This window comes from Sminthopsis crassicaudata, chromosome 2 (genome assembly GCF_048593235.1).
Source record: "Sminthopsis crassicaudata isolate SCR6 chromosome 2, ASM4859323v1, whole genome shotgun sequence".
Classification (NCBI taxonomy): Eukaryota; Metazoa; Chordata; class Mammalia; order Dasyuromorphia; family Dasyuridae; genus Sminthopsis; species Sminthopsis crassicaudata.
Genome location: NC_133618.1, coordinates 78595159 through 78667247, shown reverse-complemented (window position 1 = coordinate 78667247; position 72089 = coordinate 78595159). Strand labels below are relative to the sequence as shown.

At 35.5% G+C, this 72089-nt stretch overlaps 1 long non-coding RNA gene across 1 annotated transcript; it reads right to left on the bottom strand.

The window, feature by feature from the left end:
- Positions 1-22894: 22894 nt before the first annotated feature.
- LOC141553223 (uncharacterized) lies at positions 22895-39223 on the bottom strand. Its single transcript, XR_012485326.1, has 3 exons — positions 39165-39223; positions 24072-24190; positions 22895-23062 (listed from the first exon to the last, which is right to left on the bottom strand). It is a non-coding gene; the product is annotated as an uncharacterized LOC141553223 (long non-coding RNA).
- Between the last annotated feature and the right edge of the window lie 32866 nt (positions 39224-72089).

Below are 72089 nucleotides of genomic sequence, written 5' to 3'. Positions count from 1 at the left end.
TTTTGCTTGGCTATAGTGTTGTTTTCCCATTGGTAAGTCTCTCTGGGCTTTATTGGGAAGCAAAAGATCAGGAATTTCACTTACACTAATACTTCAATGCATTTCAGAGAAGAGCCAGATACCAGTTAGGACACAAATAAGATTATAATATCTTTAAACAGAATCCCATGATATCTGGTCCTGAGACAAGTTTTCTAGATGCCATTACTACTCCTTACTCTTCATCCTGGAAAATATAGTTCAATTCAACAAATATTTATTAAGACCCTATATGGTCCAAGCACTGTATGAGAAATTGGGGATTGTGTTGTTGTTATTGTCTTTTTTTTTTTTTTAATGGACCTGAGATTTTATTGATATAGGGAATACTCAGGGAGCACTAGAATGGAATGACACCAGAAGTGACTTATGAAGAATCATATCATCAGTATATAAAAGGACATGAACTTAGATTTTGACTGTGAGGTCAGATCTCTATTCACTTAAAGTTATTGATTACTTTTTATCTTAGATAATGAGTTCTCTCTAGGTTTTTGTGACATTGCTCTCTCTAGATTCCCTTCTTATCTGTTTAACCATTTCTTTTTAGTTTCCTTAGCTGGATCTCTCCCTGAGGTCCCAAACATTAACCCTAAGCATTTTCCTATATTGTTTCACTTAGTGATCTCATCAGCTCCCATGAGTTCAGTTATCATCTCTATATGGATGATTCTCACATCTATTCATCCAGCCCTAATCTCTCTCCTGAGGTCCAGTCTTATATTTCCCAATGTCTATCTGACATCTCACACTGAATATGCCATAGACACTAAATTAAATCTGTCCAAAACTGAATTCTACATATTTTCCTAAAATGTCCCTTCTTCCTAATTTTCATATTATATTGAAGGCATCAGTATTATCATCTTCCTAGTCACCCAGACTTGTAACCAAGGTATCATCCTCAACTCCTCACTCTCACTTCAAACCACATACAATCTGTTGCTAGATATTATATTATCTCCCATATATTGTCTTTCTCCTCTGACACTGTCACCATTCTCATGTCACTACATCAGATTTAGACTGTTAAAAAAATAGTCTTCTGGTTAGCCTCTCTGCTAAATTTAATCTCTCCCTACTCAAGTCTATTCCCCTCTTAGCTATTAAAGTGAGCTTTATAAAGTGCAAGTATGACCATATCATCCCATTACTCAATATAATTTAGTGACTAACTCAATACATTTTACTGTTACTCTTGGGATCAAGTATAAAATCTTCTGTTTGGCATTTAAAATAATTCTTTTTCTTTTTCTTCCTTCTCCTCTCTTCCCCCTTCTCCTCTTTTCCTATTTTTTCCTTCTTTTTTCTCACATTTCTCTGTATATATTTAAAAAGTCTAATCCTTTTAAAGCAATATGGCAACAGACTTACTACATCTGTAAAAAGAATATTGCTTTAAAAAGTTTAAATTGGCATACAAGATACTGTAATTATAGATACATGAAATTTTAGCATTCTAAAGCATTTTAACATAATAATGTATAACTTTGTATAAAATATACATAAATCTCAATGTAAAACATAAAAGAGTTCATTTCAAACCATGATAGACATAATAAATACAGAATGTACTTTGTTAAAAGTCTACATTGTATATCCAAGTACAGGCAAAACTTCCAATGTCAATTATACTTGAGACAAAATTAAACATTTACAATAACCAGTATCTTAAAACTGCTACTTTTTATGTTTATAAAAGAATATGCCCATTCTAGTACTTAGGTTTCCATCTTAAACGTCTATACATTCCTTTATTTACAGACTCAGAAGTGTGGCCAGAATTTTCATATCTTTTTAATTAGATAATATTTCAGTTCTTTGGGAATAGTGAGAATTGGAAGGTCAAAACAGACAATTCAGATAACCTTTTCTAAAATTATTAAATATGATTGAGTTTATTACACTTTGTATTTTAGACATGAACTTTTATGAATATACTAAATTAATGAAGAAAATTTACTTAACACACTTGAGAAGTCATATATGTGCTTTATAATCTTCTTGAATGGAATTCCCCTCAAATTATCCTGTAATTCAATGATAGTGACCTTCTTGCTTCTTCTTGAAAAGGAGATTCCATTGCCTGACTCCATTACCTGACTCCTATGCCCTATTTCAGACTATTGTCTTCCAGCCCCAGAATGCTCTCCTTCCTCTCCTCCATCTCTTAATTTCCTTGATTTCTTTTAAGACTGAACTTAAATTCCATCTCCTGCAAGAAGCCTTTCTCATCCTCTTTACCATTGTGCCCCTTCTGAGATTATTCCCCTCATTTATACAATAAGTATCTTCTACATGCATAGTTGATTTCATGTTGTTTCCCTCATGAGAATGTGTACTCATTGAGTACATGCTTTTGTCTCTCTTTTATCCCTACCCTTAAATAAAATGACTGACATAAGTTAACACTGATACTTGTTGACTGATGGTTGAACAACTTCTTCCCTTCTAGATCCTGAAGGCACAAAAATAAATTTAGACCAGTCCCTGCTTTTAGAGAGGTTACAATCTACCAGGCAAAACAAAATGATCATATGTAAGTAGGTACAACATAAAATAAATGCAAGCTAATTATGGGTGTGCAGTAGCTTTTTGAGGTGGGAATCAGAAAAGCTTTCACTTAAGAATTGTCACTTAAGCCGAGTTTGAAGGAAACTATGAATTGTAAGAAGCAGAGGTTAAAAGGGAATGTGTTTCAGATATGTAGAACCTATGCAAAGGAAGAGAGAAAGGGCATGGAATTTCATACTTGAGAAACAATAAGTAGGCTGATTAGGCTGTACTTTACAGCATTTAAGACCTAAAAAGATAGAATGGAGCTGCCTTGCTAAGGCTTTAAATATTAAACAAGAGAGATTTATCCCAGGTGTGATGGGAAGGTGCTGGAGCTTTAGTAAAAATTACTTTGATAGCTGGGTGAAGGATGGATTGGGAGGAAGGCAACATTTGAGACTGAATATGAATTTATGGTTGCTTTGGTTAATATACATGCTAAATGAAACAGATATTTAGGTCTCAACTCACATCTTTTAAATTAGAATTTTAGATCCCCTTAGAGATAACAGAGGAGAAAATTCAGGTAAGAAGTGGTCTTCCAAGAGCCTTCTGAATCACAGAATGTAGATGACCTCCTATTCTGCCTCCTTGTAAGGCAAAATCTGCTTTTATATGGCTGATGACCTCAGCTATTACTGAAAAAGAAGAAATTAATGAGTAAGCAACTATGAAAAACTAAATGAAGAATGAAAAAGTAGTTCTTAGATGCCATTAAAGTGAACAAATCAGCAAAATATAGTCAGGAAAAGTGAGAATAGCTTCTAATCTACACAGGGCAATATGAGTTTGCTCTAACTTCATATTATCCCTATTATAATTTACTAGACAAACCGAGGGAGAACATATACAAGTGAAGTAGTCCAATAGGTACAACACATATGTGTTATTTTGGCACTAAGGGAGCTGCCTTATGCTTCTAGGTTAATTCAAATCTAAATTGGGAGATAATCTCCATAAAACAAACCTGATGAGACCGTTGATGAAATAGCAAAGAACCTGCTTTTGCACCCCCATTTCTGCTATTCTACTTTCATTCATTTCTTAACTCCTTTGGCTCCAAACCTCATAAACTAACTGAAACCTGCACTCAATCTATCAGTAGATATTTAGATGTCTACTATGTGCCAGGCACTATGCTAAAATCTGGAGACACAAAGAGAGGTAAAAGATAATCCCTGCCCTCAAAGAATTTGCCATCTAATGTGGTAGACAATATGGAAATGCTCTTTCTCTCTCTTTCTGATTTTCTCTCTATCTCTCTCTTTTTTTCTCTCTCTGCATATATTATTTACATATGCATATATGTAAATGAAGTAAACTATATATAGTAAAAATAGGAAATAATTAACACTAGGATTAAAAGGGGTTGGGTTGAGTTCCAGTAAACATGATGTTTTTGTTGTTGTTCATTCATTTTTAGTCATGCCTACCTTTTGGTGACCCCATTTGACATTTTATTCTCAAAGCACAAGCACCATCTGGTGATAAAAAATAATAGCTACAAGCTTGTACTTAACCAAGGTTTTTTGGTGGGTGAAATGATTTTTTCTTGACATTGCAAACATTTACTGATTAATTAATATAATATAAATAATTTTATAACTGTAATGAGTAGGTTTAGTTTTTGGAAAATTTTGGAGGATTAGAATGGAATATAAAAGAGTTTCCAGTTCTTCTACTTTCCTTTCTACCAACAGAATTTCATACCCCAGGAGAAAGTGACCCACTGGATGCCCAGTTGGGTATGACAGTCTCTGAAAGATGAATTGACCCATTACTCTACTCTTCCCCTCACCTTAGAGGATGGTTTTACTGAGATGCTTGTGCTCTAAGTCACTTGAATGTTGTTTACCAATTACTCCATTAGCTTCAAAGTGTTTGAACCTAAGTTAAGTAGTTCATCTTTGTTATTTAGGATCTTGTGAGAGTTATTGATAACTAGCTAGATGGCACATTAGCTATAATGCTAGACCTAAAGTTAGAAAGACCCCTGTTAAAAGTTGGCTTCAGATACTTATTAACTTTTTGTTCCTGGACAATTCACTTAATATCTTCTTGTCTCAGTTTCTTCATCTGTAAAATGATGATAATAATAACATCTGTTTCCAGGGTAGCTGTGAGAATCAAGTGAGAAAATATTTGCAAAGCACTTTGCAAATTTTTAAGTGCTACATAATTGCTAGCTGTTATTATTAAAATTAAAACCTCAAGATTCTCATTTCAATAAGCTAAGTGCCCAGGTAGAGAAAGACAGAAATTTAAACCTCTGACCTAATTAGTTATGTATATACCAAAGTAGTCACTGATGTTCTTCATGTACTTCTTCTCTTCCATGAAAAACTACAAACTTGTTATAATTTACTTATAACCAGTCATTGTTTTTAAGCATAGAAAATAAGGAAATAGTCTTTAAAAATAGATAAAATTATACAGACTATTCATCAAAGAAAGGAGGAACATATTTAGTTTCCCATATGACAATATAATCAAAGTTAATTTACAGTTTTAATGCAATACCAATCAAATTACCAAAGGGATAACTAAAAAACCCTGAAGAACAGAGCTCAATAAACTAATTAATTGCAAAAATATCATTTAGAAAATAAGAGATCTAGAATATTAAGGGAACGATGAAAATAACTGGGGATGAAAAGGGGAATAGCATTTCCAAACTTCAAACTATATTATAAAGCAGCAATCATCAAGTCCATCTGGTACTTGTTAAAAATAGAGAGGTAGTCAAGAGAGAATCAGAAACAATGAAAGCAAATAATCCAAAGTTCTAGACATCAGAAAATATAAATTACTTTGGAAAGAATGTCATTTTTAATAAAAAAGTGCTGGGAAAAAAGGAAAAATCTGGCAGAAATTAGATTTAGAGTAACCCCTTATAGTCCACTTCATAATACATTCACAATGGATATCAATATTGAAAATTATAATAGAAAACAATTAGAAGAGAATTATATCATATGCTTTTCAAGGATAAAGGTAGGAAATATATTCTTAAGGAAATAGGATGGGGGCAGCTAGATGGTGTAATGAATAGAGTACCAGCCCTGAAGTCAGGAGGCCTGAGTTCAAATTTGGCCTCAGACATTTCACACTTCCTGGATGTGTGACCCTGGAGAAGTCACTTAACCCCAAATGCCTCAGGGAAAAAAAAAAGGAAATAAGGGATAGAAACAGTCATAAAATATAAAATAGATAACATTCATCATATGAAATTGAAAAGTTCTGCACAGACAAAATCAATGTATCTAGTCTAAAAAGAGAAAGGGCCAAATGGGAAAAAATTCTTTGTATTAAACTTATCTGACAAGCATTTACGATATGTATTTGGTTTGTTTATATATATATATATATATATATATATATATATATATATATATATATATATATATATATATATCTGTGTGTGTGTATACACACAAATATATATATATAAAAGCAATTAACAAATATATAAATATAAATTTACATATATGTGTACATAAGTGTATATATTTTAAAAATTCTCTAATATGTAAGTGGTTAAAGAATATAAATAAATGGTTTTTTGAAAAAAATTGCTAACTTTCTAAATCATCAATAATAAAAATAATAATTTAATAAGAGAAATATAAATCAAAACAATTCTGAGATTTGACTAAAATGGGTCAAAAATACCCTTTTGACCCAGAGATTCCAGAACCAGGAGATCATTATATATTTCAACAACAATACTATATGATGATCAATTCTAATGAACGTGGCCCTCTTCAACAATGAGATGAATCAAATCAGTTCCATTTGTTCAATAATGAAGAGAATCAGCTACAGCCAGAGAAAGAACTATGGGAAATGAGTGTGAATCACAACATAGCATTTCTACTCCCTCTGTTTTTATCTGCTTGCATTTTTGATTTCCTTCTCAGGTTATTTTTACCTTATTTCTAAATGTGATTTTTCTTGTGCAGCAAAATAACTGTATGGATATGTATACATACATACTTACATACATACATACATATATATATATATATATATTGTGTTTAACATATACTTAAACATATTTAACATATATTGGTCTACCTGCTATCCAGGGAAGGGGGTGGGGAGGAAGAAGGGGAAAAGTTGGAACAGAAGGTTTTGCAAGGATCAATGCTGAAAAATTACCCATGTATACATCTTGTAAATAAAAAGCCTGTTCATTAATAAGAAGAAAGTTCCCATATATATAAAAATTTATGGCAGAACTATTTGTGATAGAAAAGAATTGGAAACAAAATAGATGTCTATCAATTGAAGAATAAATAAATTATGGTTCTTGAGTATAATGGAATATTTCTGTGTTATAAGAAATAATGTATGTAATGAACATAGAAAAGCATGGAAAAATTTACATAAACTAATGCACAGCAAAGTAAACAGAGCCAAGAAAACAACATACCCAAAGGCTTCAAATATAAATAAATGTAAATAATGTAAACAAAAAGAACAATTATAAAAATATAAAACGAGTATAACAAAATTATAGAGAAGCAAGCTTTAAAAGAAAAAAAAAAAAGCATGAGAAATTACTTTTAACTTATCCCTTTGAAGATTTGGGAAGCCCACAACTATTGTACATTGAACGTATTTTCAGATCTTTTTAATATTTTGAATCAATTATATTGATTTCTCTTTCTCCTCCTCCTCTTTTTTTTTTTTTTTTTTTTTGGTTTTTAAAATAGTTTGCTTAAAAAACACTTTTGCATCCTTTTTTTTGACTCTAAGAAGCAACCATCCCTAGCAATTCCAGTTCATTCCAGCTATCTCCATTAAAGTTCTTTATCCTAGAAAGCAGAAGTCTAATTATGCTCTGAGACCTTGCATCACAAAATGTCCACAGCTCTTTCCAACTGCCATGAAATGGACACTGCAATGTTTGCTGCTCCTGCAAAACTGACTTCCTGTCTTAAAACAATGTCTTAGCCACCTCTGCAAGAGGAAACCAAGGCTCAAGCCTAGCCACCTTGGCACATTGTCCTTCTCTTAAAGTTTTGGACTCAATATCATCATCACAGTTCTGTCCCAAAGAACTTCCATTCTCATCATGTATTTTTCATGTATCAAAACTGATAAATAAAAGTTTGTTGAATTGAATAGTTAAATAGCCATTGTGTACATGGCGATGTACTAGGTGATGAAAAGGATACAGAATTTAAATAAATTGGATCCTGCCCTCCTTTAAATTTAGTAATGGAATTTACAGGCTAAAAAAATGTTCTGTAAAAAAATCATTAATATCTATAACCTTTGATCAGATTTTAAGGATTTTAAAGGAAGCTGGTGAATAGTGCTGGATCTGGTGTTATGTAAGACTTGCATTTGAATTCTGCCTCAGACACTAAATAGTCATATGATTTTGGCCTAATCATTCAACTCCTCTGTCCTTCTCTATGCTTCTGCTGTAAATCACCAATGCTGCTTGTAGGGGTTGGTGGGTGAATGTCTGCAGTCTTTTGGAAGAAGATAAGGGGAAAGGGTAAATAAGCTCTCAAGAGCTGAGAGTCCAACTTGAAAATCACCTTTGTGAGTTAGAGTACTTATATTTCAGGGTCACACTGCTTGGGGAATTCAAAATTCCCTCCTAGGAAGTTCATTCTTAGGAACCTTTCCCTCAAGCTTCTTCTCAGGCTATGTGTTGTTCCCTTCCCCACCCCCTCCCACCATGTGCTTCTGCTGCAAATCACCAGTGCTCCTGGGGATGGGTGAAGGAAATCCCTTCCCTTCATGCTGCACTTTGGAAGAAGGAAACAGCAAAGGGAATTGGTAAGTAAGCTTTCAAGGATTGAGTCCAATTTGCAAATAGTTCAATAGATTATATCTGTGAAATGCTAACCAAACTGGATTAATAATGAAAACGAAGAAATGGTGCTTTGTCTACAAAGGCCCCCTGAAAGACTATTTGTTTATCAAATGGTAATCTTTATTGTTTGAAAGATTTGAGTGGTCTTTTTGTTTAATTTACTATTGTCATTTTTTAAATGAATTGATTGAATCTCTAGGTTATTTTGATTTTACAGCATGCCATCCTATACATTCAAAAAATATTTGTTGAGCCCTTACCTTATGCAAAGCACTGAATCAGACACAGTGTGTGTTCTTATACAGTTTACTAACCAATAAAAGAGTACCGTCATAGCCACAGATAATTGTCACACAGGAGGTACAAAGCACAATAGGAGTTGAGAAGAGAGAGATTGCTTTCAGCTGGAGGAAACAAGGATAGTTTATGAACATTGGACTATTAATGAGACCATTCAGATTGCCCAAGAACAACAGCTTTGGGAAAGGGAGAGCTCCATAACCTCAAAAATATTCTGTTGTGCAATCAAGAATTGAAACCATTCTCATTTCAGCCTAAACACTCCAGGAGCATTCATCTCACTGACCCCCACATGGAATACCACCCCACCAATTTGTATAGCAACTTAATAGACCCTAAAAGAACACAGTATAATTCCAGAAAGCATTGTGTTTAAGCCAATAGCTCAGAGGTTTATCTGCACGGAATGTTTATCTTTAATAATTTAGTTTCACTGTTGAAACTGGATAAGTGGATGCTGTTTTGCCAAAAATTTCATGAAGAAGAAACTGTTCTTGTCCACAAAAGGTTATTCTGAGAGATCTCATTTCTGTAGGACAATATATAACTTGTACGTTCTTCCCCCTGAAATATAAGACCTCTTAAAGAGATGTAGAACTAGGCATTTAAAATGGTTTTAAGCCCTACACGACTACTTGGAAGTTCAAAATCAATGCCTTACCTGGAAAGGCTTCAAGATTCTTGTCCCACTCACAACAGGATATCAGCTGTGTCCCCACATTATAGATTTTCTAGCTTTCCTAATAAAGTGAGAGCAAAGCTAGCTGTAAGCTTTAGTGCAAGCTCCAACTTTTAGATTTTGTTGTATTGTCAAGTAATCACATGTAACTGTTTGTTATCACACTTGGGGCTTTCTTAAGGCTTTAAAGAAATGAAAAATAACTCTTCCTCATAAAAAAGGAACTTGAGCACCTCTGCTCTGAATCCTCTGAGTTGACATTAAATTTCCTCTATTCTGATTGGACCCTTTCTCTAGCTTGTCCATCAATCAGCAGTCAGTTTGCAAATATTTTATGAAGGAACTGCTGATTCTGTGTGTTAGGCACTATGCTGAGATTGGTCTTCCTGTCTCAAGCACTTTTTTACATCAGTCTATCCTCCATTTGACAGACAAATTGAAAAGCACTGCCCTTACCATGTTACTTCCCCTAATCAACAAACTCTAGTGGCTCCTATGACTTCCAGTGTCAAATATAAAATTCTTTTTGATCTTCAAAATCCTTCAGCCCTTCCTTATTTTTTCATCCTTTTTACGTCTTGCTCTCCTTCATATGCTCTATAATCCTAGGAATATTGACTTTCTTGATGTTTCTTGCACAGAACATTAATTTCTTGACTGTGGGAATTTTCCTGATTATTCCCCCATCCCTAGAATGCTCTCCCTGCTCACCTGAAACTTCTGCTTTCCCTCGCATTCTACAAGAAATATTTCTCAATCCCTCTTTTGTCATAAAGCTTTACCTCCCAATTGATACCCAATTAATCCTTTGTGTAGTTTGTTTGTGTATCATTCACAAGTTATTTCCCTAAGATTATGAGCTCCTTGAAAGCAGGGAGTTATTTTGAACCTCCAGAGTTTGGCACAGTTTCTGACAAATAGTTGATATTTATATTTAATAGAATATATTAAATAATAGATATTTACATTTCATAAATGCTTATTAAATGACTGCTGAACACTAAGGACACAATGAAATGTGAAAACATGATCCTTTCACAGAGCTCATATTTTACTGAGAGCCACTATTTAAATAGCTATGCACATACAAGTTATAAAGAGATAGATAGATGGATAGAGAGATAGAGGTGTGTGTGTGTGTGTGTGTGTGTGTGTGTGTGTGTGTGTTATGAAAATATTTACAGAGGGAAATATCCAGGGTATTGGGGAAGAGATTAAAGGAAGAGGGGAAGGAGGTGTATGCTCACAAAAGGCAAGGTTTGAGAGTTTTGAAGGAAACTAGGAAAGCTGGAGATGTCAGCAATGTCAAATTTGTTCTTTAGGAAAATAATTTTGGCAGCTAGGTGGAAGATGGATTGAAATAGGGAAAGACTTGGGGCAGGAAAAATAATCCCAGAAAGTTACTGAAATAGATCAGGCAAGAGGTGATGAGGGCCTGCACCAGAAGGGGAGCTGTGTGAATGGAGAGAAGAGAAAGAATACAGGAGATACTCTGAGATGTCATAGAAACCTCAGGAGTTGACAAGGACATATGGGTAAATGAAGAGTCACAGATGAATTGTAGTTGTGGGTAGTTATAACCTCAGCACTGATAAGAAAATTAGGGAAAAATTCCGGGGGAAATAATGATCATAATTAGCATGAGATGTCAGAGCTTTTCTCTTATGATGTTTCTTGCTTTAAAAAAAGGTGGGAAAGGGATAGGGGATTAGAATTATCTCCTCAGTGACTTCCTACAAGACATTGTCCTGCCTTTGGGGCCCAAGTCAGCCACACTCAAATGCTTTTCTTTTTACTTGCTAGCCCAATTTAGCTCTCTATTGATCTTAGCACCATATAGTTATGGAAGCATAAATCTAAATGTTGTAAGGCTGTAGTGTTTATTATGGTGCTCAGCTATTATTCTCTCTCTGTCATAATTCTCTCATCTATAAAATTGGAATGATAATAATAGCAACTACCTCCTACAGTGATTCTGAGGATAAGATGAACTAATGTTTGTATAGCTCTTATAAATTTTAAAATATTATATAAATGCAATCTAATCTATCATTCAATAAATATTTATCAAGAGCTTAGTGTAGCTTAGGCACTGTAATCAATGAACAAAAAGAGGCCAAAGAAAACCTTTAAATTAGAGCAGGTAATACTCAAACAAAATTATCACTCTTTGCAGATGATATGAGAATTCTAGGGATTCAACTAAAAATTACTAGAAATAATAACTATAGCAAAGTTGTAGGAAACAAAATAAATCCACATAAAGCATCAGCATTTCTATATGTTACCAACAAAGCCTAGCAGCAAGAAATACAAAGAGAAATTCCATTTAAAATTACTGTAGATAATATAAAATATTTGGGAGTTTACCTGCCAAAGCAAAGTTAGGAACTATATGAACACAATTATAAAATACTTTCCACAAAAATAAAGTCAGATATAATCAATTAGAAAAAGATCAAATAACTGTGAATAGGCTGACAATTGTCCCTAAATTAATCTACTTAATCAGTGACATACTAATCAAACTCCCAAGAAATTATTTTACAGAGCTAGAAAAAATAATAACAAAGTTCCTCTGGAAGAACAAAAGGTCAAGAATTTCAAGGGAATGAATTTTTTAGAAATGAAAATGAATATGACCTAGCTGTACTAGATCTAAAACTATATTACAAAGCAGTGGTCATCAAAACCATTTAATACTGGCTAAGAAATAAAGTAGTCAATCAATGGAATAGGTTAGGTTCATAAGACAAAACAGTTGATGATTATAGTAATGTAGGGTTTGATAAACCAAAAGACCCTAGTTTCTGGGATAATAATTCACTATTTGACAAAAATTGCTGAGACAATTAGAAGTATGACAGAAACTAGGTATTGACCTACAACTAACATCCTATAACAAGATAAGACCAAAATGGGTTCTTGATTTAGACATAAAGAGGGATACTATAAGAAAATTAGAAGAAAAAGGATAGCTTACCTCTCAAATCTGTGGAGAAGGAAGAAATTTGTGACCAAAAAAGAACTAGAGTACATTATGGAATGCAAAATAGGTAGTTTTGATAATATTAAGTTAAAAAGTTTTTGTACAAACAAAACCAATGCAGAAGGGAAGCAATAAACTGGGGGGGGGGGGATTTATATTCAAGGATTTTAATAAAGGCCTCATTTCTAGAATATGTAGAGAATTGATTCAAATTTATAAGAATACAAGCCAGTCTCCAAATGGTCAAAGGATATGAACAGATAATTTTCAGATGAAGAAATTCAAACCATTTCTAGTCATATGAAAAAGGCTCTAAATCAGTATTGATCAGAGAAATGCAAATTAAGACAACTATGAGGTACCACTACATATCTCTCAGATTAGCTAAGATAACAAGAAAAGATAATGATGAATGTTGGAGGGGATGTGGGAAAACTGGGACACTGATACATTGTTGGTAGAGTTGTTAACTGATCCAACCATTCTGAAGAGCAATTCGGAACCATGTCCAAAGAACTATCAAACTGTGCATAACTTTTGATCCAACAGTGTCTCTATTGGGCCTGTATACCAAAAGGATCATTAAAAAAAAGGAAAAATGACTCACACATGCAAAAATGTTTGTAACAGCCTTTTTTTGTCGAACTAGAAATTGAGTGGATCTCCATTGGGGGAGAATGGCTAAATAAGTTATGGTATATGAATGTCATGGAATATTATTTTTCTTAAGAAATGACCAGCAGGATGATTTCATGGAGGCCTGAAGAGATTTACATGAACTGATGCTAAATAAAATGAGTAGAACTAGGAAAACATTGTACATAGCAACATGAAGATTATCCAATGATTAATTCTTATAGACATAGTTTTTTTCAAAGGTGATTCAGGCCAGTTCCAATGGACTTTTTTTTTTCTTTTTTTCTGAGGCTGGGGTTAAGTGACTTGCTCAGGGTCATACAGCTAAGAAGTGTTAAGTGTCTGAGATCAGATTTGAACTCTGGTCCTCCTGACTTCAGGGCTGGTGCTCTATCCACTGTGCCACCTTGCTGCCCCCTCCAATGGACTTGTAATGAAGAGAATCATTTGCATGAAGAGAGAGAACTGTGGGGACTGAGTGTGGATAATAACATAGTATATTCACCTTTTTTGTTGTTTGCTTGCATTTTCTTTCTTTCTTATTTTTTTCCCTTTTTGATCTGATTTTTCTTATGACCATGATAATTGCACATGTTTAATATATATTAGATTATCTGCCATCTAGGGGAGGCCATAGGGAGAAGGGGGGGGGAAATTTGGAATACAAGGTTTTCCAAAGGTGAATGTTAAAAATTATCCATGCATGTGTTTTAAAAATAAAAAGCTTTAATTAAAAACAAATAAACAAACAAAAACCATGGAACACCAGTTCAAAAAAAATCCACATAAATCATCAACATTTTTATATATTACCAACAAAGTCCAATAGCAAGAAATACAAAGAGAGATTCAATTTAAAATAACTATAGATAATATAAAAAATTGGGAATCTACTTGCCTAGACAAAGTCAGAAACTATATGAATACAATTACTAAACACTACCCACACAAATAAAATTAAATCTAAACAACTGGAAGAATATCAAGTGCTCATGATCAGCCTGAGCTAATATAATGAAAAATATCAATCCTATCTAAATTAATATACTTATTTGGTGACATGCCAATCAAACTGCCAAGAAATTACTTTACAATGCTAGGAAAAAATAATAACAAAGTTCATCTGGATGAACAAAAGGTCAAGAATTTCAAGGGAATTAATGAAAAAAATACAAATGAATAGGGCTTATCTATGCCAGATCTAAAACTCTATTATAAAGCAGTGGTCATCAAAACCATTTGCTACTAGAAAGTGAAGTTATTATTATTATTGTTGTTGTTGTTATTAATTTCATTTGAGCCTTATAACAACCCTATGAAATAGGTATTACTTTCTTCAGTTTTTAGATGAGCAAATTAAAACTGAAATAAAATAAGAGATTTGTTTAGGTTCTTTCTGAGGCAGGATTCAAAACCAGGTTTCCTTATCTCCAAAATTGTCTGTCAACTACCATACAGCTCTAACCATCTAATTGGCCCAAAATAGCCTATGCTCATCTAGAAAATCTTTACACCATCAGAAATTTTCCTAGATACAAGCAAGAAAAAAATCTGAGCTTTTTAGGGATCATAGGTAGGAATTTACAATCATTTGTTTTCTGGAGATAACAGCTATTTCTTTATGACTATCAAAATCTGTGGGAAATTATTCAATTCAGAAAACATTTATTTAGTCTCTAGAAATGCTAAGCACTGTGGCTACTGGGTGCTAGAGAAAATTCAAAGAGAGTTCCTGCCCTTATGAAATTTACATTCTTGATGGGGATGTCATATATACAAATAACTCTAACATGTTTCAACCAGTGGAATCAAGCTGATTTAATTGAAAAACCTGATCCCTGATAGATAATAATGAAAGCAAGGGAATGGGTCAATGGCACTAATTTAAGGCAGCACTGAACATTCTCCTTAAAAAATTGTGAGAAAACTTCAACTGAAACCATGATTGTACTTACAGGATTGTTTGATTTCAGTCACTCATTCAGCTGGAAAGTTCATTATTTTAAGGCTCCTTTGTTGCATGTGGGTATTTTTTCCTGCCAAATGTGGTTCTTATATTATACAGCCTCTTCTTCTAGCTCTCTTCTCTTCTGTAATTTCACAGGCTGAGGCTTAATCCACGGCACAATAAGCTCAACAGTTAGGACCTAATCTTTATTAATTCCCTACGGCATGTGTTAGGCATAGGCGCTAAGGATTTCAAGAGTGCTCATCTGCTCCAACCTTCCTTTTTTCTTACCTGCCTCATTTTCATAGAGATTACATGTATTGCCCAAGGTTATAGAAAGAGGGAGTATGAAGCCAGGATTCAAACCTGGAACTCTGCCCTGAGACCCACAAGCCTTTCCACTATGCTACATTGCCTCCCTCATGGTCAATTCTGCTTTATTCAAAAAAGAGCTGTTTTTAACCTATAAATGGATCAATCATTCAAAAAAAAAAAAAAGCCTCTACTTCCTTGAGTCTTTGTTCTTTCTCATCTTGCATATTTAACCTTTGACATTTCAACCTCAATTACATCTCTTACATCATCAGATCATTTTTCTCTCTCACGCACATACCATTCAAGTTCAGAATCCTGCAATAACCTCCTCATGGTCTTTGCCTTAAGTTTCTCATCACTCATCCATCCTTGAGGAAGCTAAGTGATGCAACAGATAAAATGCTAGACTTGGTTGGAGTCAGGAGTTTGATTCTGGATAAGTCAATTAACCTCTATCTACTTCATTCTCCTCAAATGCAAAGTGGGAATAAGGTAGGTATTCCAAGGCTGTTGTGAGGATCAAATGAAATAATACTTGAAAAACCCTAAATGGAGGTTATAAAGATTCAGACATCTCTCTCTCTCTCTCTCTCTCTCTCTCTCTCTCTCTCTCTCTCTCTCTATTTATCTTCTATCTTTCTATTTATCAACATGATCCAGTCCCCAAAAGAATGTAAATTTCTTGAAGCCAAAAATCATTTCACCTTTATATTTGTATCACCATTCCAGCATAGTGCCTCATATATACCATGTATTTATTAAATGTTGGATGGATTTTGTTATAACCCTATGCAAGACCTGCTTTAGGTACTGTAAAGTGTAGATTTTCTTAAACTGCATTTCACCACCACATATGGGATCTTATAACAATGTAGGGGCTTCAAAATTATAATTTATTTTCAGTAAGTATTTCATTAGCATACCTTTTTATATACCTATATACCTAGGGTCATATAAAAATTTCTAGGATGAAAAAAGGTCATGAAGTTTAAGAAGTCTTATTTTAAAGGATATAAAATGTTCAGCTACATATCCAGTCTCTGTTGTCAATGAGTGTATAGTCTGGTAGGTGAGATAAAGCAAAGATACATAAAAAGAAAATTAATAATATGAATGATTTCCATGAGATTCTATGAATGAGTTGTATCTAAAAGTTTATTTATAATTGATTGTTAGGTTTTGAGGTTTTTATGCTATTAATACATGATCAATTTTTGTGTAGGTTCCATGTATTGCCAAGAAAAAAGTATATTCCTTTCTGCCTCCATTCATTTCTCTCCAAAGGTCTATTATACTTAACTTTTCTAAAATTCTCTTTACTACTTCACTTCGTTCTTATTTATTTCGTGGTTTGATTTATCTAATTCTGAGAGAGCAAAGTATAGTTTTGCTGTCTAATTCTTGCAGCTTTCTTAATTTCTCTTCTAGGAATTTAGATGCTATACTACTTAATGCATATATATATATATATTTAGTATTGATATTACTTCATTATCTAGCAAAATGTATTTTCCTTCCTTATCTTTTTGTTTGTTTTTTATTTTGCTGAGACAATTGGGATTAAGTGACTTGCTCAGAATTTCACAGCTAGTAAGTGTTATGTCTGAGGACAGATTTGAACCCACATCCTCCTGACTTCAGGGGTGGTCTATCTACTGCATCACCTAGTTATCCCCTTCCTTATCTTTTAAAATTATTTTTGCTTTTGCTCAATCTGAGATAAGGATCACTACCCCTGCTTTTCTCACTTTAGCTGAAACATAATAGATTCTGCTCCAGCTTTTTACCTTTACTCTATATGTATCACTGCTTTAAATGTTTTTCTTATAAATAGCATATTATAGGATTCTGGCCTTTAATCCCATTTGTTATCTGCTTCCATTTTGTGAGAGAATCCATCCCATTCACATTTAAGTTAAAATGACTATTTCCTGCCATCTTATTTTCCCCCAGTTATATTTTTCTCTTTTCTTCCCCTTTACTCTCCTCTCCAGTTTTTTGCTTCTGACTACCACCTCCCTCACATGGCCTTCTCCTTTTACAGCCCCTCCCTATTTCTTATTCCTTTCCTTTTTTTACTTCTGCTCTCCCTTCTATTAGCTTTCCCCTTTCCAATTCCCTTTTCTCTCCTATTTCCCTATAGGATGAGTCACATTTCTCTGTGAAGCTAAACACATCTGATATTCCCTTTCTGAGCCAAAGTTGATGAGAGTAAGGTTCACACAATTCTCATTCTCCTCCCCTCTTTACCTCAATTGTAATAAGTCTCTTTTGCCTCTTCATGAGATATAATTTTATCCCATTTTATTCTCCATTTTCCTCTTCTTCCAGTATAATCCTCTTTCCACTTCTAGTTTCTTTTTATATCATCAAAATACAATCAAATTATATCTACATCCTCTAGCTATATCCATAACAGATACAGTTCTCAAGAGGTAAGCATATTGTTTTTCCATGTAAGTATGTAAACTTTTTAACTTTTGAAAGAAAGTTATTTTTTCCTTCCTTTTTACCCTTTTATACTTCTCTTAAGTTCTGTATTTGCAGATAAAATTTTCTGTTGAACTCTGGTATTTTTGTCAGAAGTAAATGAAATTCACCTGTTTCATTGAATGTCCATCTTTTTCTCTGAAATATAATGTTTAATTTTGCTTCATAGTTGATTCTTGGCTGCAACCCAAGTTCCTTTGCCTTTTGGAATATTAGATTCCAGGCCCTTCAATCCTTTAAAGCAATTTCTGCTAGGTTCTGGGGAAACCTGATTGTGGCTCCTTGATAATTGAATTTTCTGCCTGCTTGCAATATTTTTTCCCCTTGATCTCATAATTCTGAAATGTAGCTATAATAGTCCTTGGAATTTTCATTTTGGGGTCTCTTTTAAGAGGTGACTTGTGAAATCTTTCAATGGCTATTTTACCCTCTGTTTCTAGAACATCAAGGCGATTTTCTTTAGTTATTTCCTGAAACACGTTGTCTAGGCTCCTTTTTTTTTCTTTTTTTCTTTTTTTTCATTATGGTTTTCAGATAGTCCAATAATTCTTAGATTATCTTTCCTGGATCTATTTTCTAAGTCAGTTGTTTTTCTGATGAGGTATTTTACATTTTCTTCTATTTTTTCCTTTTTTGGGGGGAGGTTGTTTGACTGATTCTTGATCTTTCATTGAATTATTTACTTCTATTTCTTTAATTCTAATTTTTAGTGAAATATTTTCTTCAGTTAGCTTTTTTTATCTGCTTTTGCATTTGGCCAATTAAACTTGTAAATGAGTTGTTTTGTTCACTGGATTTTTTCCCCCATTTCACAAATTCTGTTTTTCAACGAGTTGATTTCTTTTTCCATTTCATCACATCTATTTTGTAAGAAGTTGCATACTTTTTTTCATTTTGTCAAATCTGTTTTGTAAGGAGCTTTCTTCAGATGTTTCTTTTTCTAAACTCTCTTGCAAAGTTCTCATTTCCTTTTCCCATTTTCCTTCTGACTCTCTTTTAAGATCTTTTTTGATTTTTTCCAAGACTATCTTGTGAGATGGAGACCAACTCATATCACTATTTGAAGCTTCATTTGGAGATGACATGCCTTTAGTGTCCTCAGGGTTTGAGGTCTGTTCTTCTCTGCTTCCAGAAAAGTCTTTCTGACTCTCACAATCTCTACTAGCCTTTCTCATTGTTTCTCTCTCTGACTCAGAGCTCAGCCTTGTGGTCTTACAGTCTATGTGCTGAGGCTTGAGGTTTTAGCCAGATGCATAGTCATTACTTAGATATGGACCTTGACTCTATGGTAACCTCTTGACACCTATTTATAATAGGATCTTATGACTGAAACTCTCAGATTCTGGAGTACCCATGCAGATCAAGTTCAAGGATAAAGTTCAAAGGTCACAGGGCCAGCTGGGTGATCTGGAGTTCTTTGTATGTGACATTCAGTCTTAGGAATTAAGACCAATGCCCAACTAATTCTTCTATCAAATAGCCATATTCCACTGTAATGTGGATGTTTTATCTTTCTTTATATCCCTTACACTGAGCACATCTCCAAGTAGTAAAAACTTAATAAATTTTTATTGATTGAATAAGACATTACAATGGGAGTTTAAAAGAAGAGTTGGCAAAGGCTTTGTTTAAGAGGTACAGCTTAAACTGGGCCAGAAAGGAATGCTCAAATATAGATCTGTTGTTGTTCAGTTGTTTCAATCTTATCCAGCTTTTCATGACCCCATTTGAGGTTTTTTTTTTTTTTCCTTAAAGATAATGGAGCATTTTTACATTTCCTTCTCTAGCTCATATTTACAAATGAGGAAACTGAGACAAACAAAGTAAATGACTTGTTCATACAGTATTTGAGGTCAGATTTTAACTCAGGGCTAACTGCTTTCAGGTCTTGATTGAAGAAATTAATTGTAAAAATTTCCCCTTAGTAATGATGACCAACTATGTATTTTCCTCCATCCTATTTTCTCCTGTTTATTCTACTCTTTATCTCTGTTTCTGTCTCTCTGTCTCTCTCTTTCTTTCTCTCTCTCTCTCTTAATCCTTTCCATTCTCAAAATTTTTTGGCTTCTGACTTTTACCTCCTCCAGACTGCCCTCTCCTTTATAGCTGCCCTCCCCTTTCTTTTATGCTCTTCCTTTCCTACTTTTCTGTATAATAAGATAATTTTTGCACCCAACTGTATGTGTTATATTATTCCAATGAGCATAAGGTTCATGTCCTCCCCTTCCCACTTTCCCCATTTTCTCTGCCACTGTAAAAACTCCATCAGGTTTTTTTTATGTCAGATAATTTATCTCATTCTATCTCTCCTCTTCTTCTCCCAGTGCATTCTTCTTTCTGATCCAATAATTATATATTTTTATATTATTGCACTATCACACCCAACTCATACCTCTGCTGTCTTTGTATAGTCCTTCTATCTTAATAATGAGAAAGTTTTTAAGAGTTATAAATATCATCTTCCCATGTAAAAATATGAACAGCTTACCTTTATTGAATCTCTTTTATTTCTCTTTCCTGTTTACCTTTTTTCCTTCCTTTGCACCTTGTATTTGAAAATCAAATTTCCTATTCAGTTCTAGTCTTTTCATCAGGAATGTTGGAAGTCCTCTATTTCATTAAATATCCATTTCCCCCAAAGAATTATATACAGTTTTGCTAGGTAGATGATTCTTGATTGTAATCTTAGCTCTTTTGTCCTCCAGAATATAATATTTGAAACCCTCCAATCCTATAATGTAGAAGCTGCTAAATCTTGTGTTATTCTGACTGTGGCTCCATGATATTTGAATTGTTTCTTTTTGGCTGCTTGCATTGTTTTCTCTTTAAGTTGATAATTTTGGAATTTAGCTATAATATTCTTGGAATTGGCATCTTCAATCTCTTTTAAGAGGTTTTTGATGGATTCTTTTAATTTCTATTTTATCCTCTGTTTCTAGAATATGAGTTTTCCTTGATAATTCTTGAAAAATGAGGTCTAGGTTCTTGTTTTGATCATGACTTTGGGGTACTCCAATAATTCTTAAGTTATATCCCCTGAATTTATTTGTCTAATGTTTCTAATGAAACATTTCACATTTTCTTCTATTTTTTTCATTCTTTTTATTTTGTTTGATAATTTCTTGATGGCTCAAAAAGTCATTCATTAGCTTTTATTTCCCCAATCCTAAGGAATTATTTTCTTCAGTGAGCTTTTGTACCTACTTTTCAATTTGGTCAATTTTACTTTTCAAGTAATTCTCTTTATTAGATTTTTTTGACTCTTTCAGATTTGACCTAAGCTGTTTTTAAAGCTCTTATTTTCTTCAGTGTTTTTTTGTGCCCCCTTTACCAATTTGTTGACTCTTTTTCATGATTTTCTTGCATCACTCTCATTTTACTTCACAATTTTTCCTCTACTTCTACTTGATTTTTAAAATTCTTTTTGAGTACTTCCCTAGTCTGAGATTATTCATATTTTTCTTTAAGACTTTAGATGAGGAATTTTGATTTTTTGTGTGTTTTGATATGATTTACTAGGTAAATGAGAAATTGGTTTATCCCCTTCCTACAACATATTTCTATTGTTAGTGGTTGACTGGTTAGTACCTACACTAGGAATGTACTTTTCTTAAATAGGAAGCTGGGAATCAACTTCCCCTCAAATGACAGTAAATTTCTATGACCAGAGTTTTTTCCTGTTTTTTACTCATTTTCCAGACTATTTCTTGACTTTTAATTTTATACTAAAGTGGGGCTTGTCTTCTTGGGGGATGGGGCAATATCTTAAGTTTTTTGTGCATCTGTTTTCAGAGGTAATTCTAGGGATCTGTAAGTTTTTGGTTTTTCTCAGGGGAGAGGTGTGTTCACTACTTGGAACTGTCACCAGGTCTCTACTTCCCAGTGGCTACAAACTCTCCTGTGTTAGTGCTTCTGTGAGACCTGGGACTAAGACACGGGATTGTGATCCAGATCCAAGTATAAGTAATACAACAGAGTTCTGTCCTGGAGCCAGCAAAGGAACCCCTGAAAATTGCTTTCTGATCCATCATCTGATCCTCTCACTGTTTGTAGATTGAAAGGTATGGAAACAACCACTGCCATCATTGATTCAGTCACTACAAAGGTCTGCTCCTGATTTGCTGGGACTTGCTCTGCACTTGCTCAGCCTGCACATAACTTATCTTTCCTGCCAACATTCTAAGTTGTCTTGGACTAGAAAATTGTTTCACCCTGTCTTTTTGTGAATTCTTTCACTCTGGAATTTGTTTAGAGTCATTATTAAAAGGTATTTAAAGGGGTTTGGGGAAGAGCATAGGATTGTTCCTAACTTTACCCCTCCATCTTGGCTTTACCTCTTAGCTTAAACTTTACATCCTCCAACTATTAAAGCTTAAAATTTCACAAAGACTTTTGGACACTAAAATTAAATTACATGTAATATAAAAGCTTACTAAAATGGTGTATTGCAAAGTGTTCATTCATTATAAGGACAAGCTACCAGTGACTGCAATGATTCAGATCCTATTGGAATATTTTCCTAATTGGTTTTCTTTCTTCCGGTTTATCCCTTCTCCAATTCATCCTCTACAAAACAGTCCTAATGTATCACTATAACTCAGCATCACTTATCATTATATCTCTATATCACTATAACTCAGTGTCAGTTTCCTACTCAAAACCTTCTCAATGCCTATAAAACAGATGAGAAACTTTAGACTTTAGGTTTTAAGACCCTCTGTGATCTGCTTCTAACTTACCTCCTCAGCCTTATACTATTTATCTCCCTTTTCTATTTCTGCTGACTTGGATTATTCATCATCCCTTGTTATTGTCCTATCCCCTGTCCTCTCATATTTATGTCTTTGATCATGTTCTCAATGCATGGAATGGACTTCCCTTTCTGTCTTTTCCATTTGTTGACGTTTCTACTTTCATTCAAGGCATAATTCAGATTCTACCTCCCTCATGAAAGCTTCTTTGATATCTTCCCTCTGGAAAATCATTAAAATTGTTGGAGCTTTACTTTCCTCATCTGTAAAATGGCAACAAACTATCCACTTTAGCTACCTCACAGGATGGTTGTGAAGACCAAATGGGATTAAAAAAACATGAAATGCTATGTTGTAAGTGAGATGTTATTGTTTTTATTATTGTTGTTATTTTGTTCTCTTCAATGGAATTCATTTTAAAACTATTTCTATTGTTATTTTCATTCCCCTTCTCTTATTTTTTCCATATATTTCTTCTTTTCTTGTTCATCCTTGTTCTTCAGAGATGCCTAATACTGGTTTTCTAAAGTTGTCAAACAGGAAAAAAAAAACAATAAGAAGTCTTATTTTGAGTCTGTCATTTGAGGGGAAGTTGATTTCCAGCTTCCCATTTAAGAAAAGTACATTCCTAGTGTAGGAACTAACCAGTCAACCCCTAACAATAGAAATATATTGTAGGAGGGGGATAAACCAATTTCTCATCTGAGAACAATTCACTGTGTAGGTGGAAAGCAAAGTTTCCCATAAATGAAAGATTGGGACATTGTGTCATATATCTCTTCATCCAGTCTTTAGCATAGCACAATGCCTTTTATAAAGTATGCATTTAATTTGATCTTTGTAAAATCAAGTAGATAATTGAGAAAAGTCTTAACTATTAAAAATTTTCCTATTTATTAGGATAGGAGGTTAGTAACATACTATGTGTTTGGTTAGAAATTTCTTTTGGATAAATCTAGTCTATTGAATGCACAGTAAAGAATGATCTTTTTAAAGTAGATATAAGATGGTGGAAAATCCTCTATATTAGAGCTTCACCTGTAAGAACTTGGGTTGTGTCTGTAAAGTGCTAAAAGGACTAGTATTAAAAGTTTAAAAATTCACTCCTGATCTATGTATAATACCTCATTTCTATGAAAGAATGAGCTTGAAAAGAAAGTTTGTGAGCTGATGGAAGAAAAAAATGTGAATGGCATTTGAAAAACTTTGGAATTGTAAAGGGTAGGTACTAAATTTTGGGAATAAAAATATGGGAAGACTCAAAGAGATATTGAAAAAAGAGAATGGAAAGGACTCAAACTAAAGGAGAAGGAAGAAAAAGACAAAGACTAAAGAAAATGGTCAAGAGAGAAGTATGAATCAAGTTCAAGGAAATTAATGAAAAGAAAGATGTAAATAGCAGCACTGGAAGAGAAGTTGAGTTGAAAGAAATTATGAAGGAGAAGGACAAGATAGTTGGAGGAGAGATGTGAATGAATGAAAAATTCACCTAATACATAGGGGGCCATTGAGGGTGACTATCCAGTCATTACCTAGTAGAGTTGGCCTCTGTAGCACAATAAACTTGCCTTGTTGCCATGTTGTTTCCTTCCAGCTCTCTTCTTTCTCATTCTTGCTCTGCAAACAACCAGTGTCAATACTACATTTGTCACTGGAAAAAAAATTAAAAAGTGGCTGCCCACTGGCTTCCCTTACATTTCCTGTAGCTCCTTAAACTCTCTTTCTTGGACCTTGCTGCATTGCATATGCAAGTATGTATCCTTGTCTCCTGGCATACAGTAGCCCCTGAATTATTGTTTATCCATTAATTTATCCACTAATTCAAGTCATAAGAGAGTCCTATGTATTCCCTTTTTAAATGGAAGAAGGATTTCAATGTGAAAATAAAGAAGAAAAAAAGTTAAAGAGGAAAAGTTTGGCATAATGAATAAAACACATGGCTTACATCTAGGAAGACCTAATTTTAAATCCTACTTCAGCCACACTAGATGTGTGACTCTAAGTAAATCACTTAATCTCTATGTTCCTTGTTTTTTTCATCTTCAAAATAAGGGGATCAGACTTCATGTTCTCTAAGTTCCTTTTATCCCAAACTTTATGGTCCTGTGAAAAAAAGAGAGTGGAGAATTCTGCCTTGTATTGGGCATTTCAAGGGAGGGAGAATGTCAAAAAGAGAAGGAGAATATTGGTACCATTGAACCAAAGAAATCATTACAAGGCTCCAAAAGAGAATAAAGCTCTGCATCCTGAAGAAGCAGCTATTTGTCCTCTAAGGAGTTACTTCACATTGGTGTCAGTTGAGAGAGCATCCTATAGGAGTCAGAAAAAGGAGAGACTCCATTGTGTCCCACTGCCTTCTTACTCTGTATGATCACTTTGACTCTAGCCCCTTTCTCATACAAACTTAGAAGTACTCAAACTGATCATTCTCACTCCTTCACTCTTCTCCCAGCTCTACTCCTGACTTTCTGGATTTCTGTACCATGCCCCTATGTAAGTACCTTATCTTCCTTCCCCCCAATTTCTCAGTTTCCTTTCATATATTGACTTTTTCTCCAATTAGAGTGTAGGGTCCCTGAGGAAAGCCTTTCTTTTTGCTTCTATTTCTATCCCCATAACTCAGGATGGTGCCTGGCACATAGTAGGTGCTAACTAAAAACTTGTTGACGTAGTTGTTACTGGCAGTTGATGAATCCAAGCTGAGGACTACTGACACACCTGTTTGTAAATCTAATAAACAACAGAGAAATCTGCCTACAACCTCAGGCATGTTGCCAAATTGTGACAGGGAATGTCTCAATATTTAACAAACCAGATGGCTACTACCCATATCTAGCAATTTATACGTATATAATATTGCCCAAAGGAACTTGGAAAGAATTGCTAAAGATTTCATTATCTTAGGCAAGAAATTTAGGGGCACATGTGTTTTTCTTACAGATATTGCCCATAGCAGGCAAAGGATTCTGTAGGAAAAGGCAAACTTCCAGGAAAAAATTGCAAAAATTCACTGGGAGCTCCCTTTTCTTTCTTACTCCTTATCTCATATCACTCAGATCACTTCCCCCTCCATGTGCTTCTTCATTCTTGCTTCTCACAAAGAGGTGGCCCTTCTTGCCAAGATTTTTACATTTACCCTTGATTTTATCTCTTCCTGTCTTCTCTAGAAGATTGGACCTGCCATCATTCCTACTGTCTATTTTCATTCTCTTCTTATCTATTGGTTCTTTCTCTGCTGCCTACCAACATGCCCATATTTCCCCATCCTTGAAAATACTCATTTAATCTAAGCACCCTTGTGAGCTATCATCCTATAACTCTTCTCACTTTCCTTCTTATCCTCCTTGTTTAAGTCATATACATTGGATACTTCAACTTTTTCTAAATTCTCTGCAGTCTGGCTTTTGGTTTTATCATTCAACTGAAATTATTTTCTCCAAAACTACCAATGATCTTTTAAACACCCAATCTGAGTTTTTTTTCAATCTTCACCATTCTTGATATCACTGAGCCTTTGACCATACTGTCACTTCTTTCTGGATTCTCTTTTCTAGATTTTCAAGACACTGATCTCTCTTGTGTGACTCCTTCCCTGTAACTTTTATTGATTCTTCATTCATGTCAAACTCACTAAACGTGGATGTTCTGATCCTTCTCTTTTTTCTCTATATCATATTGATTTATAATCCTCTCAGCTCACATGAGTTCAATTATCTTTTTTTGTGGATGATTCTTAGTTATATAGATCCCAACTTCATCTCTAAGTTCCTAATCTCTAATCCTATCACCAACTGCCTTTTGGATGTATCAAACTGGATGTCCCATGACCATCTCAAACTAAATCCAGCATTTTCAAAACAAAACCCACTATCTTTCTCACCAAACTCCTTTCTTCTAAACTTCCTTTTATTATTAAGGGTGTTAACATCCTTTTAAGCTTGAAACCTCTGCTTCATCTTTGAGTCATCATTTTCACTCCATGTATCTAATCTGTTGCCAAATCTTGTTTTTTACTTTCAAAATATCTCTTTAATGCTTCCCTTTTCCTCCTCTCACAAATCCCACATCAGTTTAGACTCACATCTCCTCACTGTTAGACTAGTGAATAACTTCATGGTTCACTTAGCTGCCAATGTGATTTTCTTAAGGTACAGATGGAGCTACGTCACTCCCTTGATTGATGAGATCTATCACCCTATCACTTCCAGGAGAAGATGTAAAATTGTCTGTTTGACATTTAAAGCTCTTCTATACCTGTTCCCTTCCTATTTTTCTAGTCTTAAATGTTACTCCAATCTATGAACTCTATAATTCAATTACACTGCCTTATTTGCCATTCCTCAAGTACAACACTACATTTTATACCCATGCCTTTGCATTTGTTTGTATTGGTTATTTCTAATGTCTCTTACATTCACCTTTCAGCTTCCCTAGTTTCTGTCAAGATTAAACTCAAATACACCTTTTTTTTTTTTTTTTTTTTTTCCCTGAGGCAATTGGGGTTAAGTGATTTGCCCAGGATCACACATCTAGGAAGTGTTAAGTGTCTGAAATCAGATTTGAACTCAGGTCCCTCTGACAAATATCCCTTCTTTAAAAGATCGTTGCCAGTTATTCCAGATGCTTATGCCTTCCTCTCTCAAATTACCTTTATATATTATCTATAAATTTCACATGTGCCAAGTTATTTATGTTGTTTATCTCATTAAAATGTGAGCTTTTAAGAGGTTAGCCCAATTTCTGGCACATATTAAACACTTAATATATATTGGTTTTCTAAGTTTTGATTGATTTGGGAAGTAGACATCTGGCTAAGAAGATTGTATCTGAGAAGGAGATTTATATTTCAAGACTATGACTGGAAACAGAAATTATAGCTAACTGACCAAGGATGGGATATTGCTGATTAGGATTATTTTCTTGGAGTAGTCTAGATTTGACTACATTTGACTCTAATCTAGTCAAAAGAGCTTTACCCGTAAAAAGAAGAGGGAAAATGCTTATATATATATATATATATATATATATATATATATATATATATCCATACAGAGTTAGCATAAAAAATAGTCACAAAGTAGGAAGATAAATTGTTGTTGTTAAGTCATTTTTCAGTCAAGTCCTACTCTTTATGTCCCTATTTGGGATTTTCTTGGCAAAGATAACTGGAATGGTTTGCCATTCCCTTCTTCAGCTCATTTTACATATTAGAAAACTGAGGCAAACAGGATTAAGTAGTTTGCCCATAGTCCCATAGATGATAAGTATCTGGGACCAAATTTGACCAAAATTGTGTCTTTTTGACTCTAGACTCAGTACTTCAACCAATGTGTTACCTAGAAAGGGATAAATCTTTTCCTGTTTAAAAAAAAAAAAAAAAAAAAGGAAAATGGATCCAGTAAGCTTGACTTTGATTATTGGCAAAAATTGGAACTACAAAGAAATGATTGCTGAACAAATGGAAAATCAAACGGTGATCACAAAAAATATCAGTATGACTTCATTTAGAACAGCTTATGGAAGACTAAACTAATTTCCTCTTTAGCCAGAATTTACCTAAATTTTTACCACAGCCACACTCTTCTTCTGCTCAAGAAGCTTCATTGGCTCCTTATTGCCTCTTGAAATAAAATAAAGGCATCTTTGGGGGACATTAAAAGCTCCTCATAGTATGGTTCTAGCTCACTTTCCTGGACTTATTATATTCTACTTCCCTTCATGCAATGTACATTTTAATCAAACTGGAAGTCTTACTGTTGATGACATTTTTTCTTTTGCCTCTGATTGTACAGGTTGTCTCCTATGCTTAAAATATTGTTCCTCATTACCACTTTGCTATGAGATCCTAACTTTTCTTGAAAGCTTAGATAAAACTCTTACAAAAAACTTGCCTGATTGCCCCACCTTTTAGTGTCCATCAATTGCTTTGAATTTATCTTATGTTTACTTATCTATCTTATTTGTATACCCAGTAGAATATTGATTCCTTCAAGGGTTGATTATCATTATAAACACAATGATTTGTGGTTTGGCATACAGTTAGTACTTAATAAGTGCTTCTTAAACCCAATGGAAGTAAATGAGTTTTTTAAACTTGTCTAATGGAAAAACTTGAGCTAGATGAAAAAGATAATTAGGTAGAGATGAAATAGATTGACTCATTGGACTCAAAGTAATCTTAATGTTTCTGTGTTAACTTGTAAGTGGATCTCTAGCGGAATATCCTAGAGATCTATGATTGGACTTGGGTCATATAATATTTTTTATCAATGACTTACATAAAGACTTAGGTAGCATGCTTTATGAAATTTTTTGATGATACAAAACTAGAAGGACTAATTAATTCATTGGACAACAGCCAGAATTCAGATAACTCTTGAGAGGCTAGAATGTTGGACTAAATCTCTCATAGGACAGAATTTGATAGGGACATATGTGAAGTCTTATGCTTAGATTCAAGAAACGAACTTAACAAGTGTAAGATGGGGGTACTGGGACTCTATAGCAGTTCATCTAAAAATGCCTGGGGATTTCAATGAATTGCAAGCTCAACATAAGTCCAAAGTGTAGAATAGTAGCAAAGAAAGCTGATGGAAATTTTATTGCATAAAGAAAGGCAGAGTATCTAGGACTGGGAGGTGATAATCCTGCTGTATTCTATCCTGGTTAGATCACATCTGGAGTATTTTGCTCACTTTAGGGAGTTACATTTTAGGAAAGGAATTTTTCAGCTAGCATACATCCAAAGAAGTGCAAACAGGATGTTGATGGCTATTGGGTTTTGTTATGTGAGGGCTGATTAAAAGACCGGGATGTTTAGCTTCCCAAAGGGAGGACTTGTCTTTTGACTATTTCCCTACAAAGTAGGTACTGAATGAAAGCTTATTGACTGACTGATATCAGAATGAAAGGACATTCTATTTCACTCTAAGAAGTGGCAGATCTGAGGAATTCAGTGAAATATGGGAAGGCTTGTATAAATTAATGAAAAAGAGGGGAATACGGAATCAGGAGAATAAATACATAACGACTTACAAAACATAATTACAAAATATAACATCTTGTTAGATGGATGAGAAACGACTTGCCTATATTCAGCCATCTCTAGCCGAGGAATTTTTGCTTAATTGTTTTTCTTCATTCTCAAGGAAGGGTTCCATGTAGGCTATTGAAAAGAAGTCATTGTGGCATAAAACCAAATTTTTTATTATTGTTCAGTCATTTTTAGTCATGTCCCATTCTTTGTGGGTATTCCTCCCAGTGGGGCAAAGAAAAAGCCATTCATCTCCTATAATTCTTATCATGAGTTGCTTTGATGGAAGCCTCAGAATTATCCAGCTAACTTCAGTTGACACCAGCTGCTCTATTCTTTGCTATTCTTTGTGACTCCATTTGGGGTTTTCTTGGTAAAGATACTGAGTCGTTTGCCATTTCCTTCTCCAGCTTATTTTACAGCTGAGGAAGCTGAAGCAAATAAGGTTAAGTGACTTGCCCAGAGTCACACAGCTACTAAGTATTTGAGGCCAGATTTGAATTCAGGAAAATGAGTCTTCCTGACTTCAGGACTGGTGCTTTATCTACTGTATCAAGGAGCTGATCCAAAAGCAAATTATCACATACAAAGTCGAATATTTTCTTTAAAAAAGAGTAACTGTATTTCAGCCTCAAAGGGAGTACCTGGTCTATTGTTACCTTAAGGATCAAATATAAAATCTGATTTGGTCATAAAGTCTTTCATAGTGTAGCCTCTTACCTTTCTGGCCTCTTTATATTTTTAGTTCCCCAAACTCTTAGATCTTTGACACTGGCCTCTTTTGTCTTCCTTTCATACAACACTCCATCTTCTCACTTATAGCCTCAGTTCCCCATGCTTGAAACTCTATCTTACCTCATTTTCACCTTTTGGATTTTCCTGGTTTCCCTCCAGTCTCAGATAAAGTCTGCTTTGCACAAATAGCCTTTCCATACCCTACTTAATCTTCGTGCCTTCCTTTGAAAACTATCCTGTTTGCACATAATTATTTGTGCATTTTCTCTCCCATTTGACTGTTAGCTCCTTGAGAGCAGGGACCCTTTTACTTCCTCCTTTTTATCACCAGTGTCTGGCACCTAGTAGCTACTTAATAAATTTATATTGACTATGTGACTCTATCAATCACAAAACCTCAGATGAGTGAGAGTAGAACAATCCAGCCAATTAAATTTCAAATCAAACACTTGTTTTCAAGATGCAGGATTTTTTCTCCCTTCTGAGAACACTAAGGTGATTCTCACATGAGCTTCACCTTCTCTCTGACAAATGTGACCAGTGAGTATCAACACAAGGCAAGACACAAGCCAGTGAGATACATACTCATTTAAGGAGGTTGCCGGAATCAGAGAGGTTGCTCTGTATAAAGCCTAGCTGAAAGATTTCTCTATTGATGGTGAAGCTCCCCAGCTGCTTCTGTTTGGCAATGACCATATACTAATTGCAGAGAATGCCAGAATACTGCAAAGGATGAAGTTACCAGGTTCTCTTATTCAATTCTATTCTGAAATGGAAACTCAGAGGCAGACTCATCTGCCCTGGATTTAGAGAAATGGTACTAGATAAAACCAGTCCTATCAGTCTCTCAGCATTGCTCCTTTGCTTGAGTTCATCCTGGTTGGAGAGCATGACTAAGAGTAAGTCATCCATGGCTCTTTTTCTATGTACTTTTCCCAAATAGGAGAAAGAACACAAGACTAAGTCTAGCACCCAGGTACTCTCTTCTCTCATTTACCTGTCAGACTATTCATGAATGTAGCATGTAAGGTCTCAAGCCCTCAGCTTTCACACTTGCCCACATGGATAGTCTCAGGTCACTTCTTAGAAATAATGCCAGGCATGAGTGGTCTGGTATATCTCTGTCTTCTGCCCATACTACACATATTCCCATGGTGTCAAGGGCTCAAATGCTCAAATTGCAGGCAGGAAGAAGTACCAGGTCATAAAAGATAGGGTACTTAACCTGGAATCAGTAGGAGCTGAATTCAAATCCTGTCACAGACACTTAGTGATTTTATTGGACTACTTGCTCTTGCTCACACAGGACACTCTATCTCCCATTTCTATAACTTTGTATAGCTAGAATGCTCTCCCCCATGACCTCTGATTCAGATTCTATGGTTTCCTTTAGGCCTCAGTTAAAATGCCACCTGCTTTAGGAGGTCTTTTCTATTCCTCCCTCATGCCCATCTTGTTCTACATTGGTATTCTTTCTAAGGTTCCTTCCATCACTTCTGTATTTAAATTCTATATTCTGATTTATATGTTGGGGCTTCCATGTACACACACACACACACACACACACACACACACACACACACATATATATATATATATGTATGTATATATGTATATATATATATGTACAATTGCACATATTTTTAAACACCAATATCTCTCAATAATGCTATATGTTTGCAAATCATAGAATACCACCATCTTAGAGGAATCATCAATATTGTAAATGATTTAAATATAGGTGGTATATACAATTCAATTGTGGTTTAGTGGCAGTATTGACTTTCATGGAAGTATAAAAGGGATAAAAGACATCACATATGACACGTATAATTGGGAAGGTGGCCCAGTTAGATAGCAAGAATGAAGAATAGCAGACAAATAATACGGACTGCTATTCTTGTAAAAAAAGATAGAAAGATATGGACTAGATGAAAATATAATTAAGGGATTTAGCATTAGTGGCTTTAGTGGACTCAAAAAGTCATTCTTGTTTCCCTAGCCCTATAACTTCTGAAATAGGCAATAGTCAATACACATTTGTTAAGTGCTTTTCTATATCCCAAACAGCTGAGTGATACATACAGTGGATAGAGCACTGCGTCTGGAGTCAAGAAGACTTATTTTCCTGAGTTCAAATCCAGTCTTGGACATTCACAAGCTATGTGACCCTGATCAAGTCACTCAACTTTGCCTCTGTTTCCTCATCTGTAAACTAAGTTGAAGAAGGAAATAGCAAACTACTCCAGTATTTTTGCCAAGAAAATCCCAAAAGCCTTCATGAAAAGTCAGAGATTATTGGGAAACTCCTAAATAACAAAAGTCTCAAGCACGGTGCTAAGTGCTAGGATAAACATAAGAAAAAGTTGATCCCTATCCTCAAGAACCTTATAATCTAATGGAGGAAGATAAGAAAGAGATGAAAAGTAGGAGGGAGGGGCACCATAGGATGTTTTTGGAGTTGAAACCAAGCAGAGTAGTTGATGGTAACTGAAGTTAGCTGGATAATTCTGAGCCTTCCATCTAGGCAACTCATGATAAGAATTATAGGAGATGAATTGCTTTTTCTCTGCCCCACTGGGAGGAATACCCTTATTGATGAGCTAAGAGATCCATTAAAGTTTTTATCTCTTTTAAACTCCATCCAAATCTATGGAAATTCCCCTTTATTTGAATGATTTGAGGTCATTCCACAGAGATTACTTTGGGAGTAAAAAGCTGTTCATTCAGACAAAATACAGTTCCTTAAAACAAAGAAATCCACCAGGTCAAATTCAGTTCATATACACACATGCTAGCACACACACAACCCACCTTTTGGGAATACATTCAACAATGCTTTTTTTTTTTTTTTCCTTTCTTTTTTCTTTTTTTCTTTTTTTTTTTTTTGTGCATATTATCCTCTGTCTCCATAGGACGAGACTGTATAATTTTAACCAGAGTATGTTTTGTCTTCAGACTTTTGTTTGGAGGAATTACTCCTATCATTAATGGCCTGCAGCTGAGCAACTTGAGCAGGCGCTTTTGGTCCAATGAAATTGGGTAGCCAGAATGTTAGTTGGATGACAGCAGGATTAGACCATTTCTGAAGGCAATCTGCTGCTTTTAGCTTGTAAAATAATCAGTAATTTTGGAGGAGGGAACAAACAAAGGAAAGGAAGGGGAAAGGAGAAAGAGAGAGAGAGACAGAGAGACAGAGAATCAGAGGGACAGAGGGACAGAGACACACACACACAGAAACAAGACAGAAAGACAGAGACACACAGAGACAGAGACAGACAGAGAGAGGAGAGAGAGACAGAGAAAGAGAGGGACCCTACTGCCTTTAGAAGCTATCTTGCAGCCCAACACAGGAAGCAAGAGGCTGTCTGCTTTATAAAAGTGAGCAGACCAGAGTCTCTCAGATGATCATTTGCTCTGAAAGAACATTAAAGATCATCCTCATTTTATTCATGGGGAAGTTGAGAACCTGAAGTGATGAAGGTCACTTAGCCAGTTAGTGATACAAGGTCCAAACTAGACCTTCTTTCTCAGGTCCATTTGGGCAATAACAGTATAAATTCATATGTATATACATATATATGTGCGTGTTCAGTGTAGTATATGTGTGTATGTGTGTTGTATATGTTTAAGTCTATGTATGTATATATATATATATATATATATATATGTACACACACACACATATATTTGTGTATCTGGGTATCTCTGTCCCTATATATGCATGGATCTACAAACACAGACATATGTGACTCTATGTATATGTCCAGATATGTATAGAGATAGGGATATGCACATGAACCTATGTATGTCCATGTCTCTGTGTATATATACACACATATACATGCATTTATACATATGTGCACATTTACATACATTCATATACAAACACACACATTATGTACATATACTCACACATACACAATCGAAAGGAACTTTAGAGGCCATCATCCTTCAGTCCAACCTTCCTTCAGTTTTACAAATAAGAAAATGGAAGCCCAGGGAAATTAAGTGACTTGCAGGGAAATAGAGATAGTAACCAATGAATGAAATAGCATTTAAGAAATCATTACTGTGTGCAAGGGCACTTTGCTAAACTTGAGAAGGCAAAGAAAAGTAAAAACATAGTCTTTGTCTTTAAGGGTCTCCTATTGCAAAAGGGGAAGCTAATGTCCAAGTAACTCTCTATGTATACAATTTGTACAGAACAAATGAAGAATTGACTGGGTATGGAGTTAAGAAAGACTTCCTGCAGAAAGGGGATTTGAGCTGTCTTGAAGCAGGCTATGGGACTCAACAAGGGGAGTTCTAGGCTGGAAGAACAGACAATGCAATTGCAGGAAGGTGGGGAGTTTTCTAGGAACCTCACGTAAGGGAGGGAGGCAGAATTTGAATGTGTTCTCTATCCCAAGTCATTTTTCCCTCATTATTATCATTTTACATTTCTAGGGCAGGCAGGTCACTGTTACTCCTTTTCTCTTATGCTAAAACATTATGTTTTCTCCTTTGTACAGCATGGCCCAGTTCTGGTTCTGACATCAGAGTATCTGGATTCATATCACCTTTGATGATAGTTCACCTGTGTGATCCTGAGCAAATCACTTAATCTCCATGGGTCTCAGTTTCCTAATCTGTAAAACTGGTGGGTTGAATTGGAAATACTCTGAAGTCTCTTCCAGATCTAGATTTATAACCCCATAATCCTATGATCCAATCCAATCCTTGAGAGGCACTTCACCATTCCTACTGGAATTACTGAAGAGTGGGTTAAGTAAACTAAGGCAGAAGGTGTAGAGATTGAAAAGGTAATATGATAGAAGGGAAGAGCACCAGACGTATGGCTGAAAGACACAAGCTTGAATCCAGACTTACAAGGACACTTTCAGATTGAAACAGTCAGATTAAGAGATTGAATAGGGCCTGTACACCTCCTTGGAGAAATCAAATCCATTTTGTGATGGACTGGATCACAGTTTAAACAACTTGTATAAGAGGGAAAAGCCATCTTAGGAGCAAGCATGGAACACAGGGAAGCCCAAGATATGGTAGAGAGAGGAGAGAAAGAGAGAGAGGAGAGTTGTTGGTTGTTGGTATCCTAGGAAAGTCCTAAGATTATGATAGTTCTTTCTCCAATTTTCCCTTTAGATTCCTTTCTATTCACAGACACTATACAATCTAATTTGCTGTTTCTTTACCCAGATATTTCTAGTTAGATAAAACTTGCCTCAGCTGCAGAGTCCATAGGCAAACTAAAAAAGAGATACAAATGTAAAGTTAGACAGAAAGCCCAACCTCTGCTTAGGTACTAGGAGTTTTCCTAGACAGGATCTCAAGGCAATTATGAATGAATTTAGAACTTTCTGTCTAAAATAAACTCCTTAAAGTCAAAAAGTAAGAAACCAAGTGGAATTCAGAGGCCATTATATTGTCCCCAAATTTAAAATGAACTAAATATTCTCATAGGTTGTTGCAAATTAGGTACTAATTTGTAAATTATTTGGAATAATTTTTTTCTTCTATTTTTGGGAGTTTAAATAATGAAATAAATTTCCTTTTTTGTTATTTATGTGCAATTTAATTTTGTCTGGCTTCCACTTAAGCAGGATTTTTTTTTGTATAAACATTTTATTTTAAATAAATTGTGATAAAAATCTTAATTTTAATCCATGTCTAAGAATATATCAACTCTTTTATGATTACTATAATCTGCTGATAATTGTGATTTTTGTAGTTATCATTGTTTCTAATTCTATTAGTGGAATTTTTCATATTTGTTGGGTAAATCTTAGTCTTATGGAGTATGAGAATGGCATTTGAAAAATATTATAGATATTTGGAGACTGATATTCATAAGAGACTATTGAATAAGTAATAGAATATGTGTCTACTGAGAAGAATGTTACAGATTTCATGGATATCAATATAAGAGATATGGGAGACTATACAAAAGTATATATGAGGACCAAGTCAAGAGCATCCATTAAGGGTTTGCTCTGTGAATTACCAGAGTCTTTGAACATTCAAGAATACTTCAAGAAGAGTAGATAGGGTGCAGTACTTAGAAATTGAGTCATAGTCCTCCTTTTGAGGAGAAGGAATTATGGAACACATTTGGAACATTAATACATGGAAATGATAATCCAGCATAGCATCTGAATTTCAGGTTTGAAGATAGGTTGGCGTTTTACCTTATATAGAATATTAGAGAAGGGCTTTTCCTGGTCAAATATGCTTAAGTAATGATATTACAATATATGGACGCTAATAATCATAAGAAGCTACTGTCAGATTTAGGTCTGTATTTTCTAGGCCAAGGCTATTTCTCCTACTATTACCTAGACATCCTTGGGAAGAAAGCTTCCACAGCTCAAATAACTGTGTGGCTTGGAATTATCCATACTTGAAGAAGCCTAGATAATAAACTTTAACTATTAGAAAGTTTTCCCAGAGTTAAATTCTAGAATGAAGAGTCAAAAAGAGAAAATAAAGGCTTTGGGGAAGGTTCCTAAGATTGAACCTAGAGTACTTGCTGAGATTGGGGAAGGCCACAGATGACATTGTGCTAATTTATTTACTGAATAGAGTTGAATACCAATCAAACCTCTAATGCCATCTCTCCCATAGCTATTTGGGAACATATATTTGCTAATCCACTGGGGAATCTTCCAGGTTTCTAATGGCCACTGCAATTCACTGGGGATTTCATTAAGCAAAATTCCCCAGGAAATTTCAACAGAGGTGTTCTTGGAGCCAAAACCCTAGTGGCTCTTTGGCTCAAATCAAAAGCCAGACACTTCCTGACTTCCCACACAACTTACTCTATGCATTTCTAGTCTCACATGATTCAGTGAACACATTGTTCTCTCCAATGGTAAACCATCCTTAAAATCAGAGAGTTCCAGATGATTCTCATGAATGTGTGAACTTGATAGAATTATCCCCTCAAACCTTGCCCAACACACAACGTGAGAAAGTTTCCGTGATTCTGATTTCATAACATTAGGAATTTTGAACAGAAAAGGACCTTGAAAACCATTTACTCCAATCCTATCTGACACTTAAAAAATAAAGAAACAAAAGTCCATTGGAGTTAAGTGATTTTCCCAGTGTCCACAGATATTAAGTATCAGAAGGACGATTGAACCTCAGATTTTCTGACTTGAAAAGCAATTTTCCTCCCTGAATTACAGAACTTACTAAACATCAAGAAATCTGTCAGTTTTGTTCTAGAAAACTCAAATTCATTGATCATTGGTAAAAACATTTTAAATTCCCTTTTACCATTTTTATTTCATTTTTATTAGGGAGCTGTCTCTAAAAAATGACTAGACCATCATGACAGACACTGGCAGGTGACTTTTCCTCACTGCACTGAATTACATCAGGCCTTGTTTCTTAAGATTTTGTGATCAATTGACAGTGTAAAATTAGCTTTTCTTTTCTCACCTTACTCCTTTTCTTGGAAAGGATTGTGAGATCATAGATTTACAACTTCAAGGAAACTTGGAAGCCATGAATCAATCAATCAAGTATTTATTAGACTGATTATTATATGCCAGGTATCACTAGGTTCCAGGGATTGAGAAACAACAAAATTCCTTCCTTCCTTCCTTCCTTCCTTCCTTCCTTCCTTCCTTCCTTCCTTCCTTCCTTCCTTCCTTCCTTCCTTCCTTCCTTCCTTCCTTCCTTCCTTCCTTCCTTCCTCCCTCCTTCCCTCCTTCTTTCCTTTCTTCCTTCCTCCCTCCTTCCCTCCCTCCTTCCCTCCTTCTTTCCTTTCTTCCTTCCTTCCTCCTTCCCTCTCTCCTTCCCTCCCTCCTTCCTTCCTTCCTTCCTTCCTTCCTTCCATGATCCTAGAGAAATATTTAATCCTGCAAATGGAGGTGATATTGAAGTTCTCCTACCAGATGGTGAAAGAGCACTGCATAGAGGAAAGAATGCTGAGCATGAAATGGGCAAGAGTTGAATTTGATTCAACTTCAAAAACAGGATTCAAATTCAATCCTGATTCTGGCATTTAATCATTTAGTTTCTTTGAGCCCCTCAGTTTCCTCATCTTTAAAGTGGATATGACAACACTTGTGGTGAGGATCAAACTAGATATTTTTTTTGTTATTGTCTTGCTATTTTGTCTGTTTTAATAGTCATGCACTAAAATGTTATGTGCTCATTATATTTGTATTGTCCAACTATGAATTTGTGTTCTTGTTATTTGTCTTTTATTGTTGAAAGTAGTTTAAATTATAGTTTAAATTTTATCAATGCCAGTCTGGAGAATATCTTGATAGATTGGCTCCCACGTGTTTCATATATTTAGAGGTATTTTTAAAAATATTTTATTTGAAAAAAAAGTAAGAGAAAAGAAAGACAAAACAAAAGAGAACATTGTCATGTGTCAAGCAGAACATCAAGGAGGATTCAAAATATATAACAACAAATTATCAGATCAAGATAGTATATATATATATATATATATATATATATATATATTAGTAGAAAAAATCATATGTCCATTTTTTCTTTACTTCCTTGTAATTTTCTTTGGTTCTCTGCTGGGCACCTTAGTTACTTTATTCTTTTTTTCCCCCACCTCCACCCTCAAACAAGCTACGGTAAAAAAAAAAATACATATGTAGATATATACATACATACACACACTCACACCACATTCTCCCCCCCCATCTTTCCTGTCCCTGCTGCCTCTTTAATTAAACTCTGTTCCCTAACTTGCCTTGCTATTACTAAACCTCTCCCCATCCAAAGATCCCTCCCTTGTCTAATTCCCTCACCCTTTGCTCTCCCATCCACCCATTCCTCCCCCTTATTTCTTTATAGCTTTTAGAGGGTACTATACACTTACCCTTCATGGTATATATGTAGTGTTGCTTATTGGACAGCATTTCTAGAGTGATTTGTGAGCTTTAAAAGTGCTGTATAAACATTAACTATTACCATCATTATTATAAGATTCAGCTGGAAATAGAGCTCTCTTTGAGCAAGAAGAGATTTATGCCTTAAGGGGAAAAAAAGGACTATTTTACAATGACTCTTCATTTACAGAACTCAAAGTACTTTATAAACATTGGTCTCATTAATTCTGCCCTGACCTCTTCCCTGTTCTTCCCTCCCAAAGGAAGCCCCGGCCCAAGCACTTCCTATCCAAGGAGTCCCTAAAGGCTGAGTGTCTACAGAACCTGGCACAGAGGCATGGCTGGAAGAGCAGTTTCCCAGCTCCCAGGGCATCCAACTCAGCACCATGGCTTGGAACAGAGCTGTGGAGCATTGAGTGAATGGGCTCAAAAAAGTCAAATCTACAGCTGGTAAAATGATTTTTCTAAAGGGAATTTCTGACTCTGTCTCCTCCATGCATCCCCTCACATCTTCCTTGATCTTTAACAAATTCCAGTGTCTCCCTATTTCCTCCATCCCATAATCCTGCTTGGCTTTCAAAGACTTTCATACCCTTTTCAGTTTTTTAACACCTATTTTGGGGCAGCTAGCTGATGCATTGAATGCTGGTTCTGGAGTCAGGGAGTCCTGATTTCAAAACCAGCCTTAGACACTAACTAGTTGTATGACCCTAAACAGGTCCTTTAACCCAATTTGCCTCTATTTTCTCAACTATAAAGTGAGCTGGAGAAGGAAATGGCAAACCATTCCAGTACCTTTGCCAAGAAAACCCCAAATGAGATCATGAAAAGTCAGACACAACTGAAAACAACTGAACAACACACTTCTCTCCCCATACTCTTTGATTCCACAATGTGCACCTTCTTGCTGTCCCCCACATGTACATGGTGCTCCATCTCTAGGCTTCTTGTGGAAAGAAGTCCTCTGGGTTTGGAATGGTCTTTTCACCTCTACTCCCCAGCTTCCATGCTTTCCTTCAAGATTTATATTCTATTGAACCATGTTTTTTCTCATGTTTTTTTTCCCCTTTTGTTCTGATTTTTCTTACACAATATGACAAATATGGAAATATATTTATTTAAAAGGATTGTACATGAACAAACTATATCAGATTGCTTTTTTGGAGAGGGAAAAAATTTGCAACACAAAGTCTTGTAAAAATGAATGTTGAAAACTATCTTCACAAGTATTTGGAAAAATAAAATACTAATAAAATACATTTAAAAATTTATATAACTTTAACATATTTAACAGCCACATGTAATCTTAAAAGCCTTTATTATACCTACTCACATAAAGCCCTGACTTGTTGGTTCCCTAGTGAACACCTGGTCAGAAGACCCACGTGTTCACTACCAAATTCCTTACCTCTCAGCTATCCATGCACTTGGCTTGGCTTGGCTACCCCAGGCTAGGGAGCCTGCCATCAACCTGCCATCTGGAGAGGAGGAAGGAGGGGAAAAATTAGAACAAAAGGTTTGGCAATTGTCAATGCTGTAAAATTACCCATGCATATAGCTGGTAAATAAAAACTATAAAAAAAATAAAAATAAATAATCATAACACACACACACACATATACAATTATTAGAATCAAACTTGGTCCCGTAGAAGAAATTAGGAAATGCACCTTCTTCTACTCTTGGAAGAAGTGGGAGAGAATGGATGTAGAAAATCCTACCTACCCTAACAAATGCCATCCTATGTTGATAGATTTTATTAAATTATGTTTTTGGTAAAAACACAGGGAAGGGGTGAGTATATCCAGAAATAACTGTGATATAAAACAAAGTGTCAATAAAACTTTATTTTAATATTTTAAAAAAATTATACTACCATTTAAAGATCTTTGTCAGTTTTCCTCATTCCTACTATATTCCCTTTGAGAAATATCATCAGTTTATGCTGTACAGTTCTTATATACAATTGTTTGCATGTTATCTTTCTCAGTGAAATATGAACTCCTTGGGACAGAAACCTCTTTTTTTTGAAAGGGTGCTTATTTTGTATCCCCAGAGCTTAACACAATGCTTGGCTTAACAGGTGTGGCTTATTGACTGAATAACTAACAAGGATCCAGAAAACATTGCAGAAGACCAATTCCCTGAATTTTGCATGCCCAAACTTTCCATACAAATCCCACTTTATCAAAGCTTCCTAGAGTCTATGTACTAGCTAAAGAACTGGTCCCCATTTATTAAGTGTTTCCAATTTATAAAATATTCCAATATGCATTAGCTCAGGAAAGCAAGTTAGAATAAAAAGGGAAGAAATTATCCAGCTATTATCTCCTCCTCTCCCTCTCTCTTCTCTTTCTCCTTCTCTTCCTCTCCACCTGCCCAATTTTCTCCCTTCCTCATTCTTGTCTTTCTCCCCTTTCTCTCCTTTTTCTTCTTTCTCTTCCTCTTCTCCCCTTCCCCTCTCTCTTCTCCTCCTTTTTCTCCCCCTCCTCTCTCTGCCTTTGCTCCCCCTCCTCCTCTTTCTTTTCCTCCTCTTCCTCTTCTACCTCCTCCTTTTTTGAAGCAGGTTGTAATATGACCTTTTCGTGTTCTCATTCTAGGATTCTGGGATTTAAAAGATGGGAAAATCAGCTGGAGATCTGTTTACTTTCACAATTAATAAATGAGGAAGAGGAGAGTACTTTTTCTAAAATTTCTGCTAAGGTCCTAAATTTATATCTAGTGTTGATAGGTCTACTTAATTCATGCTCTATAAAGTTCAGGCTTCTTATGCCAAAACAAGTCACAGGACAGCACTGAAATCTCAGCAAAGACGTCAACATCCTGGACTCTGGGCCAGTGAATTCCCTAGTGCTTTTTAAGCTTCTCAAGCCCTCCCACTCTTTAATTTACAAACAGGGTACTACCCATAGAAGAATTAAGGTTCCCCAGGGTAACAAACCAATTTACCCCTGACTATGCTGTGTGCTATTCTTCTAGCAATAACTCAGGCTCCATGTTCTCTTGCTTGAAAGATAGGCTAGATCTAGGCTTTCTAATCCATCACAAGCTGAATGTCAGGGCTCTCACGCTATGGCATTTAGCAGTGCAAGAGTTAGGACTTTTATGGGTCATTAACTATGGTGCTGACATATTCACAATGGCTTATCAGTTATGAAAACAGCCCTGAAGATGGTTTGCAGTAATTAAGGATCACCATGAAATGCTGGCACCGGGGACCACATGGGTGAGCTTTTTCAGCTGTGGTGATTTTTTTTTGCTAATTAGGGGTGAAGAGTTTCCAACTTTCCATTGCTTCTTTGACCCATGCATGCCACGTCAATGAAATGTTGGAAAATATTAAGAGCTGTAACCCCTGTCCTGGAACATGAGTTGGAAACCTTTAGAGGAGGAGCAGCAACAAAAAGTAAGCATGGAATTGGCTTAGATTTATCTTAGCATCTCTTCTTTTTGGGGGGGGGGTGTGGGGAAGCATATTAAGACAAGGCAGCCAGGTGATGCAGTCCTTAGAAAATTGGCTTTGGAGTCTGGAGATCTGAGTTCAGATACTTACTAGCTGTGTGCTTCTGAGCAAGTCACTTAACTCTGCTTCAGTTACTTAGTCTGTAAAATCATCTGGAGAAGGAAATGGAAAAACACTTCAGTATCTTTGTCAAGAAAACCCCATATGAGGTCATGGAGAGTCAGACAAGATTGAAAAAACTACTGAACAACAACAAATATCAAAACAAGATTGAGGCTTCTGTTTCCATTCTATCTCAACATAAAATTGCCACTTAATAGAATACTTGTTGATATGAACTGAAGTATACTGCCAGAATATTAGTGCTCTATAATTTTATTTAGAGCTTGAAGGTAGGGAAAGAACTAGCATTATTCTTCTTCTTTGTCCATCAAAAAGATAAAATCACTTTTCAAACTTTATGAAATATACTGTTACAAAGATTAGTGCTTAAATAGTTTGAAACAGCATTATGACCTTTGCAATATTGTATGATGTATTTAACATAAGATATTCATTTTTTGCATGTAAATGTTTATGAGTATGAATATGTTTGATATTTCTATGTATAAGCAGCAGGTAAGAATTCTACTAAGTGCTCAGATGAAAAAAAGGACAAAAATAGTCCCTGCCTTCAAGGAGCTCACATTCTAATGGGAGAGACAATATAACTATTTGCTTGCATGGGTAGAAAAAAAATAGAGTTCTTACCTTGCACAGACACATGAATACAATCCCACACACTAGAAAGCATGCTGGCACGCAGATAATACATACAGAATAACTCTACTAATATTCTCCTCCACCATTTCTGTAGCTCCTATATCTCTTGTCTTTCTACTACTTGCACTAGAAATAGTAATGACATAAATATTAAAATAGCTACTGAAAAGGTGTATTGACCACTCTGTGGGTGCATTCACCATCCCTGTGATTAATGTAATGAGTAAATAAGAGCTGCCTGTTGGAGTCATATTGGAAAAACAGAACCTCATCGTCTAGGTGGGAGGCAGAGAAGAATTAGGGAATGAGAAAAGTCAGCTGAGGAGAAATTGTGAGATGGAAGAGAGAGCCAAACTATGGGGTGGGGATTGGGGGATGAGTGGTGAATTATCTGGAAGCTCAGCTCAATCTGGCAGCTTTAGCTTGGACCCTGAAGAGAAAATGATGATCAAGAAGCCAGGGAGATGTGGGTTTGGCCTGAGAAAGGGAGATAGAATTTGGAAAAATGAAGTAATGTAGGTGATCCTGGAAGACTGCCCTTTCCATTTTTGTTCCAGAGCCTGATACTCAAAGCAATCAGTTTATCAATGGACTGAACCAGCTTATGTAACCTGTGGGTGATTAGAGTGAAACTGAGCAGACTAGAGACAGGAGTCCTGTCTCAAATAGTAATTTAATTTCAAAGTGAGGGAAATGGCTTGCAAGCAAAAAGGGGATTTAGACACATGGGCTGAGCTTCCTAGTGGGGGACCTGAGGTAGTGTGGTAAGTTCTCAGTACTTATAACAACGGCTGCACAGTGAGCTGTACTCCTAACAATGAGATATTCAAGCACAAATGGTCATTGTTTTGCTAAGTTTAGAGTACAGCTCACTTGTTGGGACTTAGTTCTGGAAAATAGGGTGTCTCCTAATATCTGATCTTTTCCTCTTTTGAACAAAAGGAGGAGCTCTGAATGAACCCTTATCCTTCTGGCCAATAAAGGAAAAGCAAGGATAAGCCAAAATGCTATGAGAGACCAGGACAAGATGTTGCTGAGGGATTAGTTCCTTGAGGAGTTCTATCAGGAAGTATGTCCCAACTATCTTTGCTAGTCATTGTTTGCTTGAAAACAGAAAAGAGAGATGGGGCCAGGAATGTACAGGGGAAAAAATGCCAACACACTTGAATTAAGTCCTTGGTGGTTGGGCACATAACAAAAGGAAAAAGAACACTATATTCACCTGTCATCCAGAATCTTGGGACAGCTGTCTTGTCTGGATATAAGCTGCTTCTAGGTTCATATTAGATAAATCTTGGAGTCCCTGCAGGATTCTGCCATCTATTCAGGAGCAGGAGCTTTCTTCAGATGATCCCAGGAATCCACATCCACAAGTTTGATATCTGTGAGTGTAGCCAAAGACTGATTAACAATTATGAGAAAATTTCTTTGCATTAATCTTTGGATATACATTTCTGGTCAGCATAGCATAGGTTCTTGATTAAAGATCTTCAAACAGCAAATAGAGATCGTCCAGTTTCCCAGCAATGAAGGTCTAGATTCAAACATTGTAAAATAGTTTTATTTCAATTTCCATAATTGCATAATTATATTGAATCACATACAGATCAAACTATGTAGAGAGCTCATAACGGACTAGTTTTTAGAAGGGAAACTTACATGTCACCAAAGTAACCAAGAAAACTTAAACATAAATATTTCGTTAATAGAAGGCCAAAGCAATATAGTAGCTATCACTAATATTGACTGATATAAAATATCCTTGTATTTTAGTAACCATTCTCAATATCTATTTAATCAGCACATTTTAAATCCCAGATTTAAAATATAGTTATCTCATTCCTTTTCTTCGACTATAGATTTTATTCTCAGGACAGCTCTGAAGGGGCCTCTGCTTCTCTGCTTCTAATCTATAGGTTCCTAAATAATTTTGACTTAACATAATTTAGAACAATGACTTAAATTTGTTTCTCCAATTTTGAAACCAGAGAATTTCACTTTATATACCATTTGTTGTTTCTATTCTTACCTAAATTCTGCACCTGGTATAAGAATCCGTAAAAAAATTTAGGAGGACCCAACTGCAAATGTACTCTTTTGCCTTTTAAAATTATTAGACAAATACTTTAATAATGGGAAAATGATCACCCATATAATTTATGTGTAAAATCCAATTTTGAGTAGTTATTACCAAAACATGCTCAAAGCCTGGATTTCCATGATAGATAAATTTTGAAGGCAAATTATACACATCTGTATATAGTTCATAGAGAAAATAGTTAACTCCTGTTGCTTTTCTCAAAATTTGCTATTCAACTTAATTTGAAAACTTTCACATGATATTTTTGTCTCATTACTTTTTTTAATCATTTCCCCTTTAAAGGACATCATCCCTATATTATAATTTTTTTGAGGAGAGAGAATTTTTATATACTTAATATTTTACATTTTTCAATTATATGTAAGGATAGTTTTCAACATTCATTTTTGTAAGATTTTGAGTTCCAATTTTTTCTCCCTCTCTTCTTTCTCTTCTCCCTCCCCAAGATAGCAATCAATTTGACCCATAGTATAATTTGAATACAGATACAGGTTAAAGTTGTAACATATTTATATTTGCATCTTTATACTGTAACTCAGAAATATTCCACTATCTATTACATAATAGACTTAGTACTGTACTTAGAAAACTTCTTGATTATAGAAATTTGCTATAAAAGGAAAAAAAGAGGGGCATAGTTATAAGAATATCATGTATTATAACAAAGGGAAAAATTCCCTTAGGTCTGTTTGATTCCAGGTGTGAATCATATCTGACAGCCAGTCATAGAATCACAGGGTATTAAAAGGAAAGCTCAGGATTAATCAGGTGGGAATTTTCTTTTTCAGAAAGGAAATAGCACAATGAGGAAATATATTCAGATGGATCCTATCTGGACCTTGCCAAAGTTGTCCCCAAAATTTTCCCCAGGTACAGACACCCACTTTTAGCAGTTCCAGATGGCACATGCTATCTTCTACTACTGGCTTCATGACAATTCAGGTAATTTTCCCTTAATCAAAGCTCAATATAATAATAAATTATAATCCCAGGAATTTTTACCTTAAGTAGCAAAATTTCACTAACCACAATTTAAGACTTGAATATCTTTCATGATGTTTTCCTAACAATTTCATTTATTCCTTATTTACAAAATAAAACTGCCTATATTCTGTGACTTTGGCACATGTATTCAGCAAATACCTGATTGCTGACTCAGCATTAATAAGTTGCAGCTGCATTGTCAAACTATTCCATACACTTTCATAATAGACACAATTTTCAAATGGAAATTTGCTATTAAACTTATCTCTTTTAGAACAATATATACCTCATTAAATATTTAACAAGTTTCAAGTATCTAATTTTATCACATCCTTTTAAAAGCCCAACTAATGTATAACAACATCCAGATTAAAAAGTTGTTTTGTCTAACAGCATTTCTGAAACAGTATTTTCTAAATATCACAGTATAAGAATATTTCAAAATATAATAAGAACACAACAATAAACTTCAAATTTGCATTTCCAAATTATCATATCTAAAAATCACTGATCTTATTGCCTTTGATATTTTAAAATGATTTTAGAATTATCAGGAATGGAACAACTACATTCAATTAAAGAAAGAATAATAATGTAGTGCTTAGCATATATTAGTCACAGCATTAAGCACTTTATGATCATTATATTATTTTGATCTTTATAACCACTTTGGGAGGGTCATTATTGTAATTTTTCTCTTTGCAGATTAGGAAACTGAGGCAAACAGAGATAAGATAATTTGTCTAAGATTATATAACTAATAAATTTCAGCAACCAAAACACAATTCATATTTTCCCATTTTTCCAGCATTTTAAAAACACCTGTATTTGGGCATCTGAACTGATATTAGAAACGTTAACAAGGAAAGAGAAAGGGTCTCTGACTTGGGGAAGTTATGGAAGCTCTTTGGTTTAAACAATTTTTTATCTTTTCATAATTAGAAATGTCAAGAAAGAGTCAACAAGAAATTGCTATGAGATGCAAACCATTTACCTATTTTTTTTTTTTTTATGAAGAAACTAGCTATCTTCATTGCACTACAACAATGAAGCTATTAATTTTGCTATTTATTTTGGAAACTTTTAGAATTTAATTCTTATTAAAATAAATTCTACAGAATAATATTCCAAAACTTATTAAGATACTTTATAGTTAGTTCCTGGAATTACCCCAAGGTCCCAGGAGTTTTCCTTTGCAATCTTAAAAATGATTAATCTTTACATTCCTTCACCTGCTTTTTAAAAAGTAGTTCCATAAACTTTGAATATCTGATTTTATTTCTCTAATTCCAACTTAGCCAAAATTGAAATGACAGAAAATAAGTATTTTGCAAATGTTTTTTATTTTTCTCTTTTCTTGTAGCCTAATCTCCAAAAACGCTAAAGTGGGAATTGGCACTTCTTTTTCGGACAATTGCTTCATCTATGAAAATTTATTACTCTTTCTCAGAGTTGTACAGTCCTTACAAGTTTTTCTGCTGGCTGCAAAGATGACACAGATATTTTATATTTTACATTTTACAAAGACCCACACAGACAAAATGAAAAGGCAGATACAGACACAAACAATTCTAACAAAGAGTGTAATTACAATTCTAATTTTAACTGAGGTACATAGCTGTAAAGGGCTAGAACTGAGCAATGCACTTGGATAATGAAGCACGTGAGACTAATTGCCAATTGGACGGTTCCCTATTAACTTGTTTGAAGGTTGACCCTCCCCAGCTGTTCTGTGCTGACTTGATTGGTGGGACAAAGAAAGGGAAGTGACGTGTGTGGGAGGAGTAAGAGAAACTTGGGTGGTGGAACTCACACACACTCGAACTCGTGGCCTGGAGTTGGAGGGGACGTTAAAGATCTAGAATAAAGACATTTAGTGATCCTGACTCCTGCTGATTTCTGGGAAGATAGAGTTCCAGCACATAGCTACTGAAGTATACCATTAAAAAATAACCAGAGGTATACAGTTGTAATTTTACAGAGGCATGCAGTTTAAAACAGCAGAGGTATGCAGAGAGGCCAATTAAGAAAGGTGTGTAATTTAAGAAAGAATATCCTTGACATGAACTAGATTTCTGAGGAACCCTGGAATTTTCCTCAAAATGGAGAGCTTGTCCAAGGTGGCTTAGAGGATTGGAGCAAGGACAAGAGCAGAGTTCTCACCAGACAAGGGATGTGGGATCAGACTCTGGAGAAGTAAATCTCTGGTTGTGCCTAGTCTGTTCCTACTGGTAGTAGAGAGTCTAATGTCCCAGCTCCATGTCCAATTTCACTTCTACTAGTTAATGTTAACTGGACTGAACCAGCCTCTAATCTGTAGGTAGCTGGAACCAAGCAGAGCTAGCTGGCTAGAGATGAGAGAGTCAGGAATCAAACAGAAATTTAATTTCAAAATGAGAGAAATGGCTTGCAAGCGAGGACACATGTGCCAGTTCCTACCCTTAGTTGGCAAGACTCATTTTAGTGTGGCTGAATCTCAATAATTATACCAATGGCTGTGCAGTGAGCTGTAGTCAACAGTGAGGGGTATCAGCAATGATATAAGTTTGATTTATGGGCTGCATGTCCATAACATAGATATAGTAGGTGCTTGTCTAAGCTCAGAGAATACTTAGTGCTGATCAAAGAATTCCAATAATTATATGATTTTCCCAGAGGATGAGATCTTCCAGAGGGTGAGCACAAAGGACTGTTGTCATGCTAAGCTCAGGGCACAGCTTGCTTGCTGGACCTTAGCTCTGGAAAACAGGTTGTCTACAATATCTTGACGAATTTATCCTGAGGTGATAGGAGTAACTCAAATCAGTGATCTGCAGTGATCAACAGAAAATGATCTGTGCTTGAAATGCATGCATAGCTGTGTAGTAGAAAATAGACTTACCCAGTAGGTTGGACACTCATATCAGTTTTCTTCCCATGATAGAAATACTTGGAAAGTTCATTTTTTAAAAATCAGATTACATAATGTTCATAAAATCAAGAGAGGGAAGGGAGGTAGAAGGTTATAAAGACTATTGCTTTCAAACCATGATAAATCAATCTTGTATATAGTAGGAAATTACTAATTACCAAGAGTAGTTGTAATTGTGGAGTTTTAGGGAAGTTGTCATCAAACCCTAGCTTTGTTATTTATTATTTATATGATCTTAGAATTAATTGTAATTAATTATAATTAATAATTAATGTCTGTAAAATGAATTTTTAAAGGTCTTTTTTTCCAACTTCAAATCCTTTGATATTAAACTTTTAAGATGCTAGTTAACTGGCTATTCTTTCCCTTGGACTTTGCTAGATGTGGAATAAGTAATACTCTACAACTATATCCTTTCTAGACTTCATGATAACTTCAATTGAAATCCCAGTTTTGCTTTTCTTACCTTAAATGACTGTGGTCTCTATTCACTTTCCTCACTCGTAAATATAGGGATTGGATTAGGTGGTCTCTGCTATGCCAGTGCTTGGCAAAGTGTTTTGAAAATGGGTGGTGATAAATGCATTTAATAGAAGCAAAAATTAGGGTTAGGATCACACCCTAGTAATAAGAAGGGATCTGATGGTGATTGGAGCATGGTGATACCCTTAAAATAGTAGAAAAGTTTTGATGTGAGGAGGGTTTGGGGAAAATTAATGAGTTCAGTTTTGGACAGGATGAATTTAATGTATAGTGTAAAGAATAATGGATTTGGAATGAAGGAACTAGAGTGTATTGAAGTTCTGACTAACTGTAATCTTGTTCAAAACACTGAACCTCTCTGTGTCTCAGTTTCCTCATCTGTAAAATGAGATTAATGATGTATCACTTACCTCAGAGAGTTGTTATGAAGAAAGTAATTTATAAACTAGAAAGTGTTATAGAAATGTGGGCTATTGGACTGCTTCTTTTGATTGTTTCTAATGATGGTGCTATTTTTTGTTTGTCTGTTTACCTGGATGGAGACTCTTCATTTAGCAAGACCCTTGACATGGCAAAAGTTTTCAAAATAGTTTCTTTTTGAACTTTGGTATTCATCAGAGACAGTTTCCCCCAAATAATTCTCAGCAGGAGTAATCACACATCCTTCCAGCTCTTTCTTAGAAATGGCTAGTATTCCTAACATCTCTCAGTGTTACTGGTTCCAGAGCCAACAAAGGGAAGTTGGAATGACTTTTGGCAACTTCTCCTTCAGGCCCGACATCTACACTGGCTGAAGTCCTCTTCATTTTTGTCCTCATGGAAACATTTCATTCTTTTTGGCATTTGTCTTCACCTGACCTTGGGAGTTTTCCCCTATTAAGACAACTAATAAGAGTTATTTCAGACAAACAATGGGACATTGATGAAAACCCTCATTATTGATTCCTTTCTCAATTACACTTCCCAGAAGCATTCCTGTTGTGTCTCAAGAGACTTCTTGGTCTTGATAGATTCCTTAAAAAACAATCTCCACTTATCTTAATGGACTTGTATGTTGTGAGAGTTGCTAGTTGACAACTAGAGTTATCAAGAATGCAATATAATATATCCCTTGGGTTTGGTAGAATCCCAGAGTGGTTACCTGTTTGGTAACCTCTGGTTTAAGTAATTTTCTTACATTTGTCTCTCCATCTGTCTATTTGCTCATCTATCTGTCTATCATCTTTCCATCTATCTGCTTAACTTGAATCTATCATTTATTAACTATCAATATTATCCTTATAATCTCTCTACTCATTATTTATCATCTATCTCAATTATCTCTCTATAACATTAATAATCTATTATCTATCTCTAATCTCTGTTATCTATCATAAATCTCTTTTATTTAAATATATGGTATCTATCATTCTATTGATCTGTTTTCCTATTCATCCCTCTCTCTTTCTCACTCACTCTCTCTCTTTCTTTGTCTGTCTCTGTCTCTCTCTTTCAATCTATCTACTCTCAGTTTTTCTACCAGTAATTGCTATTATCTTACCTACATTTATTAAATAACTATTTATCTATGAGACTGTCAATTTAGAGGCAGGAAATGTAAGCTGCCAGATTAACCAAGAAAAAAATTGCATATATCAATCAGGAAGTCAGTCCAGCAATCTGCTGTTCCCTCTTCCAGTAAACTCAGAAACATGTCCTCCCATCTCAGAGGAGAAATAGTATGAAATTGGCAGCTTTCTGGAACTTTAGGACTTCCAAAAGGGAAAAGTGTCATATAGTGAGAATTAATATGTTTCACTTCAACTCTCAGGCTTCTTGAAAAACTCACCATGACCATTTTCTTTTTCTTTGGAAACCTCATGTGCTTGGTTGGCTCTGCCTGATGACCTTCTCTGTATCACTTTTTATCAATGTGTCCTCCAATTTCCTGGGTCAGCTACAATCCATGAAGTGTCCTTGTCAACATATCTCTCACCCTGTTCTCACTTTGCTCTACTTGGATTCATCCTCTTTTCACATTTATAAATGCACAATGAAGCATTTGTGTGTGTGTGTGTGTGTGTGTGTGTGTGTGTGTGTGTGTGGTGGTGGGGAGGGGAATCGTCAAAGCAACAGCAATTTTTCCTAGACTCTGCAGGGTAAAAAAAAAATTGGAAAAAATCTCTAATAATAATAGCTAACACATACACTTCACCTTAAGGTTGGCAACATGGTATTGCATTTGTTAACTCGTTTGATCCTCATGATAACCTTGAGAGATATCTACCATTATCATCCCCATTAGAAACCAAGGCTGAGTAATGTCACATGATTTGTCCAATGTCACACTGCTAGTAAAGATCTGAGATAGTGAAATGTTATTTTCTCTAAGACCCGCATTATGCCACCTAGCTAACTAATTAATTAAGATAATTAATCATCTGGGTTCCTCTGACATCCAAACATTGGGCTCAAAGTAGATAAGTGAGCCATTGGAGATTTTGGGAATTTCTTCCATTTTCTACTGTATGGGCATAGCTCATAAGTTCTGAACTCTTGGATTGTCTCCTTTTCCTGAACCAACTAATTAGTTCTTTTAGCTAACCAAAGGCTAGCTGGAACCATTAACTACTTCAACCATTCCTTTCATGGAAGAGCCTGACTTTGTAGAGGTATGGTTGGTCTGTGTAGGGAAAGCCTACTGAAGGGAGAAGTTGAATGGGAAAAATTACTTCACATGAAGAGGCATGAAAAATCTGTTACAATGGAGGGAAAGTTGGGAGCATGGGAGATGAGCGTCACTTGAATTTCTCATTTCATTGGGATTAACAAGAAATATCAAAGGATACCAAATTTGGTGATGTCTTAAGTAACACATGGATATCAGCTATCAAGGAACATCAGGAAACCTCATTGGCAGGAGTGGAGAAGGCATCTTATATCTAGTGGGCTGGAGTCACGAATCTAGGTTTGGAATCTAGTTCAGATACTTATTAGTTTTGTGATCCTGGGAAATTCTATAGTTTTCGCTGAGTTTCAAGTTTTTCACTTGAAAAATTGGGATAATTCCACCTACCTCACAACAGATTATTGTGAGGATGAAACAAGAAAACATATGTAAAGTTTTGCAAATATAAAAGTGTTATGGGGCAATAAATAATAGAAAATATAATAAATACAATATAAATACAATATAAAATACAATATAAAAATATACAAATACAATATAAAGATCAAATAGAAGCTAAAAACAGAAAAAAGAGAAAAGAAAACATTAAGGAGTCAATAGAGTTTGAACTGTTCCTATCCTTATGTGAGAATTGTAATTCTTAAAAATTGCACCACTAGTAGTACAGCTAGAAGGAATATACACAGAGGATATGAATATAAAGTGAATTTGAGGGAATGACATAAAAAATTGAGGGTTGAGAAAGAGAACTTTGTGTACAGAAGGAAGGGATAAGTTGAATGGGATATTTATGAAATGGGCATCACTTGAACCTTTTCTCATCAGTATTAGATCAAAAAGGGAATAATACACATAATCAGTTGAATATAAAAATCATCTTACCTGACAGGAAAGCAGGAGAAATAAAATAAAGGATTGGTGGAGGGATGGGAGGGGGGCAACTAAGGGAAAAGAGAGCAGACCAAGGAGGGTAGCAGACAGAAGTAAAACACTACTAAAAAGGGAAAGGATTAAAAGAAAGGCATGATTTAAAAGGAGGAAGAAAAAATGGAGAAAAATGCACAATTAGTAAACATAATTATGAATGTGAATAAAATGGAAATGGATAGCAGAGTGTATTAAAAACCAGAATCTTACAACATGTTGTTTACAGGAAAGATACTTGAAGCAGAGAAATACATATAGAATAAAAATAAGGGCTGGAGAAGAGTCTGTTATGCTTCAGATGAAGTAAAAAAAAATCAGGAGTAGTAATCTTGATCTCAGACAAAGAAAAAAATAGACCTAATTAAAAAGCAATGACCAAATAAGAGATAGAAAGTATTACAAGATATAAAATAACTGATCTTGATTACATTAAATTTAAAACCTTTTTCACACACAAAACCAGTGCAACCACAATTAAAAAGAAAGCAGAAAGCCGAGAAACAATCATGACAGCAAATGTCTCTGCTAAAGGCCTCATTTCTCAAAGATATATATGAGACAGAGACAGAGAGAGACAGAGACACACAGAGCGGGGGGGGATAAATGGAGCAGACAACATGGATAAATATAAATATATGCAATATGCATACCCATATAGGTATACAACACATATGCCCACATATGTATATAATGCATATTTGTAGTCCTAGACCTCCGGACTAGGTCTCTGGAGGATTTCTGGATGAGCTTTGGTCTTAGGTAGAGGAATGATGAAGGCAGGAGAGCCACCACAAGGATCTCTGTTTCTGTCTCCGCCTTCTGTGTCTCTGTGTCTGAGTCCTCGTTTGTATCTTCTCTGTGCCCATGTCTGTCTGAGTATGGGTCTGAGATTGAGTTTGAGCTTGAGCTCTGGTATCCAGTCCTCTCAGCCCTTAAATAACTCTGTCTGATTACATCATTATATCACACTAAGTATATGTGAACTAGACAACTATTATCTCATCAGTCACACTGAGTAAACACCCTTACTTCAAGTGCACCTTTCCCAGAGTTCCCCCACTATCTGCAGTCTTCTACACATATTGACATATATTTAGACATGCATGTATACATATATGTGTATGTATGTATATGTAACACACATATATAGCTCTTGGAAAGAAGGAATATAATTTACATTTTATATATATGTGTATATATATATATACATATATATGTCACAGAGTGATTTTGGAAAGGAGAACAGTAATAACTGGATGAAGAAAAGGCGGCCTTTAAAATAAGTCTTGAAGAAAACCTATGATTGTAAGAAGAACTTGTAACGAGATGGCAAATTCTAGACAAGGAGGTTAAGTATTTTACATGTGGAACAGGGACTTGGGATCAAGAATAGATGAATAACAAAATAACAAGTAAAAAAAATTGTAAAAGCATGTAGAATCATCTCCTGGGCTACCTCCCAATTCCCTTTCAAACTGGCAAGCCGGGCTTCCCCTGTGGTGGCTGATATTGTCAATCTCAAGAATCTAGGGATAACCCTGAAGGACCAGATTTCTGTAACTATCTGCTCTTAAACTCCAACAAATGTATTTCCTACTATTAGCAGACAATTAGCTCTTAACAAAAATATTTATTAAGAATGTATCATAAGAACAGCAGTTACAAAATATCTCTTTCAAACTAAGAGAACATTCTTCCAGACTAAGGGTATATACTCTTCCCTTGCATATATGGTCCTAGGGGAGAATGAGTTCTAGCTTAAAAGTACAATACAGTGAAGCAGTATGGAAAGAACATAGGTGGAAAAGGGGTAATTTATGACTCAATTACTAGAAGCTCTTTTTTCCTTCTTATAGAGTCTATATTAAGTTTGCCTTATGTGTGGCTCTTTCTTGGGTTTTGAAGGTTGGTCCCTTTGTAGAGTCCATAGCTAGGTAACTATTATTAAGTAACTAATTCTTCTAGAGAGATGTATTGTCAGCTACCTTTTTGATATGGGGTGTGAAGAAAGAGAGGGAGGAAGCAAAGAAACAAATTGTCTCTTTATTTTTCAAGAACAATTCATCCTCAGGGGCTTAGTTCTAATTCTTGAAATGGAATCCTCCAAATTGAAACTCTTCTGCAACTAGAATTAGTGATTCCTTATTTGCCTAATTCACTGCTGACAATCCTTCAGTTATTTTAAATCCCCAAATATGTGGTGACATTGTTTGGATAGCCAATCTTGATTCAGAGATTCATACTTCATAAAGAGAAATAATGCACTATCTTATTTACGTATTTACAGCTTCCTCACTGTCCTTGAACTGATTGAGGTGAATCTCCTCTTTTATATGTAAACTAGAGATATATTATTAATTCCTAACGATCTGGTTTTCCTAGAATGGATTATTTTGCTTTAAAGCTACCTGTTGATATTTCCCTAGAGAAGAGTTTTCACTGATGGGGCTTATTCTAGGTTAAATTAATGGTCTACACTTTGGAAAATGACTGCTGAGAGGAGCTTTGATATCTCCAAAAAGAAGCCAAAATTCCTCTCTTGGGTTTTTTATTGCTTGTTTTACCTTTTAGCCTTTTCTTTTTTTCCATTTTTATTCAGGGACGAGATCCAAAGAGAGCAAATCAAGGTGTGTCGGGTGTGTGCTGTGTGTGTGTGTGTGTGTGTGTGTGCTGCGCGCATCCTAACCAATTTGTCCTCCCAAGAACCATTAATAACTATTTCATGGAAGAAAGAACTACATGACAAGACAGATGTATGGTAACCCACACTTCTGGGAATAAAGTTAGAAGACAGTATCATTGCTCAACCATAGCCTTCTAGTAAGGGGGAGGGGGATTTCCTAGGTAGCATGATCCTTGTATCCAATTTCTCTCTGGGAAAGGGGAAATTTCTTAAATACAACTAACCTCAGAAGTTGCTTGAAAGCAAAATTTGAGGCTTTGGGAATCTGATCTTTTATCCAGAAAAAGGAAATTTCCTCAGGCTTCTGTCTTCTGAAAAATGTCAGAACCCATCAATATGGTCCCTCAGAGATGGATGAGCAGAGGGATATGCAGTGGTGTGTGTTACTTTCTCTCTGCCATTGTGAATTATTCAAACATTACAGATTTCATTGGAAGGAGGTTGCCTATTTGTCAGGTCTAAAGTGTGTTCCCTTCTTTGGAGGGGTTAGACTCTAAAGAGGTCTTTGTTGGGGTAAAAAAAAACCTACCAGAATGTCAGAATATTACTTTTCTAGAAGAACCAAAGTATATTTTTTTCTAGAGGTAGGGAATTTTCAAATTACGGGATGGATCTATGAATCTGGGAGGAAGGTGAACTATGTGAACCCTGTGAAAAGATAAGACATGTCAGAAAGGCAGTAGTTGTACTAGTTGTTTATAGACTGTTCAGTTCTTGGTGTTTTTTAGATATTTTTATAAACTTTAGAGTCCTTTGCACTTTATCTGATTTCTAAGATAGTAAGGGGGAAAAAAAGATTTGTCTTGTGCCTGATAATTGTACTTATCATCTTAAATCCTTGTATGAGAGATAAAAGTCCTGTGTTCTGCTTTTGAGGAAACTCGAACATAAAACCAAATTTGGCCATTTCCCAAAGCAAACTCTGAATGGATGGACCAAAGAGAATTATATGCTGCAGGTAGCCTCCTAAATCAAAAACCAATCTCGAGACATTAGGGCTATGAGAAGAAATCTGGGTCATGAGGGGAAATAGTATCATATCCCACAATTTTAGATGTGAGTTTTCTTTCTAGTTGAGTCTTTGTACTTCCACAAAAAATGTAGACTCTTTCTTCATCAGCTAGCTCAAAGACCTTGTGAAATATTTTCTGAGGGAAGCCAAGGATGCAAATAACAGGGTAAAGGGTAAGTCAGATTTTGGTCAAAAGAGTTGAGTTCATGCCTGGCTGCTCCAAGATCCTAGTAAAGCTTAATTATTTTTGTGTGAGAGAGAAAAATTTGAAACACTTGAGAAGTCAAATCAATGTCTGACCTGCATATATTTTGGGGTGTCCCTAGGGAAGGGAGCATCATACTGCCAAGAAAACTTGCCTAGATGTTGCATGAATTGTAAAGACAGTCAGATTAGAGGATTCTTTAGTTTTATGCAAAAAACTATTAAAGGATACTTACCATGTTGAAAAGGCTAATTGGAAATGGGACATGGTGACAAAGAACACAGTAGATCTTTCATATAATTACACTGGATTCTGGAAACAAGCATATTATCAGTGACCCAGTCTCACAGAAAATTCTGACTGGTTAGGAGTGAGGAGAGGAAATGAAAAGGACTTTTCTTAGATTCTTTTTTCTTTTTCTTAAAAGTTCAAGTCAGAAAAAAAGGGAGCTCAATATTAAAAATACAGAGGGATATTTTAGTAATAGACATTACCTCGTGATTTCCTGCAGAGCTAGGAATTTGCCACAAACCAAACTGTAAGACAGTGGGTGGGTCCAACCCTGCCCTGCCTCCTACATTCAACTGAAGGTCCAAGTAGAAATCTTGGCTTCCTGGGGAGAAACTTGGCAAAGGAAGCTTACTCTTGTCCTGGAGTATATTCTTTTTCTAAGGTCTTCCTTGTTTATACTTTTAGGAATCATGCTGCTAATTCACTACTAAAAAAATCAGCTCACTACTGATTTTCTTTTTAATTGGTAATTGTTCTTATTTATCCTCTTAAGACAATGAGTTCTACCTCTTTTCTATCCCACTGACCCTTCATCTCTGCCCCCCACCCCCATTTGCAGAGCTGCAGCATGTAACCAAATCAGAGGGTTGACTTTCTACTTCCTCTGAATTCCATTTCGCAGACACTGGTAGAGACTGTTCAAGAGCTGTTAGCTAGCCAAAGAATAGGGGATATCTGGGGGCAAAGGGCAGATGCAATGGCAAGAATAATATTCAAATTGTCTTGTTCTCCAACTCCTTTCCTCATCATTTAGCAAACACTAAATTAATTTTGTTTCCTCCCATCTTCTGAAAGTTTACATGAATTGGTGAGATGTTCTAGGAACATGACTTCTCACATTGACACATTCAAGAGGATAAGAAAGGATAAGCCAAGAGTTCAGCTGATGTTCATCTTGGGACACAATTTGGTCTAGCAATTTAGTATATTCTCTACCTGAGATCTAGCCCACTGCAGGAGACTTTCCTTGGAGATACAACTCAGGGGAAAAAATAAACAGGTAGAAGGGACTTGGATTCTGTTATCTTTACTGTTGCTAGATTTCCATGTAAAGGGCAAGAATTCAAAATGAAATATTTGAAGGGACTTCCACAGCCTCACAGCAGGTCCAGCTACTCTTCTTCTTTCCTTCCCTCACTTGTTCTTTTGCATGGCGGATCCAGAGAGTCTTGGGGCTGAAGAAATCTTAGACCTTTTGTAATTCATTGGAATGCAGTCCTATAAAATAGTTTGAAGGGGGATAATTTAGGTTGATAGCCAGGAATTTACTGGTAGAAATGGATTTCCTAATCCTAAATCAGAGAGACATTTGGGGTAAGAATTTTGTGGAGAAAGTTAATTCAAAAGATCGACTAAATGCATTCAGGCTTGAAGTAGCTGGTTCTATTCCAAACAGACTTCTGTCTGAGAAAATAGCTGAAGTTTATTGCTTGATCCAATGACTAAGTGATTGAAGGCCTGCCTTTCTCACTTAAAAAAAAAATTAGCCTCTGAGCTATAAACTAAACAAAGATGGGAAAGTCACATCCTTTTTTTATGGGGAAGAATTATGTTAGCTGAAGTCTACAGATGAAACCTCAGAGCTTACAAAAAGAATAGTCCAGCAAAAGTTTCAGATAATAGGAGCCCCAGTTGGTACTTCTCTGATATAGCAGTGATATAGAGAACATATTTAGCAGAACAGATTAATGCTACCAAAAACACCAGATGCACCCTTCCTGCTCTAAGCTGATGGCATAAGTTCCCATTGGTATACCTCCCATTTGTAATCACTATGGGGTGTTGTCTCTTCCCATTAATGGGAATGTTTCTTCCCATTAATGCCCTAGATTTATGGGGAAATGATCTTTTGCTACTTCTCTTACTATATAATTTCAGTAGACTCCTTTGCTTTGAACTACTTTTGTCTTCTGACTAATTATTGATAGTAAACACATTATGGAGAAATTGTCAGCTGTGATTTTGAGAGGATACAAATCTACTTGGAACCTGGATTGGTTTCTTTGGGGTCTGAGGATGAGACAACTCAAATGCTACACAGACACTCAGAGATAACTCCTTAGATTTTCCTGAATTGAAATAATCTGCTAAAAAAGACATTATCTTATTCTCCCTCCTCTCAGTCCCTGAAATGTGGTTTAGTTCCAAAGGCCAGGAGTCTCTCTCCCTCCCCCTCTCTATTTCCCTCCTTCTCTCTCTCTCCCTGTCTCTGTCTCTCTGTTTCTCTCTTTCTCTCTGTGTCTCTCTAAATCCAGGTATTATTAAAAAACATGGAGCTTCAAAAATATTTCATTTGAAGATATGTAACAAAGAAGTGGCAAACTTTCACTTATGTTACCAAAACTGGGGTTTGGGGGCTACTAGGTGGCACAGTGGATAGAGCACCAGCCCTGACATCAGAAGGAGCTGAGTTCAAATTTGATCTCAGACACTTAACACTTCCTAGCTGTGTGACCCTGAGCAAGTCACTTAATCCCAAATTCTCAGCAAAAACAAACAAACAAACAAAAAATACATGGGGCTTGAATTAGGAATCTGGGCATGAAATAACCTGATTGGGAAAACTAAGAGGCAGAATATCTCTTCTAGGAATAATTTTATGCAATAAAGACCACCATGAGTACTTCTTGACAAGAAATAATATCTAGAGCTAGAAAAGAAGTTAAAGATCGCCTCTTGTTTATTTTTTAAAATGAAGGAACTGGGCACAAAAGAGGTCACACAGTAAACAAGAGAACTAGGGTTTGAATGAAGAGAATAGAGTAGCTTGAGAGAGACAAAGAAGATTCTGGAGATTTTCTCCTCACTTTGCATAAGGGAGATATCAGGTAAAGAAAGCCAACCCTTGCCTTTATCTGAAAATTGTGTAGATGAAGAATCCATGCTGTAGAGCTTGGGCTACCAAGCTAGAGGAATAGTTAGATATGGAGATGGGGGGGGGGAAGAGGAGGAGATGGAAGAGAGGGAGAGGGGGGGAAGAAAGGAGGGAGGAAAAGGAAGGGAGGCAGGGAGAAGGAGGGAAGGAAGGAGGGAGAGGGAGAGGGAGGGAGGGATACCCTGATGCAGATTGAAGAATATGGTTTTCACCTTTTTTTTTTCTTTTTTCTCTCTTGTGATTCTCCTTTTTTGTTCTGATTTCTCTTTCCTAATCTAACTCATATGAAAATATGTAAAAAAGTGAATTTACATGTATAATCTATATCAGATTGCTTACTAGCATAAGGAGGGGGAAGAGAAAGAAAGGAGGGAAGGAAAAAAATTGGAACTCAAAATCTTACAAAAATTAAAGTTGAAAACCATTTTTACATTTAATTGAAAAAAATAATATACTATTAAAATTAAATTTTAAAAAAGACAAATCTTTATGCCTATTCATAAATTGTACTTTGCTTACTATGGAAGCTTTGATGATTAAAAGCTATAGATTAATTCATCTATCCCTTTAGTTCTTACAAGTTTTCTCATCTGAAAAATGAGGGCTTCAGGTTAAATGATCTCCAGGTTCCTTCCAGTTCTAAGTGGATTGTTTTATTTTTTTTGTACTTGCATTAAGCATAGTGCTGGGCCCATGATTATGGTTGAGCTGTTTTTGCGTCATGTCTGAATCTATGATTCCATTTGAGGTTTTCTTGACAGAGATATTGGAATAGTTTGCCATCGTCTTCTCCAGCTCATTTTACAGATAAGGTAACTGAGATAAACATAATTGAGTGAATTTCTCAGGATCACACAGTGTCTGAGGCTGCATTTGAACTCAGGTCTGATGCTATATTTTACCATCTAGTTGCCCTTAGTCCATGAGAGACACTGAATAAATGCAGAATGATTGATACATCTATGTTCTTATGATCTTTAAGATTACCTTCAAGTATGGGCAGAATAAAGGAAGGTGGAAAGATATGGTAGAAAGAGCACTGAGTGAAGAAAAAGAGGATCTAGCTTCAAATTGTACTTTTCATCTAATATTTCTTTACCTGTGTGATGTTGGGCAAGTAATTTAAACCCCTGGGCTTTTGTAAAGTAAATTAAGAGGATTACATTTGATGGCCTAATTCTAGAGATAAAAAGGAAAAAAAAATCCTTTTTAAAAAACTTACTTTTCTCACAAGATACTTTCCACATTAGTGTTCCATATAGGTTCATTCAGTCATCTAATCAACAGTGATAGAGTATTCACTGTGTTAAGAGATTGCTCCAGAAATGGTATAAGTTTGCCTGTCTCATGAAGCAGACGCATCCTCATAAAAGCACTTTTTTCTCCCCCTAAGGCTGGGGTTAAGTGACTTGCCCAGGGTCACACAGCTAGGAAGTGTTAAGTGTCTGACACCAGATTTGAACTCTGGTCCTCCTGAATTCAAGGCTGGTGCTCTATCCACTACGTCACCTAGCTGCCCCTATAAAAGCACTTTTAAAGTCATCTCAAGATGTGGTTGCATTTGCCCAGATTTGTCTTTTACTTGATGTATCTATAATACAGATGCGTCTGTCCAAGATCAGCAATTTTTGCTCCATAATCACCTAAACTGGAAATGAATCAGTCTTTTCAGTTTTGGGGACATTAAAATCAAGTAAACAATTCAATCAAAAAGCAGAATTTTGTGTTTGTATAGAGACATACATGTACTTGGTTTCCTAATCCATCAAATGAATATTATAATTTCTAATTTATCTTGAGTGGACACAATGAGGAAGAATTCATATGAATGACTGTAAAACTACTTATCCTTACAAATTATGGCAAATGATAGAATTTTAGAACTGCAAAGACCTTCAAAGTGAAGTGACCTAATCTAGATTTCTTATATATGGATTAGGAAACTGAAGCCCAGAGAAAAGAAGTAATTTTCCTAGTTTTCCTGACTCCCAGTGCAGTCTAATATTCCAGTATTCTATGATGCCTCCTACAGAATAAAAAAGAGATTTTAAAGAATAAACAGAATGCAAAAAACCTTAGGCATGAACTCATGACCAGGAAGAAATTACCAATAATGCTAAGCAGGAAGATTCAAGACAGTTAGGTGGAGCCATAGTATAGAAAGCACCAAGCCTGGACTCAGGAAAACTCATCTTCCTGGGTTCAAATTTGTCCTTAAATACTTACTAGCTGTGTGATCCTGGGCAAGTCACTTAATCCTGTTTACCTCTACAAACTGAACTAGAAAAAGAAATGACAAACCACTCCAAAAGGTCACAAACAATCAGACAAAACTGAGAGATCTAGATATTGTAGAACCCTCAAAGATCCATCTGATCCTGTTATCTAAAAACAATTTAGCTATTTATATAAACAATGATTTCTAAATTCCTTTTAATGGTGAGCTTATTATCTTTTCTCCCAAACCTATTTTTTAACTGACTTACTAATTCTGTCTTTGCCCTTTGTTTACCCAGTATGACATTTTGGCAATCTTGACATTACTTCTCAATCTTTCCTCTCCTTAATTTCTCCTCCCCTTCTTGAAATAATAAGCATTTATTTTCTTTTCCTCTGGGCTTCATTGGAAAAAATAAATATACATAGCCAAGCAAAACAAATTCCCACATTGACCATGTTCCAAAATGGATGTCTCATTATACAGCCTGAATTTATCATTCTCTGTCAGAAAATGGATAGCACACTTCATCACTGGTCCTGGAGAAGAGTGGTTGTTCATTTTCTTTCATCAGAGTTCTTTCAAAATTGTTTACCTTTACAATCTCTCCATCACTTCTCATATCCAACTTGTTTCTAACTCTTGACAGTTCTGGCCACCCAACATATCTTTCACCTATCTCTTTTCTCTACTGTCATTACCAGTATTCTAGTATAAGACTTTATTATATACTCCCTTTAGTAATTTAAATAGCCTCCTAATCCATTTTTCTACTTCTACCAGTATTCTAGTATAAGACTTTATTATATACTCCCTTTAGTAATTTAAATAGCCTCCTAATCCATTTTTCTACCTCTACTTTTTCTTCCTTTAGTCAATTCTTTATAACACTGGCATAATTAATTTTCTTTTGTATGCATCTTAATTATGTCATGTCTGTTAGAAACAGGGAACTCCCTCTTATTAAAAAAGTCAAATTCAAGTTCTTCTGCTCAACATTAAAAGGCTTCTACCCTCATTTACTTCCCATTTATTTCTTTTACTCCTCTTTCCTTTGTATAGTCCAGCCAACATAGACTACTTTTGACTCCATATATACTCACTTTGATCTCATGCCAATTCACTTTGGCCCTCCCTATTCCTCATGCTTGGAAATGACTTTCCCTTTTCATATGTAGTTACCTCCTTTTTCAAGGTTATCCCAAGCTCATTCAGTCAACAATGATCTTTTACAGATTTCATTCAATGCTTCATTTTTAAATATACTTATTATTGTACTTGCACCTTCTCTCACATATAATGCTCATAGAAAGTCTTCCACAGGTTCAAGGTGTTCAAGTCCTGTCTTTGATGTATTTATTTGTATTAATCAAAAAGGCATTTAAATAATAAGAAAAGTAGCAATAGAAAAATTTCTCCATAAACCTGGTGATCACTCTTTCACAAATATATACAGGATCAGTGAGAATCATGTAAGCATGGCAATGCCTAGGGAATACACATTGAAGGACACAATGCCTTCCCCCCCAAAAAAATCACCCTTCTTATACTGGAGGACCCCTGATGTGTTCTTATAATGTCATTATGCTGCTACCACTGATCACATAGAATTGTTAGACATTTCTCCCTTGGACTCATGATTGTATAGTTTATTACCAATTCTGAGCTTCTGCTGGACTTTTCAAGACTACCTCCTACATATCACTAATTCCATCTGATGGGTTAAATTGATTAGAAGCCTTTTTCTGATAATAAAAACTAATTATTCCTGGGTCAAAGCTAGTGAGTCAGCCAGCTAAAGATATTGAGGTGTGTTCCAATGGTATGATTATGGTTTTCATGTAACTCCATAGGCCTGAAAATAATTTTAAGTTTTTTGTTCTAGAAATTGATCTGATTTAGGGATGGAAACATTCAAGCTCTGCTCTTTTATGGCATTTGCCAGAATGAAAGTTAAATGAAAATGGCAAAGCTATTGTTCTTCTACATGGTCTATATCGATGCTTCTTTCATATATGTCAACAAGTCCTCTGAGCCACTCTACATTATGGGATATTGTGCTCTTTAATTTTTTTGTGTTTAAGTCTTCCACCTACTACTTATGATCTCCATGAGTTCAGGGAACATAAGGTAAATAAACTTTATATATTTCCTATGCCGTACTACAATGTTCTATCCATGGTAGATACTAAATAAATGCTTTTTTAAAGAATGCTTGTGGTTGAATTTTCATTTAAATTTTTTGATAGCATAAGATTCTTCCCCCCCATCTTTTGCTTCAGTATTGTGCTATAAAGAGTAGGATAAATGGTTTTTCCACCTTTCTACTTAATGGAGCTATTACTGTGAACAAGAGATAAGAATAAGGAAGTATAAAATAAGGCAAAGCTTCTTAAATTTTGGGTTCAACTCCATATAAAATGGTTTCATTGTATGTGGCAAATGTGAAAAATTTGGCAAGAATAAAAGATATCAAATATTCCTCTGATTGACTTTTTTATGTAAAAATAAAAAGCACAACCATTTCATTAGTACATAATTTTTTTCATCTTTAATAAATAATAAAATTATATGTATACCAAAGAATTATTTTAAAATAAATTTCTTGATTATTTATTATCAGTAAAAGTTTGATTTGTATACCTATTTTATATAAGTATATACCTGTGGTATAAAGGAATTCAAAGGAGTTGATAATACATGGTTCTTTGCACTGGTTGTTGAGTCTTGTTCTAGGAAGAGTTTCATGTTTTTATCCCAAAGCAGAAAATGGACCAAGAAAGTGAGACATTGGGCAGTAGGAAGACAAACTGCCAAATATCTGCAAAAAAAGCACTGTAGTTTTCTTTGGTGAATCATCCTGCCGTCCATATTTTTGGATATAAAGAGACACTGTATGAAATGTTTCATATAAGATAGTCACAAAATTCTTAGTCTGCCAGCACTTTCATTCATGATAGGGTAATCCTGAGCAATGGATAGTTACATCAACTACATCCTTTTAAAAATCTATTGGAATAAAAGGACTAGTAACATAGGCACATATTATGCTACCAGAATCTAAGTGCCCAGGATGAGAGATGATCCTCCCTTTTATATCAACAATTCTAGACATTCTTTAAAAAAGAGACTTTACTTCAGGCAAAAAGAATATTTATAGACCCTACTAGAACAAAAACTGCCAACTGGCTTGCCTTTTTGGGACAAAATCATGCTCTCTGTTTTTTATGCATTAAGTATATTTTAAAATATTTCTTAGCCACATGGCACCCCCCCCCCATTTCTTGGTAGAGAAAAAGGAAATGGCAAATAACTCACTATTTCAATATTAGAGAAGACTGAAATGTTTTTGTTTTGTTTGGTTTTTAGCAAATCTATCTCACAGAATTAGGGGCAAATGAATTTTAGACACAGACATATACATATACACAGAGGAGGGGGGGGAAGGTTGGGGAGGAAGGAGGGAAGGAAGGAGAGGGACAAGGACAGGGAGACAGAGACAGACACAGAAAAAAGAGAGACAAAGAGACAGAAGTAGAGACAGAGAGAGACAGGCAAGCACAGTCAGAGACAGAGATAGACACACAGAGAATAGAGACAGAAAGACATAGAAACAGAGAGAGGGAAAAAGAGATTCAGAGATAGAGACAGAGAGAAGAGAAAGAGAGACAGAGACAGAAAGACAAAGATAGACAGAGATAGAGACAGACAGATACACTCACACAAACACACAGACACACACACACACACAGACACACACACACACACACACACACACACACACACACACACACACAGAGAAAGAGAGAATTTCCTGTAAGTAGACCCAAGGAGCCAAAGTCCATAAGCAGAATAGGTTTTGTTTTAAAAGGTTAACATGAATCTCTAGTCTTGTCCTACTTTCATGAAGAACAACTAATTAATTTAATGCCTAAAAAAATTTCAAGTCCTTAATGTGGCAGTATATCATTTCCTAGTGTATTTGGAAGGTAGGGGCCAGTCAACATCTGTTGCTTCACCTCCTTTTTGTTTTGTGGTCCTCCCAGGAGACTCTAGGAAGGGTGGGAGGAGAGGCCCACTGCCAGAGAACACAGCATCATGAGACAATATGGTGTTTTGTGTTCTGCCTGCAGGAAGTCCCCCTTTCCACCCCCACATCCTTACCCTAGAAACGGTCTTGTGGAGGAGAAAGCAAAACAGAGGCCCAGGGATGGAGTCTGTCTTCTAAGTGGCATACATAGTGCTTTGAGAGGAGTGCCAGGAAGCCCTCCTGCCCTCAAATATCTCCCCTGCATGTCTGACATTTACATATTAATATGTATTTTTTTGAAACAGCTTTATTACATGCCTTCTTTGACCCAGATATTGAATCATTTTTCTTCTTTTTTTAAATATAAAGGCCTTTTTCCATCCTCACTTTCTTTGATCCTATGAAGCAAATGACACTGTAGACTCCCTCTTCCTTCTTAAAAGCCTATTTCTCTAGTTGATCTGTGACTCTGAACAGCAATGCTTTTCCTACTTCTCTTACAACTCCTTATTTATTTGTTGGCTAAATGAATACTCCATCACTTCCCCAAGAGTCTGTCCTGAAATCTCTTTTCTTCTATCCTTTCTATTTTCATTTATGTCTAAACTTCAATCGATGGTTCTAGTTTCTATAATTTCAATGATCAACTCTATGCCTAGGATTTTCAAATCTATATTTCCATCCTTAATTTCTTCCCATCCATAATCCCTGCTATGATTTCAATGGTATAGGGAATTCCCTTTATCCATGCAGAGCAGGAACACTTCTGAAAGTTATGCTCTTAGAAGAAATCCCTTCTCTGTTATCCAGGAACTTTCCTATGATACAGGAGTACGTAGAACTCATGAAGACCATCCCTTTCCTACTCAGCTAGATGTGGATAGAACACTGAATCTGGAGTCAAGTATACTTTAGTTCAAATCTGACATTAGATACTTACTAGCTTTATGATCCTGAACAAATCAGTTAATCTCTGCCTCAGTTTCCCCAACTGTAAAATGGGGATAATAACAACACCTACTTCCTGGGATTGGTGGGAGCATCAAATGAGGTAATGTTTGTAAAGCAATTAGGATAGTACCTGGCACAAAATATGTGTTTACTAAATGCCCATTCTTTTTCTCCCTACTTTCCATAGATACTTCATAGAGATAAACAATTCATAAACATTTATCAAGCATATACTATGTGACTGTGCTAAGTTATACATATATGAATTTAAAAAACTCAAATAGTGTCTACCTTCAAGAAGCTTACAGAAACATAGTATCAACTTGTATATATTTGTACACATTGCAAGATGATTCATGGATGATTATGATAATAATTTGTGGTTGAACAGACTCATAGCTGTGGCAAAAGTGTCTGCTCCTTCTGGGTATCTAACAATTATAAATTATTACTCAGGGCAGCTAGGTGGCCCAGTGGTTAGAGCACCAGCCCTGAAGTCAGGAGGACCTGAGTTCAAATTTGGACTCAGACACTTAACACATCCTGACTGAATGACCCTGGGAAAGTCACTTAACCCCAATTGCCTCAGGGGAAAAAAAGGAGTTATTACTGAAATCATTTGGAAAGTTTTTTTTTTTCCTACCACAAGTTTAAAAAGCCCAACATAATCAAATCAAAAATTGTTTCAATTTGCCATATTACTTTACACATACAAGGATGTGTATGACCAGAAAAAAAAGATGAGCGGATCAGGTATCATGCATGAGAAATATTAAATGGACAGTCTAAGAGATATTCCCTATTCAATATATTAAATGAATTGGAGGGATGTCTCCAGGCTTAAATGAATAATTGATTGTATCCTCTAGAGTGATTACTGGAAGTGGATGAATGAAAAACATACAGGATAAGAAGAGATGGAAGGACTCTAAGCTTAACCAGAAGATTGAGTATCTATATAAATAAATGGACCCATAACTAGCCGGGATCAAATTAGGATTTTATCCTAGGCAACTAACATTATCTAGGGGGATATTTCCTCAATTTAGCAGTTCAGAGACCATCATTCTTATTTGCATTGAAATAAGGCTACAGAGGACCATGGGAACTGAGTGTGGACTACAACATAGCATTTTCACTCTTTCTGTTGTTGTTTGCTTATATTTTGTTTTCTTTCTCAGTTTTTTCCCCTTCTTGGTCCAATTTTTCTTGTGCAGCAAGATAATTGTATAAATATGTATACATATATCAGATTGAACATATTTTAACATACTTAACATGCATTGGATTATCTGCCATCTAGGGGAGGGGGTGGAGGGAAGGAGGGGAAATTTGGAACACAAAGTTTTGTAAGGGTCAATGATGAAAAATTACCCATGCATATGTTTTGTAAATAAACAGCTTTAATAAAAATTTTTTAATAAAATAAGGCTATTGAATCTGTTGTTGGACTATTTTTTGTTCCTGCCTGACCCTTTCCTACTCCTAGTCTGAACTCTGTCCTATAGCATTACTCTTTCCCCTCTCTCAGTTGTTTTCCAGCAGTTCAATGGGGTTCCTATTCACCATGCTTCCAAAGAGCTCATGGATCCATCAAAGTATAGGAACTATCTCATACAATTTAAACTACAGTGTCTATGATTCAGAATTCAACTAGTAACAATATTAAACCTCAATTCTGCCTTTCAAAATCTTCCAGAAAAACATTAGGGCAATAGGGATGCTATTTACACTCATTGTGTTCACATCATATATCTTAAGCTGGAAAGGATTTTATGGGTCATTGAGTCCAACTCCTTCATTTTTCAAATGTGGAAATTAAGACCCAATGGGTTCAAATGACTTACTCAAAAAATCACCTATGTACTGACTGAGGATTTCTATTCAGTTCCCCAGAGACACCTTCTTTTCCTGGTCACATTCTTGTCTTTCTGTTGAGACCCTTGATATCGTAGAATCAGCTGGAGTCAGGAGAGCAAAAGTCTTTATTCTTGGTCTTTTGGGGTTGCACTCAGGGGATTAGATATAGGAATCTCTACACCTCCTTCCTCTCTCTCTACTGCCAAAGAATGAATCTCTTCTTCCTACTCCACCCACTGATCTCACTTCCCTTCTTTGTCCACACCCACCAATCGAGCCAGCACAGAATAGTTGAGTAGGGTCATCCTCCAAACATGTTAATAGAGAATTGTCCAATTGGTAATTAGCCCTAAGTGCTGGTTACCTTGCATCTAGGTTAAATACATCTGCTCAGTTCTAGCCCTTTACACCTCTCCCCAAAATTCTTCTTCCATTCTCCATATTATGAAGCTACAAAATAAACAAGTATCTTTTCAAAGCAAAATGGGGAAGTAATTAGAATACAAAACCTTGAGTCAAGAAGATCCAAATTCCAATCCAGCCTCAGCCACATACTGGGCAAGACACTTGATCTCTATATGTCTCAGTTTCTTTATCTGCAAAATGGTGATAGTAATAATGATTACTTTCAGGTTTGTTTTGAAAATAAAATGAGAAGATATTTGTAAAAAAGTTCTTAAAGAATAATGCCTGGCCCATAAGCATTACATAAATATTAGGTACCATTATTATTAGAAATTGAAAAGTTGCTCTTTGAACATATCCTTGGGGGAGAGGGAAGTTTGTGTGCAGAATGGGGAGGGGGGAGTTGTGTGAGAGATAGTCTAGATCAGATTTCTGCCAATGGCTATTTGGATATTTATAATATCATCTGAGGGTCATACAAAATTATCAACATTTAGAATTCAAATAGTGTGAGATTGTTATATTCAGCCTTTAGCTCATAATTGCCTTTAGTTATCTTAACAAATTATTTCATGGGCTTTATATGACCCACAAGGTGGACATTCCCCACCCCTGGTCTAGACCTATGATTTTGTCAATTTGAGCACTCTTGACATGGAAACTTTCTCCTCCAGTGCAGATAAATACCTCTATAATTTATAATCTTTGAGAATCTCCTGCCCCAACAAAAGCTATGTATGCACATTGTCATACAGTCCATATGTATTAGAGATAGGACTTGACCCATGCTAGTCTGCTTTATACTCAGTTATTATATCATATGATAAGGAAATAGAAAGGAGGAGTGGAATACAAATTGCTTGCTTGCTGGAATATTATTTCTTACAATCCACCGAAGGGAGTTTCACTACAATAGTACTTGATGTACATCTACATACCCATAAGTTCTACAACACAAAACCCTGGTGATGATCCAGAATATTAAAGTTCCATTAGGCTTATTGACTGATTACCTTCAGGAAAAATTCCATTTCCATGATTATATATTTGTTTTCTGACTTGACTGGAATGGCTGGATCTTCTCCAGTACCAGGGAACTCTTTTAAGAAGTATCTGGAGAAGCAGAGTTGCCCCAAGCCAGAGCTCTTGGTGGGGCCCTGAGGTCACTGTAGAGTTGCCACATTCTGCCTCAAGAACTCTGTCCCTGAACCCCACAGGTGTCTGGGACATGTGCTTCCCAAACAAGGGAGGCCATCGCCAATTTGACAATGTATCTGGCAACAACTCGTTCATGCGTCATTGGCACCCTCCCACCCCACCCAGGCTCTGCATATGTAAACTCTTGGAGGCTTTTCATGAGCAAGTATGCATTTGTTACATATTTGTTATGTGGGCAAACTGCATATTAAAACAAGGTTGTTGTTCCCCCCAAAAAATATTTTCCAATTTGTAGCTTTAGGTATATAGTTGAAAGTTCTGTTTGCCAGAGATTTTTATATTTATAATTATTACTGAGACAATGGGCCACAGCAAAGGAAAGTTCTGTGAATTCGTGTCCTTGAATTTTGCACAAATTGCTCTTAAAAGGAAACAACGCTTTATAAAATGGACTTTCAGGAGGGCTGCCAACCTCTCTACACTTTCCTCTGACATTGTCCATACTCAGTACAGTTACTTACTGTCCATAGTTCATTTGGCACTTAGCAAATGCTATATTGTACTGCTATTTGTCTTCCTCTGGGCACTCTATGTCTCTCCTGTGAAAGATATTTTATGAAGTCTTTGTTTTTCTGTATGTCTTGGTCTTGTACTCAAAGTACTATTTAGTGTTTATGCAGCATGATGCCTTGTATAAAGTAAATGATTAATCAATGAATTCTTCAGTAGTTCAGAGAACTATTTTTTTTTTTTACACTTGTAGACTTCCCTCCACAGAAGACAATTTCTCTCTGCCATGTTAAATGGTCTCAGTGAGTTGCTATGGTTCCTGAGTTCATCATTCTGAAACCAAGGTCTCGATAAGTCTCTTCAATTTTAGACTGTTCTTTGGAAAGCAGAAAGCAGAAAATATGGTCTTTTATTAGAT